Raw genomic sequence first — 63963 nt, 5'->3', positions numbered from 1 at the left:
CAGCGCCGCTCCCCGCCCGCGGCAAACCAGCCTCCACCGTGGAGCAGCCAGCGGCACCCTCCGCCCTCTCCCAACGCTCAGCCCGGGTGGCCCTGGCCCACTGCAGCCACATCTCACCCCACGCCGCAGCCTACAGGGCCCCAAGGCCTCCGCCGACCCGCACCCGGCTCCCGGGATGGTGTCCCCAGAGGGTTCACGCAAACCCCGCCTCCCGCCAAGCCGCCCACACCCTCACGCCCTCCCACACACCAACCTCCTACCCCAGCCCAGAGCCCGCTCCTGCACCCCAAACCCCTCATCACCAGCCCCACCCCAGAGCCCATACCCCCAGTCGGAGCCCTCACCGCCCCCCCCCCATGTCCATCACTAAGTCCACTAAGTCCGGCAGGAGCCAGGGCAGCTGTTACGCTTATAAAAAGCACACAGGACCTTTTTCAGGGGTAAGGCAATACGCCGTGTTTATTGAGAATACAATAGTAAGGCAGCTAGCATATGCTGACATAAACACACACACTTAGACACACCCCCATTGTCCCCCTGCCAGTCGATGTTATAGTTACCAGTTACCAGTCCAGGGTCCGGAGCAATCTAATGGCCAGCTAGATTGATCATGGGTAGGGAAGAGCCAGGTTCTGTCGGTCACATTGTGGGATGCTGGCGGAAGCCAGTTCTGTGGACAAAACAATCAGCAGCATTTGTGGATGTTTGTGGACAATAAAGGGAGGGGAAAAGACAAAAGTCTCTTGCAGCCCTGACTCCTGCACCCCCCCACGTACCCCCAGCCCCCACACACCCCCTGCCCTGCCCTGATTCCTGCACCCCTGCCCTGAGCACCAAACGGGAGCTCCTGCACCCCCACCCCATCCCCACCTGCACCCCTCACACCAAACAGAAGCTGCCCCGGGTAAGCACTCCACACCCCAATCGCCTGCCCCAGCCCTGAGCCCCCTCCTGCACCCTAACTCCTGGCCTGACCCTGCACCCCAACCTGCTCCTGTACCCTAACTCCCTCCCAGACCCTGCACCCTCAGCCCTGAGCCCCCTCCCACACCCTAACTCCTGGCCAGACCCCACACCCCAACCCCCAGCCTGCTTCTGTACCCTAACTTCCTCCCAGACCCTGCACCCCCAGCCCTGAGCCCCCCCCACACACCCTAACTCCTGGCCAGACCCTGCACCCCAACCCCCAGCCTGTTCCTGTACCCTAACTTCCTCCCAGACCCTGCACCCCCAGCCCTGAGCCCCCTCCCACACCCTAACTCCTGGCCAGACCCTGCACCCCAACCCCCAGCCTGTTCCTGTACCCTAACTTCCTCCCAGACCCTGCACCCCCAGCCCTGAGCCCCCTCCCACACCCTAACTCCTGGCCAGACCCTGCACCCCAACCCCCAGCCTGTTCCTGTACCCTAACTTCCTCCCAGACCCTGCACCCCCAGCCCTGAGCCCCCTCCCACACCCTAACTCCTGGCCAGACCCTGCACCCCAACCCCCAGCCTGTTCCTGTACCCTAACTTCCTCCCAGACCCTGCACCCCCAGCCCTGAGCCCCCCCCCACACCCTAACTCCTGGCCAGACCCTGCACCCCAATGTTTTTTTACATTTTTTTTTATAAAGTACCCTTATCCAAAGCGCTTTACACTCGTTGGCTAATGGTACAAACAATATTTGGGAAGATCCCTACGTGGGCCGTCGAGACCCTCGGCGATTTTCCAGTGGTCTGTGGAAAATAAGTTAGGCTACAAGAACAATCAAGGTCCCTCACTTTTTTTTCATCTACTTCCTATTACTTATAGGAGGAGGATGAAGAAAAGAATGAAAAAGAGGGTCCGGGGGGGGAGATCAGAGCGAGTGTTCTTTTCCTTGGCTGGGTCCCAAGGAGGGGCCCCAAGAATGAAGCTGAGCACAGGGCCCCGTTAACGCTAAATCCTCCTCTGCACAGCCCGCCGCCGGGGTGAGGGGAAAGCCCTGTCTACACAGCCCCACAGCACGGCTGTGAGAGCTCCGGCCTAGCGGCTCTGTGCTGAGACACAGGGCCACCCTTACCCATACGCAAAGTACGCAGCTGCAAGGGAGGGCAAATTGCCCCAGATTTCCTGGTGCCCTACATTGATGTGCACTGCTCCAGCGGCCAGCCCGATCCCCCGGCCGGCTGAGCCAGTGTGATGACACAAATCTCAACCCTCCCTTTTTGCAACTAGGCGCAGTTTCTGCCATGCAAAGTGACCATCTTGGCTACTTCTCAGGACTGGCTACTGCCTGGCCAGGGTTGCGAATCAGGAGGGATGGGGGTTTTGGTCGAAAACACTCACGATTTGCTTCCTGCTTGCTAATGTGCCAAATTGATTTTACCGCCTGGTCCAGGGGTTGTGAATCAGGAGGGATGGGGTTTTTGTTCGAAAACAGTCTCAATTCCCTCCCTCCTAGCTAATGTGCGCAGTTGATACGTGAAAAGGGAGGTAAGGTTTGGGGGTACCGAGCATGCCCATGAGCACAAGGTGATACCACAGTGCCCCTTTGATTTTATTCACTGGCTTCCTCCTTGCTTATTTCCAATGACTTGGCTGACCATGTACCTGTCACTGGTCCAGGGATGGTTGCAAATCAGGAGGGATGGGGTTTTGTGGTCAAAAACACTCACGATTTGCTTCCCCTTTGCTGCTTTTAGAATTTGCATTATACACATGGACACAAATACCGAGAATATCTTTTTTCAAATGAAAAACATTTATTATTATAATCTGGTATATAAATAAAAAAATTTCTTTTGGTTGCATTATGTTTTGAACAAGAGACATTTAAACATAATGGGTTTTGGGGGTTTTTTTCTTTTTGGTAAAGAAGGGAACTATGCACAATTTTTGTAGTTGTACCCTTTCTTCTCATCAGTCAAGTAGTCTTGATTGGTTCCTTCTGTAATGCAGGGCATATGTGCCCACCTCTTGCAAGAATCACACTGGGCCTTTGATAAGTAACAATTGAGAAAATGAAATCACACAAATTATAATGTTACACATACTTTGCATTCACCCATGCTATTCCTTCCACATGTCAGCAGTACCTAACAGATGCCTATCAGCATGATGAAAATGTTTACTGATGTGGAATTTTTACAAGAATCATGATCCTTAGGCAGTTTATGGCATTTATTTCTCATACAGTTCTATGTTTCTTACCATCGTGCAAGCCTCACTTTCCTTTTCACAGTTGACAAGGTTGCAGTATATGCAGTAGTCCTCCACGCTTTCTTGGAAATAAATATAGCCCTATGAAATGATGAATACGTTACGACCAACACTGAAAATGCAAATCTTGATGTATTAATTAATGTCAATATTTTAATCCGTCACTGATTTGAACGTATCTTTTTCTTTTTTGTGAGTCATATTTTCTCAAATTTTTACTTTACTGCACCTGTATATAAGAATACCAATTTCATTCAACTGGTCGATCAATAGCAACCATTCACCCCATTCAGATTTTTGAGTACTTGAAGATATTATTGATTCATAGTCACCATTACAGAACCAGACCTGTGAGATATCCCACTTCAGGGATATTAAGCTAACTGTCTGCTACGTGACATAATTCCACTCTTCCTGTTATCTTCACATGTACCTAATGAGTCCACAGTACATGGTAGAAAGTAATTACTTGACTCTTTCATTAGAAGAATTGCTATATGTTTTCTAAATGCCGTATTAGCCTCTTGAGTTGTTTCTACCGTACTGATGTCTTTGTGCTGCAAATAAGTTTCTAACAACACTGATATTTAGAATAAACATCATAATTACCAGAGGTGAAAGTGGACCAGTCCAGCATACCGGTAAGAACCGGCCACTGGTACCGGCCCGTACACGGCTGACGTTACACTTCCTCTCTGGCGATGTGTTATGCTTTAACATCGCTGCCCCCTTTATCACATTCCCCCCACGTCAGCGGCCCTGCCATAGAGTCCGGCAACGCTGTTGCATGCTACTGGCAGGGCCGCCGACAGTGGGGGAGCAAAAGGGGCCCTGTGGTCTGGCAATTTACAAGAGCCTGGTGCTCCTGGCACTGCAGCAGCAGCAGCTGTCAGGAAGGGCTGGCTGGTGGAATCTGGCCCCCAGCACCGCACCTTCTGCCGGACGCCCCATCCCTTCTGGGGGCCACAAGCCCACCCCACACACCTTGGCAAGGATGCCGGTGCAGTGCCCACTGGTAATCTCTGGCATTTACTGTCACCCTGGATAATTACACGTACATAACAAATGATAATGGCAATTTGGTGTTCAATACCTTGAAGATGAGTGGTCCGCAGTTGTGGCCATCACTTTGTCTGGGATGCTGAACAATTTTACTATTCCAATCAGATGAGGATTTTCTAGTTAATCGTTTGATGAAGTTTCTGAAATTTTTAGAGAGTACATTAGCGGACTGCATAAATGAGCTTTTCTTTCCTTTTTTTTTTTTTTTTTCCCTCCACTTTCTGGACACAGATACAAATCAATTCTAGCTCTTTTTAATGAATGATTGAAATGACTTATTGCTCACATATGTACTCACACTTGCTTTCATAGGATTGTCTCACTCTTACACAATGTATCACCCGATTTGCCGTGCCCCGTGTTGATAATAACACATTCTCAGTCATGCAACATGCTACCGTTTCGTGTCCGCATCCTGTGAAGTCGTTCGCCCCAGTCAAATCACACAAGTTCACTCAAAGTCCGTTACTAAGCATATTTAGTACAAGTTCATGCTGTTTCAATTTTTAGTTGTAGCTAACAGGAAGATATTACTCTCACTATTGTTACATTCCCTTTAAAAAAATTTCAGTGGAACAGTTCAGGTCCACTGTAAAAGTAAGTATCTAATAAATCACCTTCAATTCCTCAGGCATGTTCTTTCATGACGAGATGATCACACAAGGGGGTCAATTATTAACAATTCCATTTTTTTCACCAAGGCTATCTGTAAGTGTCAATATATTCACAAACTATACTGGAAATGCGATTATTTCAAAAATTTTATACTGATTTATCAAAAATCATTATGCAATTAACATATTCTCGTTTGTAATGTCTCAGTAACACACAAGAGAAAAGCATATTGTGAAATCATTGATCAATTCAATACAGAATGCATTCTTCCAAGTTACATTATCAACGAAACTTGAACAGAAGCATTTTATTTTTAACATTCACACTCCACTTTCCTTTGCATGCACTGAACTCACTGAAAACCCGCAACACAGGAAATTATATCATTACAAATTACAAATCTCTTATTTAATACCACATTTATTGCCCATAATCCAGAAGTACAATACAAAACATCTTACCGCAAGAACCCAATGACCTAGTGTGTGGTAAGGAAGCAACAATATATCATTTTGAAGTAATTCACTCTGTATTTATTTAAAAAAAAATAGAAAAGCAATTATAGTTTCCAGTGAAGCACACCATGAAATGTACATTATACTGTTTTTCCCAATTTCGTTAGCTGTATTACTAGTAGAGTACTCCTCCACATCAAACATCGCAGTGTATTTGCTGTTTCACCCTGTGTTTAACTCACTGAATGAAACTGTGCTTTGCTCATGCTACGTATGAAAGTGTGTTAGCATTTACCTTCCCTTTCATTTGTGGAGCTCTGCCTGAGAGAATGACAGTGGAAACTACTGATGAGATGGCTTGTACCTGTTGACAGTCAACAAAGTTATTAATGCATTAATAATTCTGGCACATCAAGAACAGAATGAATTTAACATAGATAGACATGCAAGGGATCCTTAGTGTTACCAATCAGGTATGTAAGAGAGTCCTGTAGAAACAAAAAGATTTGTAATCAATGTGGTCTGTCTTACTTAATGTAAAAACCGACTAAGCTGTTCGCATATTTGTGTTTAATTAACGGACCCACTGAACTGTACAGCAAAACTGTACAGCCATTAACTGTGGCCCTCAGGTAGTCTAGTATTGTATGTCCGATATGCACCTCCAAATACATTTCAGTAAATGTTTGGCAGCAGTAAATACACTGAAATGTTGCAATTTCAGGTTTATGTTGATATTTCAAGGGTATTCGGACTTAAATATGTTGTGCGACATATTCACGTGATTGTTTACTTATTGACTCCATGTACACTTTCGTGTACCATCCCAGTAAGTAGCTGACCTTTCCATCTGCTTTCTCGACCACACAGCTCAAATATGCATCAATAACCTACAACACGTGATGAAAGAAAAGGCAGAATTTCAATAATATTTGCTGAATCAATGCCGTCAACAAATACATGATTAGTGGTACTTAAATGTACCTCATCACTTATCCAGCTTCTCAGTTTCAGGCAATGAAATGAAGAGCCATGCAATTTTATGTTTCTCACTTTGGCCTCCAGTCTCTCTGTGTGTTTGCCAGTCATTACAAATTTGACTAGGAAAATTGCTATTCCCAGAAGGCTGTGGTGGGTGCCGGTTAAGGAGCGTCGCCACCGAAATGCTGCCGATAAATGGCAACGCTTCTCGGCGGCATTTTGGCGGGCGGTTCTCTGGCGGCCGCTCTCGGCGGCAGCATTTCGGTGGCACGGTGTCCTGCGGGCGCACTAAAATGTCCCGGTGGGCACCATGGCGCCCGCGGGTACCGCATTGGGGACCCCTGTCCTAGGCTAATCGATGCTTGGCATTGCAATGCTGAACATCGAACACCAACGTCCCTTTGTGGATCTTGGGCTAAGTGACTCACCTGGGGCCAGGCAGGGAGTCTGGCACAGCTTGGAATTGCATCCAGATCTTCTGAGTCCCAGTCGTTCAGGCCAGAGAGCACAAGACAGTCGCTCTTTTCCCGATTCCAGTCCCCTCTGTTGCTCTTTTTTACACTCAGGGACTCTCTCTTCATACATAGCCCCTGACCCCCCCATTTCTGGCACCCCAGCTGGGCATATTCTTCCCTTGCTCTCAACTTTACCACTCCCTTCACTGCACACTTTGTACATCACCTAGCACGGTGGAGGTTGTGACCTGGTTGGCCTCTGGCACTACTGCAATGTGTGTGTTATAAGAAACTCAAACAAAAAATATAATGGGATTGGAGGGCCATGTTGTCTGAAGCAGCTTTTGTCGGCCACTCTCAGACCAACCCATCTATCCCACTAGTCTGATCTGATCGGGCAGTTCTTGGTTCTGTTCCTGCTTGTTCTCCACAGAGATGAGAAGGGACGATCTCTCACCCAGTGTTTCGTTTTTTTCCTAGTGGAAAAATCTAAGCCATCTCCTCCATGCCCGCCTGCTGCCTCCTGGTGCCTGGATGGCTGGTTCAGGAGCCAAGGGAAATGTTACTATTTTTCTAAAGCCGAAGGGAACTGGACCTACAGCGAGAACAACTGCTCTTCACACGCTGCCTCCCTGGCCGGGATTGATAATCTGCAGGAGCTGGTGAGAAGCACAGATGCTTTGTGCCAAGCCCAGCGATCATCGGCACCACAGACTGGGTTGGAGTCAGGCTGGGCTCAGCCCCTGTAGTCCAAAGTGGATCCCGGATGCATCTCTGGCTGGGCGGCCAGAGTCAGTGCGGTTCTGGCAGCTGAATCCTGGCTGGACTTAGGGCTCCAGCCTCCCTGACGCTGCATCTGCTCAGCGCCCCGGTGACTCAGTCAGATCCAGGCCAGTGGGCTGCCCTGGGATTTGGAGGGCATGAGAACCTGCCTCCCCAGCTCAGCCCAGCCCAGCCCCAGGGTTTCCTCAAGAGTGGGGCAGGGAGAATCCAGCAGAAGGTAAAGCCGGCTCTATGCCCCCTCCCCTCAACTTCCCTGCCCTAGTGGCAGGAATCTGACTGCCCCACCCCTGCAGCTCCCTCTCCCTCCTGGCCTTGCTGTGCTCTGAGAAGAGCTCAATTCCCGCTTCATCCAGTAGATGCCAGAGCTCCAAAAAAGAAGACTGGGGCGGGTGAAGGGTTAATACGTACTGGTTCCTTCACCCAATAACAAAGGCCGAAGTCTCTAGAAATCCCCTGTTGCTCTGTGGGGTGTTGGAGCAGCACAGAGTCAGGGTTTAACACAGCTGTTTGCTTATATTGCATTTGTAAGAGTTCCCTGCTGCCCTAAAATGGCAAACTAGACCGCTGGATCAGCCTCTGGAAGGACACAGGCCAATATCCCCCTCCCCCTGTTACGCCTCCTGCCCCGCCAGAACCCACAGATCTCACCCAGACATGGAGATCACAGGGTCTGGGATTTCTTACACCATTTTCAAAGGCCAGTCAGACTCCATTTCATTAATTGTTTTATTTCTGCCCCTCCCCACACTCTCAGGGGAAGCACTGAAACAAGAAACAAAAAAAAATCAACTCCACACAGCAACACACACCCTGACAACCCGTCTGGAGGCAAGTGAGTCAGATCCTCAGCTCACCACAACAAGTCACATCTGTTGCCGTAGCATTCTGATCTGTTCATGCAGTTTCTGACTCCCAGCTGGTCTTGGGAATATCACTCTCAATTGGCAGGAGTTTACGACTGTTACCCTGTGGGTGGACTCACTCTTTTCTGGGGCCTTTTGCTAGTTGATCCTTTCTCAGGGTCACACTCCTCTCTCTGCTGAGCAGCTTTCATCTCTCAGGTAAGACGTGACTCTTGTATTGTGCAGAGGGATTGAGTTAGTCCCATAGTCAGAGGATATTACAGAGATGGGTAGCAAGATAAAACCTTAAGATAGATAGTATGGTGGGGCACTGTGAGAAAGAAAGAAATGGGCATGTGACTCTACATTACATATATATATATCTCCATTCTGTATCAGGGAAGTATGTTAGGCCTTAGTTCTGAAATGTAACATGTCGGATTTCCCACATAGAGCAGGGGAGAGAGCACTGAAGGGGTGGGTGTGTGTAAAATTTAGATTGTAAGATTTTGGAGACTTTAATTTTTCTATAAAGTCCCATGCCCCTCTAGCTAAGCAACCAGACTAATTGATACAATCTCTCTTCAAGGCAAGGTTGCCTAGCTTCAGTGGTTCTCAGCCAGAGGTATGTGTACCCTGGGGGTACACAGAGGTCTTCCAGGGGGTGCATCAACTCATCTAGAGATATTTGCCTAGTTTTACAGCAGGCTACATAAAAAGTACCAGCAAAGACAGGACAAACTAAAATTTCTTACAGACAATGACTTGCTTATACTGCTCTATATTACACTGAAATGTAAGTACAATATTGATATTCCAATAGATTTATTTTATAATTATTTGGTAAAAATGAGAGAGGCAGCCATTTTCCAGTACTAGTGTCCCTGACACTTTTGTATTTTTAAGTCTGATTTTGTAAGCAAGTCGTTTTTTAAGTGAGGTGAAACTTGGGGGTATACAAGACATTGGATATTAGGAAACACTATTTCACTCGGAGGGTGGTGAAGCACTGGAATGGGTTACCTAGAGAGGTGGTGGAATCTCCATCCTTAGAGGTTTTTTAGGCGCGGCTTGACAAAGCCCTGACTGGGATGATTTAGTTGGGGTTGGTCCTGCTTTGAGCAGGGGGTTGGACTAGATGCCCTCCTGAGGTCTCTTCCAACCCTACGATTCTGTGATTCTAAGACAAATCTGACTCCTGAAAAGGGGTACAGTCATCTGGAAAGGTTGAGAGCCACTGGCCTACATCATGTTGTTGTTATTGCGAGAGGGTGGTGAAAGAAAATAAAAGTAAGAGAGAAGCGTGACAGGATATCCTGATGTCCTTGTCAAGTGGACACATGATATTGCATCAACTTGGAGGAAGGGAAGAGAATGCTGCCAAGAGGTGAGAAGTGTCCAGAAGGAATCTGTACCCTCAAGCCAGCCAAGTAGTAAACTGCGTGTATGTGTGTGTGTTCATTCCATATTTTTTCCCTTCTATGACTGCTCCTCTCGTCCCCTCAATTTTTCATTTCCCCTCCCCATAATAAACCTTTCTTTCCCCTCCCTCCCTCTGAGTCTCCCCCTTCTCCTCCTCTGACCCTTTCTATGCCTTTCTGAGCCTTTCTATCCCCAATGTACTTTTCTCAGCCTGGCCCCAATTTCATCATGTACTTCTCCATCACCCTGACTCCCGTCACCCACCAGAGGCAGGGAGGAGGAGTAAGAACGCACCTTGTGGCTCAGCGTGGCTGAGAGCAGGGATTGAAATGTGCCATCCTTGGAGGACAGGCGGCTGTGGGGAGTGGTTCAGGGGTGAGGAAAGGGCACATTCGCTCTGCTTTTAGCAGAGAGGAAACTGATGCTTCCTCCATACTTTAACTCCTGGTTGACCATTCTCTGCTTCCTCCCTGTGTCTCCTCCCACTCCGCCCTCCATCATCCTCTTCCATTCACTCCTTCCCAAGTCCCTCAGCACAGCCCCATGAGATATTCTGGGGCTAGGAGCACCTGCCAGGCTCTCAGCCTTTGTCTACAGAGTCCCAGCTCACCTGTTTCACTCTCTCCCTTCACTCCCAGCGTGTTCTCTCCCACTTTCACTTGCACCGGGTAGAGACTGAGTCAACAGTGGTGCAGTGAGGAATTTGGGCACCAGGCCAGTTCTTTCTTCCTTCCCATGAGCTCTTAGTTCCATCCCACCATGACTTCCAGTCTGATTGAGTTGCTCTGGGCTGCCTGCCAAGTCAGCTTCCTGGTAGGGCGAGGAGCATGTTCAGTTCTGCCATGGAAAACAGCCAGCCTCTGAAATCTACTGGTCAGAACCCCCAACACCAAGGCAATTGCCTTTAACTCACCCATGGAAATGGAGCTTGGGCTGTAGCATCCCTGACATCACAACTACCTCCCGCCTACATGGCTCTGGAGCTGACGCTCCCCATTGTATTAGAATGTGGGAGGCACCTGCGCTGCTAGATCTGGCTGATATTTTTCATCCTAAGCTTTTTGCAGGTTTGGCAACCCCAAAAGGTTTTATGAATTTGTGTCGATGTTGACAAATTGTTTTGGGCAATAACAATCATCATAAATTATTATTATTATTAATATTAAGAGTGATACAATTAATGGGGAACATATATATTTCTTTTATTCTCCTCTCACCCCCCCAAAAACATTGAACCGCTTTTGCTCAAAATCTGGAAAAATGTCCCCTGAGCCAGACCTGACATGGAAAATTTAAGACGGATGGGTGAAAGTCTCAGAAAGTGATCGAACAGGGGATTGTGATGGAAACACATAGGCAGCCTTAATGGCTGCTATGGCCAGTGCTGTGCGGGTGCGAACCGATGGGAGATCCTGACTAGGGAGAAAGCTCAGGGCCAGCATTGCTTATAGCTGTCTCTTATGACGTGAAGTGAGCTGTAGTTCACGAAAGCTTATGCTCAAATAAATTGGTTAGTCTCTAAGGTGCCACAAGTACTCCTGTTCTTCTTATGACATGGGTATACAGTACTTAGGTTGTTGGGGCCCTGATCTCAGTTGAGGCCTCTAGGTGGTACTATAAGATACTTGATAACAGAAACTAGCTCCACCACCTTTGAATAACACACAGTTCATCAAAAGAACAGGAGGACTTGTGGCATCTTAGAGACGAACCAATTTATTTGAGCATAAGCTTTCGTGAGCTTCAGCTCACTTCATCAGATGCATAAAAGTGGAAAATGCAGTGAGGATGTTTTTATACATACAGACCATGAAAAAATGGGTGTTTATCACTTCAAAAGGTTTTCTCCCCACACCCCAATCTCCTGCTGGTAATAGCTTATCTAAAGTGATCACTCTCCTTACAATGTGTATGATAATCAAGGTGGGCCATTTCCAGCACAAATCCAGGGTTTAACAAGAACGTCTGAGGAACAGTGGGGGGGGAGGGTAGGAAAAAACAAGGGGAAACAGGTTACCTTGCATAATGACTTAGCCATTCCCAGTCTCTATTCAAGCCTAAGTTAATTGTATCTAATTTGCAAATGAATTCCAATTCAGCAGTCTCTCGTTGGACTCTGGTTTTGAAGTTTTTCTGTTGTAATATCGCAACTTTCATGTCTGTAATCGCGTGACCAGAGAGATTGAAGTGTTCTCCAACTGGTTTATGAATGTTATAATTCTTGACATCTGATTTGTTTCCAATTATTCTTTTACGTAGAGACTGTCCAGTTTGACCAATGTTCATGGTAGAGGGTCATTGCTGGCATATGATGGCATATATCACATTGGTAGACGTGCAGGTGAACGAGCCTCTGATAGTGTGGCTGATGTTATTAGGCCCTGTGATGGTGTCCCCCGAATAGATATGTGGGCACAGTTGGCAACGGGCTTTGTTGCAAGGACAGGTTCCTGGGTTACTGGTTCTGTTGTGTGGTGTGTGGTTGCTGGTGAGTATTTGCTTCAGGTTGGGGGGCTGTCTGTAGGCAAGGACTGGCCTGTCTCCCAAGATTTGTGAGAGTGATGGGTCGTCCTTCAGGATTGGTTGTAGATCCTTGATAATGCGTTGGAGAGGTTTTAGTTGGGGGCTGAAGGTGACGGCTAGTGGCGTTCTGTTATTTTCTTTGTTAGGCCTGTCCTGTAGTAGGTGACTTCTGGGTACTCTTCTGGCACTGTCAATCTGTTTCTTCACTTCAGCAGGTGGGTATTGTAGTTGTAAGAATGCTTGATAGAGATCTTGTAGGTGTTTGTCTCTGTCAGAGGGGTTGGAGCAAATGCGGTTGTATCGTAGAGCTTGGCTGTAGACAATGGACCGCGTGGTGTGGTCTGGGTGAAAGCTGGAGGCATGTAGGTAGGAACAGCGGTCAGTAGGTTTCCGGTATAGGGTGGTGTTTATGTGACCATCGCTTATTAGCACTGTAGTGTCCAGGAAGTGGATCTCTTGTGTGGACTGGTCCAAGATGAGGTTGATGGTGGGATGGAAATTGTTGAAATCATGGTGGAATTCCTCAAGGGCTTCTTTTCCATGGGTCCATATGATGAAGATGTCATCAATATAGCGCAAGTAGAGTAGGGGTATGAGGGGACGAGAGCTGAGGAAGCGCTGTTCTAAGTCAGCCATAAAAATGTTGGCATACTGTGGGGCCATGAGGGTACCCATAGCAGTGCCGCTAATCTGAAGGTATACATTGTCTCCAAATGTGAAATAGTTATCGGTAAGGACAAAGTCACAAAGTTCAGCCACCAGGTTTGCCGTGACATTATCAGGGATAGTGTTCCTGACGGCTTGTTGTCCATCTTTGTGTGGAATGTTGGTGTAGTGCCAATCTTTAAAAAAGGGAAGAAGGAGGATCCTGGGAACTACAGGCCAGTCAGCCTCACTTCAGTCCCTGGAAAAATCATGGAGCAGGTCCTCAAAGAATCAATCCTGAAGCACTTGCATGAGAGGAAAGTGATCAGGAACAGCCAGCATGGATTCACCAAGGGAAGGTCATGCCTGACTAATCTAATTGCCTTTTATGATGAGATTACTGGTTCTGTGGATGAAGGGAAAGCAGTGGATGTATTGTTTCTTGACTTTAGCAAAGCTTTTGACACGGTCTCCCACAGTATTCTTGTCAGCAAGTTAAAGAAGTATGGGCTGGATGAATGCACTACAAGGTGGGTAGAAAGCTGGCTAGATTGTCGGGCTCAACGGGTAGTGATCAATGGCTCCATATCTAGTTGGCAGCCGGTATCAAGTGGAGTACCCCAAGGGTCGGTCCTGGGGCCGGTTTTGTTCAATATCTTCATAAATGATCTGGAGGATGGTGTGGATTGCACTCTCAGCAAATTTGCGGATGATACTAAACTGGGAGGAGTGGTAGATACGCTGGAGGGGAGGGATAGGATACAGAAAGACCTAGACAAATTGGAGGATTGGGCCAAAAGAAATCTGATGAGGTTCAACAAGGATAAGTGCAGGGTCCTGCACTTAGGACGGAAGAACCCAATGCACAGCTACAGACTAGGGACCGAATGGCTAGGCAGCAGTTCTGCGGAAAAGGACCTAGGGGTGACAGTGGACGAGAAGCTGGATATGAGTCAGCAGTGTGCCCTTGTTGCCAAGAAGGCCAATGGCATTTTGGGATGTATAAGTAGGGGCATAGCGAGCAGATCAAGGGACGTGATCGTTCCCCTCTATTCGACATTGGTGAGGCCTCATCTGGAGTACTGTGTCCAGTTTTGGGCCCCACACTTCAAGAAGGATGTGGATAAATTGGAGAGAGTCCAGCGAAGGGCAACAAAAATGATTAGGGGACTGGAACACATGAGTTATGAGGAGAGGCTGAGGGAGCTGGGATTGTTTAGCCTGCAGAAGAGAAGAATGAGGGGGGATTTGATAGCTGCTTTCAACTACCTGAAAGGGGGTTCCAAAGAGGATGGCTCTAGACTGTTCTCAATGGTAGCAGATGACAGAACGAGGAGTAATGGTCTCAAGTTGCAGTGGGGAAGATTTAGATTGGATATTAGGAAAAACTTTTTCACTAAGAGGGTGGTGAAACACTGGAATGCGTTACCTAGGGAGGTGGTAGAATCTCCTTCCTTAGAGGTTTTTAAGGTCAGGCTTGACAAAGCCCTGGCTGGGATGATTTAACTGGGAATTGGTCCTGCTTTGAGCAGGGGGTTGGACTAGATGACCTTCTGGGGTCCCTTCCAACCCTGATATTCTATGATTCTATGATTCTATGTAGAGGGCTTCTACATCCATAGTGGCCAGGATGGTATTTTCAGGAAGATCACCGATGGATTGTAGTTTCCTTAGGAAGTCAGTGGTGTCTCGATACTGATTGCAGCCAGAAGGCACGGGAAAGCAATGTGCCCCACTTGCTACATGGATCAAACAGAGAATGGAGAAGACACAGCCAAAGCTCTTACTAACCCTGCAGGCTCACAGACAAAAACCAGACCAGGTAAGCGAAGCTTCGCAAGTGGAAGAATGATAAAGAATTATGGAAAGTATTGCTGTGTTTACAGTGCGCCTTTAATCAAAAGGTTTTCTCGTCCAGTGCTCAAGGCCTGAAAAAAGAAATGCTGGGGTCACATTCTGGCACTTTTTGGGGGAGCCAGAATGATGTTCACAACATTCCAGTACTTCTGATAATTGGACTTTGAACCGACGTACCAGAACACTGATCTCCTCCCAACAAAAGTCCCAGAACAGTGTGCCGGAGTGTTCTGGCAGGACTCAGACCGTGTTCTTGTCTGATCCTATTTAGTAAGCGTGGGAGGACAAGAAATAGCTGCACAGATGCTCAGTAGTGTTTCCTTCACACTTCTTAGAAAACAATGCACATCTCCAAACTAATTGTTCTATAATATAACATTATAGCCCAGTCCCTATGTACTCTGTGGCGACCTGGGTTTAAATTCTGCTTCACTATTCCTGGATTCTGTTGCATCCGGTGGAAATTCTCCGGTGGTGTCAGATAAATTAAAAATGTGAGCTGTTGTGGAATTAAATATGAAAAAGATAATGCAATGAGTGCAGCATCCTCTGTGCTATTTAATATGAAAAGCCCTGGTCAATTTTTTTTAAATAAAAAGTTGCTTTTTAAAAAATAAAACTTTTATTGATGCTTTTAGCAAACATTTTAATTTAATGGTTTTCATCTTGGGGACTCTCCTTTTTTTCAATTGAAATTTTTGAAAAAAAAATTGTAAAATTAAAAAAAATGGAAAGAGGATTTCAACCGCAGCAAAATGAAAACAATTTCACAGTTTTTCTGCAATTGTTCATTTTTCAACCAGCTCTTATTATATTAAATTCAGTTTATTTCACTCACTTCCTACATTTTCCACATGTGTCACGTTGTTATCTCTAGGTTTCAGAGTTAATACTTCATAGTGATGAATCGGTTATTGTCCTATCTCAGAGCTGTTGGTTCAGGCTCTCTGCAGACTCAGGCAGATACTGCTGCATTGGTTGCACTCATGTCCCCTTTTCAAGCTGTTCTTTGAAGCCACAAGGACTAGAAATATGTATTTTTAAACTAAAGGTCAGATTCTGGAGCACAGTTATTCAGCAAGGTATGAATCCTGCAGCCATAGAATTGTAGAATAAACAGGGCTCTGGCTATAATGCACAATATTACATTTCCCAGGATTTACTGGCAAATACAGTTCATAACAGTGTTTGCAAAACAATACTTGGCCACTGGGGACTTGGCTGCAGGACATTGTTGATAAATATGTTTCCTCTATCTCTCCTAAAGCAGCCTCAGGCACAATAATGTATTTTTTCTTTTTCAGATAAATCTAACTTCTGGCTTTGCCGTATCCTCTGGAAATATTATAGGCTAGTCACGGTCCTGTTTATACTTTTTCTCATTATTGCTATTATTGTTTTGGCAGGTGAGTTGACAGCAATTCCTAATTGAGTTTTTGGTGTTTGTTTACCCTTCACAGTCAGAATCATGGAAGATGCACAATCCAGCCTCCCCAACCTTAGTAGTGCTGAACCAGCATGTGATAGGAAAGCAAAGAGCCTGAAGTCTGACATTTCTGCTTTGCTTCATCCCTCTTGCTGAATCGTGAACTGGTTGTTTCACCCCCGTTTCTTACAACCTTCTAGTTGAGAATCTCTAGGGCCTCTGTGCCTTGGAGAAGCGACTTGAGATTTGACAGGGGCGTTGGCTTTGGGTATGTCTACATGGCGCAGATAACCCAGATGATGGACACCCAAGTCTGAGCACCCAGGCTAGCCTCGCCCAGGTGCAAGCATTCCCACAGCAAAGCCCTACCCAAGTTACTGTGTCCTCACTAGTTATGTGCTTCCCATGTCTCGCTAGGACTTCTGATGGTGTATCCCATGATTCTTTGTGGCAAGATGCTTTGGGATTCCTTCCCAGTCACTTGTGGGAGAACTTGTCTGTCCTTCAGGGGGCGCTGTGGGGAAAGACATTGGACGACTATGAGCACTTGAATGATTTTCATAAATTCATTCACTTGAGCAATTTAGCCTGCATCTTCCGTACTAAGTTGGTGGGTTCCGGCCTGAGTTAAACCAGAGTCTGGATTCTAATCCATCCCCCAGCCACTGTGGGCTTAAATCACCTCCAAACACATTACTGTTTTTTCCTTTGTGGATGGGGGGCTAAAACCTGGGGAAGAGCCTGAGTTAAGTTCGGTGACCCTTTGTGTCAAGGTTCTGCCCTGGCAGTTCCCATGAAAAACCACCCAAATTTAGACAAGTCATAAGCCTTTTAAAAATTTCCATTCATAGATGCTCAGTAGAGATTTGTTAGAGGCTTGGACTTTGAGTAGCCTCCTGGACTAACTTTTGCGTGTTTGACTTTACAAACTTAACACTTTTTTTCATGTAGTGTTTTGTCTATATTAGACTGTAGGTTCCTCTGGGAAATAACTGAATCTTAATTCCGACCTGTAACATTCCACACACACCGCTGTCACTAACTAATCATAAATGGGGCACAATGACAGAGATTTTCCTAGAACATGTAAAATTGATAGAGATTTAAGGGCATTTTTCATTCCTGAAAGGTCACGTTTGCAGATAGGAAAGCCAGAGCCCTGAGTGCAAAAATGCATGCCCCTGTCTGCACGTGCATGTATCATAACTGCACATATAAATAGGTTCTCAGCACCTGAGATCATCATTTTGATGCCTACCTAGTGTTTAGCCGGGAAAATATCTCATGTGATTTCAGACCAACCCATAGCAGCCTCTGCTAACCAAATGGCACCCCCCCCCCAGCCTCAGTTTCCCTCACCAAGATGGGCATCCTTAGTTTTCCAGACATATCTGCCTGAGTCTGCAGAGAGCCTGGACCAACAGCTCTAAGAGAGGGCAACTACCTGCTGGAAATGAGGCTGGTCCCTCCGGCTAAGTCACAAACAAATGTAATACCCTTCCAGGGTAACAAAAGTCCAACTAAAAGTCCCACCCTCCAGGGTGAGTTCCCAGTTCCTTCTGGGTTAACTTTCTGTGTCTCTGGGATGGAGAATTCCCCCCCCCACCCCCGCAGGCTGGAGTAACAGCCTCCTGCAGACCCTGGCTCAGACCCTTCCATAGAATCTTACCCACTCTCTGTGGTTCCACTCCAGATTGATTTCTTTCAGCCCCCTTAGTCCCACCCCCTCAGGCCGGGAAGCCCTAAATTATTTATGGCACAGATCAGGCAGTTCCTGTCTCTCCTTAAAAGCCTAGTCCCCCATGACAATGTTATTCCACAGTATTTGCATACCCATTTCATAAAACCCCACAGTCAGCCTGACGCTCTTGTGTCTGGTTTCCAGCTTGCATGTGCATTGCACATTAAGCCACTCACCTCCATTGCTTGCTAATGTGCTATGATGGAATTTATACTGGGGATTTGGGGCCTTGCGTTCCTCCCATTAAGATCAACGGCAAAGCTCCCGTAGTCTTTCATGATGCAGCGTCAAAGCTTTGTGGGACTGTTCAGCCTAGAAAAGAGACAATTAAGGGGGGATATGATAGAGATCTATAAAATCATGACCGTGTGAAGAAAGTGAATAAGGAAGAGTTATTTACCCCTTCTCATAACACACGAACTAAGGGTCACCCAATAAAATTAATAGGCAGCAGGTTTAAAACAAACAAAAGGAAATATTTCTTCACACAACACACAGTCAACCTGTGGAACTCATTGCCAGAGGATGTTGTGAAGACCAAAAGTATAACTGGGTTCAAAAAAGAACTAGATAAGTTCATGGAGGATTATTAGCCAGGATGGGCAGGGATGCATCCTTATGCTCTGGGTGGCCCTAAATCTCCGACTTCTGAAAGCTGGGGGTTGGATGACAGGGGATGGATCACTTGATAATTGCGCTGTTCTGTTCATTCCCACTGAAACATCCGACAGGATATTGGGCTAGATGAACCATTGGTCTGACCCAGCATGGTCATTCTTATATCCTTGTCCATGAGGATAAAATTCACCCAAGTATAGACCCAGCACACAAACTTTGTGCCACTTGCATCCTATTTGGAGAATTTAAGTGGGTGTGGGGTATAATCCATGTCCACAGGTTCTCAGTGCAGGGTGGAATATCACTCTTTGCCTCTGAATCCTGTACAGAGAGGGGATGGGAAAGATCCTCACTGTTGTGTTAATTTCCTTTTCAGTGGTTAGAAGTAGGCCCTGCCCAAATCATGCCGCTACCACATGTCCAGTCAATTGGATCGGATTTCAAGGGAGAACATACCAATGGAAATGCTACTATTTCTCAAAAATCGATGGGGATTGGAATTCCAGCCAGAACAACTGCTCTTCGCTCAGTGCCTCCCTGGCTACAGTTGACACCCTGGAGGAAAAGGTGAGAAACTCTGTGATCCCGATAGTCTGGGCTTGGCAATCGCTAGGTAATGATTGAGGAGGTGCTGCTCATAACTCCATAGTTAAACCTGAGGAATATTTTATGCTAGGGCTCAGCAACTCTAGAACAAGGAGATGCCTCAGTACCAGGTCTCATGATGAGAAGCCAAATTAAGGCCCTGATCCGACAGTGAGCTCCAGGCAGATAGATTCCTGTACTCACAGAGGCAGGGGGCTGCCCAAGATGAGTCTATTCTAGTCCAATCTAGATAGGTTCTTATGCCACACTCATCTCTGTAGTATATGAGCAGAATCATGGGCTTAATAATATTCTGGGAGTCAAATTCCTACACCGTCTCAATATTCCTAAGCAAAACACTTTAAAGTTTCTGAAGGAATTCATCTAATAATTAGACAAGCTACATAACTGCAGTACATCACCATTTAAAAAAAAAATAACTAGCACAGAAACAACTGGAAAGTGAAATAAAACTATTTTAAAACTGGCAACATTTGCCCCCTGTTGGCTGGCATTGACGCGCCCAAGAAAGGGTTATGGTCGAACCTCAAAGAGTTATAAACACCTCAGGACTGGAGGTTGTTTGTAACTTTGAAATGTTCATAACTCTGAACAAAACGTTACGGTGGTTCTTTCAAAAGTTTGCAACTGAACATCAGCTTAATACAGTTTTGGAACTTTACTATGCAAAAGAAAAATGCTGCTTTTTACCATCTGCTTTTAAATATAACAAGCTCAGAAACAGTTTCCTTACCTTGTCAAATCTTTTTTTTTTTAACTTTCCCTTTATATTTTTAGTAGTTTATGTTTAACACAGCACTGTTCTGTATTTGCTTTGTATTTTTGGTCTCTGCTGCTGCCTGACTGTGTACTTCTGGTTCCAAATGAGGTGTGTGGTTGACCAGTAAGTTCATAACTCTGGTGTTTGTAACTCTGAGATTCTACTGTATATGGATTATGCTGACTCTCTGAGGCAGGTGGATCATCAACTCATCCCACAAATAAGTGAAGTGAGAGTGGTTTTCTTAAGAGAGGATCTAGGTTGAGGGCTGAGTATCCAGAAGGAGGAATTCTAGGAGCAGTCACTCCTGGGCGGGGAGGAAGATTAGAGCTGATCTTACCTTGTTGTTGATTTCTGTACTGATCAAGCAAAACTAAGCTTTGTTCTACTCTTGGTGGACTTGGAGAACAACTGATCGCTGTCCTCTTGATGACAACCTTTCACATATTTGAAAACTGCTGTCATGTCCCCACCTCAGCTTTCTCTTCTCAAGACATTCCCAATTCTTTGAACCTTTCCTCATACGTCATGTTTTCTAACCCTCTGATTATTTCTACTGCTCTTCGCTAGACTCTCCCCAATTTGTCCACATCTTTCCTAAAGCGCGGTGCCCAGAACTGGACACAGTAGCCCAGCTGGGGCCTCACCAGTGCTGAGTAGAGCAGGACAGTGACCTCCTGTTTCTTACACACAACACTCCTGTTCATACACCCCAGAATGATATTAGACTTTTTTGCCCATAGCATCACACTGTTGACTCATTTAAATTTCAGAGTAGTAGCCGTGTTAGTCTCCAAGGTGCCAGAAGTACTCCTCGTTCATTTAAATTTGTTATCCCTCTTTAATCCCTTGTGGGATCCGGCCTAAATGTCTATTTTTCAATGAATACATCTGGGGATAATTGGCATGTTAAAATTGTTCACAAGGTCATAAGTTCCAAGTATAAAAAAAACTGTTGGATTTTTTTTTTCATTATTTGATATGTGCTATTGTAGGGGTTCTCAACCTTTTCCTTTCTGAGGCTCCCCCAACATGCTCTAAAAACTCCACACGATCCAGCTGTGTCACAACAGCTGTTTTTCTGCATATAAAAGCCAGGGCTGGTGTTAGGAGGCATTGCAAGGCTAAGTTGCTCAGGCTCCAGCGGCGGGTGGTGGGGCTCAGCGTCCCGGGCTGCAGTCCCATGTGGTGGGGCTTTGGCTTTCTGCCCTGGGCCCTAGCGAATCTAATGCCGGCCATGCATGGAGGGCCCCATGAAACCTGCTTACAGCCCCTCAGGGGGCCGTGGGCCCCTGGTTGAGAACCACTGTGTTATTGCATAGTCTGGTGGTCTTGTAAACTAGTTACATGTGTGGAATGTGATGCAGACACTTGTGTCTTTATTGTATCTCCTCTCTTAACTTCTCAGTAATATGTACGGCACAATTTTCATTTTCACTTTTATTTGTTATAAGGATTTTATGCTGCGCTATAAGGGACGCTTAGAAACCTGGATTGGCCTTACCAGGGAAGAAGACAAGCCCTGGAAATGGGTAAATGGCACTCCGTTCAACGACCTGTAAGTCCCTTTCTTTGCATCCCCTTTCTATCATTTTGGTCTAAGGCGACTAACGTGCAGGGAGATAGTCTCAGCTGGTGTGCACTGGGGTAGCTCCATTGACTTCTTCAACTTAGACGGAGCTATACGACTTACGCCGGCCAGGAATCTGTCCCACTGACTCCAGCGGTGTTGTTTGATTTGTTTTTTAAATCCCATGGCCTTTGTGTTGCAGGTTTCCCATAAGGGGAGGAGGTGAATGCGCATATCTGAACGACGAACAAGGTATCAGCAGCTCAAGATGCAGCACCGGGAGGCGCTGGGTCTGCAGCAGGCCAACCTGATGCACAAAACCAAGGCAAAAGGCAGTGAAAGGCCTTCTGAATGAGGGAGATTGATGAAAACCACTGTTGATAGGCCTTACTCTCACATTATTTGTCACTTTGCTTTCTAAATTGGAGATGTCAACCACTGTCGACCCACTTGAGTTTCGATGGAAAATTGGGTTCGGAAATTTTTGATATTTTGTTAAAAAACAAACCCCTGAAAATCAAAATGTTTTGATTTGAGAATGCCACCATGGTGTATCATGGGAGTTGTAGTTTTGTTTCCTCATGCCCCCAATCTCTTCTGTGGACCAAGCTCCCAACCTGGACTACATCTCCTATGATGCACCATGGACAGGGGCTCCCATGATACAGCACATCCCCTCTCCAAGAGGGGAGATGCGATGCATTATGGGAGATGTAGTTCTCATAGATTTATAGGTTCTGAGGCCAAAAGGGACCACTGTGAACATCTTGTCTGACCTCCCGGGTAACACAGCCAGAGAACTGCCCCAAAATCATTCCTAGAGTAGATCTTTTAGAAATACATCCAATTTTGATTTAAAAATTGTCAGTCATGGAGAACCTATCACAACCCTTGGAAATTATTCCAGTGGTTCATTAAGGTCACCATTACAAATTACACCTTATTTCCAGTCTGAATTTGTCTAGCTTCAACTTCCAGCCATTGGATCATATTCTACCTCTCTCTGCTAGATTGAAGACCAATTATTAAATATTTGTTCCCTATGTAAATACTTATAGCCTGTAATCAAGTCACCCCTTCATCTTTTCTTTGTTTAGCTAAATCAGCATTTCTAAATCAAAATATTTCAGTTTGGATATAAAATTTGAAGTTTTCTACACAAAACGTCTGCCCTATATTCTGACCAGCTCAGGTCTCAAATAATGTTCCAGAGTGTCCAAATTAGGTCCTTCAAGTAACGTAAAAGTTAATTTTCTGGATATTAATATATTTTTACATATGACCAACTACAAAAACCATCAAAGAAAACACTATGTTCTTCCCTTCCTCTGGAAACAATACCTCTCCTACCCGGGTTCTCAACCTGAATGTTGCAAACTGGCTGTTACAAAAGGGCTGTAACCACACCACCTTTCCGATAGTGTTAAATGAGAAGTCACTCCTGATGTGGAAAAGGTTGAGAACCCTTGATCAAGCAATTGCACAAACAATTCCCCAACAGGCATTCTTATCTTAGTCAATAAAGAAAATGGGAGAGACACTTTGTGTATTGGATCTTATTCACTAAGATGTGAGCGGTAGCTGTGATTAGGTGACAAATATAGCCATAAGCCACCGAAGGATATGCACTGGTAGGCTCCTGGACTGTCCTTTCATGGGCCTTGTTCTCCATTATTGTTATCATGAGTCATTGTGTATTATGGCTGTGCATAAAGGCCTCAGCTGAGATCCAGGCCCCATTGTGCCGGGCGCCGCCCAGACACACAGCGAGAGACAGTCACTGCCCCAGCTGAGATCAGAGCCCCGTTTTGCCAGGGGCTGCCGAGACACACTGCGAGAGACAGTCACTGCCCCAGCTGATATCAGAGCCTTGTTGTGACTGTGAGTCACTGGTACATGAGCATGCAAGATGAAAGTCTTCATAGAAAGAGGACACAGCAAACTCAGGTAACTGTGATGGTTAGGAGTGGAGAGGAAGGATATTGGTTAAATCCCTCTCCCAGGGGCAGGTGAACCTTTCTAAGGTTCCTTTTGGCTGCAGAACAGCTGCACGAAAGATGGTTAATGGCCCAGATGCTTTTCAAGCCTGCGTGATCCTAGGTGAATGGGGAGAGACAGGTGCCTCCAAATGGGAAACCACAACAGCCAGCTGGCTAGGGGTCTCCTTGCCTGAGCTAGCCAATGGGAGATGCCAGTGAGAGGGGGCATGTTGTCACTGGTGCTGAGCCCACACTCAGAAGGGGCCCTGGTACTTGGACCGTGGCCCTCGCCCCCTTTCTCCGCCTGTGCTCCTCCCCGAGGCTCCACCCCCGCGTGACCTCTTCCCCCAAGGCCCCGCCCACTGCCCGCTCCTCTCTGTCCCATTTCCCCCATGTGAGTCATGGGCGGGGATTGGGGGAAAAAGGCCCAGTGGGGGGCAGGGCCTTGGGGGCGCAGTGTGGGTGGGACAGGGGCGGGGCCACGGTCCTAAGGTTGTGTCTTAAGCCCCATCTCTCTCATAGAGTTAGGGGCTTAAATCCGGGCTACAGGGAAGCCTCTCTTTCCACTTGCCAGGAACCCCTGTCCTGGAGCCAGGCGGCTTCTGCGCCGAAACCATTTCTTGTGAGAAGGTTGGGCCCCCTGCTTCACGACATACATGAAACAAGCTGCCCTAGGAAAACATCCGGACTCTGAACACAGATTTCTCCTCCAAATGGGAAACTGACCGGCCAGGCCCTGGAAACCTGCTCCTGCTTGGCAAAAGGGCAGTGCTGTCCATATGCTCCTTGCTACTTTCTTCGTGATGGGTGTGACGTTTTGCACACGGCTCCTTTACTGCTGCGGCAGGAAGCCAGGCTGAGACGGGAGCTAGGGAACTGTCTAGGAAGAAGCTGACCAACGGCGCTGGGAGAGTGAGAGACAGAGAAGCTTTAGACATCCCCAGGGTCCCCAACTTTCCAGTGAGTGCAAATTTTGCCCCCTTTTACTGTTGCCTCTTTTCGACCTGAAAAATTGAGGCAAATTTTTAGTGCGGTGGGCTAGACAGAAAATTGGGGGAGGCCCCGCCCCTCTACGTGACCCCACCCCCTGCAACTCCTCAGTTAAGTGATGGCCCCTCCTCCTCCCCCTGATGTCCTGCCCCCTGGCCAGGTGGGAGGCTAGAAGCTGGAGCCAAGCAGCGCTGGGTGGCTTTTGCGCTGGCTGGTGCCATGGTGCAGAGGTGGCGAGTTATATGGGCCCGTGGTGCCAGGGCTCTAGCAATATTCAGAGCCCAGGGGCCCAATCAATGTTCAGGGCCGGGTCTCTCCCCCGGCCCCACCTGCCGCCCCACTGCACCTCCCCCGAGTGTCCCCCGGCCTCCCCTTGCTGCCCCGGCTCCCCAAGAGTCCTTGTCTCTCCCCTGCAGCTCCCCGCTGCCTCCCTGCATCAACTGCCGCCGAAGGGTCCCAGCGCCCCCCTCCCCACAACTGCCAGAACAGGCTGACCCTGAGCCTGCCCTTCCCCCTCAGACACTTTCATTTTCCAACGGGACCCTCCACAAGCACAGGGGGCCCCTCTGCCCACAGTCACCGCTCCTGCCCCACGCTGGACAAGGGGCAGCCCCACCCCCAGTGAAGCTACAGTGAGGGGCAGCAGCAGGGGAGGAGGTGCACATGTGATGGCAGCCACCCCCCCCCCGCACGGCACCCACCACAGGGGAGGCGAGGGGGCTTCCTGTACCTGAGAGGGACCCTAGGAGCACGTGCAATGGCAGTCGTGCGAGGTGAGTGTGGTGCAGGGGGGAAGTGGTGGAGCCCTCCCCCGGAGCTCACTGCTGCCTGCGGGGAGAGGGCTGGGGGGAATCCTCCTCTCCGGCAATTGCCCCGGGGCAGCCTGTCTGCACCCCAAACCACTCATCCCCAGCCCTGTCCCACCCCAGAGCCCTCACCCCCTGCACCCCAACCCTCTAACCTAGCCCTGAGCCCCCCCAAACCCCAAACCCCTCATCCACAGCCCTCACCCCTGCACCCCAGCCCTCTGCCAGAGCCCCCCCCACACCCAAATCCCCTCATCACCAGCCCCACCCCAGAGCCCTCACATTTTTACATTATTTTAAAAAATATACAGTAACTCCTCACTTAACCTTGTAGTTCTGTTCCTGAAAAATGCTACTTTAAGTGAAACGATGTAAAGCAAACCCAATTTCCCCATAAGAATTAATGTAAATGGGGGGGGGGTTAGGTTCCAGGGAATTTTTTTTATTTTTTGCCAGACAAAAGACTATTTTATATATACACACACAGTATAAGTTTTAAACAAACAATTTAATACTGTACACAGCAATGATGATTGGGAAGCTTGGTTGAGGTGGTGAAGTCAGAGGGTGGGATATTTCCCAGGGAATGCCTTACTGCTAAATGATGAACCAGCACTCGGCTGAGCCCCCAAGGGTTAACACGTTGTTGTTAATGCAGCCTCACTCTCTAAGGCAGCAGGAATGGAGGGGGGAGTGGGGAAGACAGCATGGCAGAGAGAGAGACAGAGACACACACCCTGTGTGTGAGAGAGAGGGGCTTTGAGACAGCAGCTGCTGCCAGCAAGCTCCCTCCATTCTGAGCCCTGCCGTGTCCCCCCTGCTCTGTGGAGATGGGGGTGCAGGAACGGGGGAGGGGGACACCCTGACAACAACACCCCTCTTCCCCCTCCCCACCTGCACATCGGGTGACCAGACAGCAAGTGTGCAAAATCAGGACAGGGGGTGGGGTGTTATAGGAGCCTATATATGAAAAAGATCCAAAAATCAGGACTGTCCCTGTAAAATAGGGACATCTGATCACCCGACCTGCAGAGCGAGCAGGAGGCTGGGCGAGCAGCTCCAAGGCAGAGGGCAGGAGCATCACAGGGCAGTGGGGGGAGGGACAACTGAACTGCACGGTAATTGACAGCCTGCTGCACTTATACAAAGCCAGTCATTCATAGATCCCAAGGTGCTTTGGGTGAGCCCCTCTCCCCATCTCTCCCCCACCGGGGTCACCCCTCTTCCCCCCTGATGGCCCCTCTCCCCCTCAGGCCACCCTTTCCCCTTCCCCGCCCAGATGGCCCCTCTCCCCCTCGCTCCTTCCCTCCTTCCTTCCCCGTGGTCGCCCCTCCCCACAGAGCCACCCCTCCTCTCAGGGCTGCCCCTCTCCTCCTCTCCCCTCATGGCTCCCCCTGTCCCCCTCCCTCCCCTCTGGGGCCACCCCTTCCGTGAGGCTGCCTCTCTCCTTCTCCCCAGCACCACTCCTCTCCCCCTCCCTCCTTCCCCTCAGGGCTGTCCCTTCTCCCCCCATCCCCAGAGCCGCTCCTCTCCTCCCTCCCTCCCCAGAGCTGCCCCTCTCCCCCTCCCTCGTTCCTGCCACCCCTGGGGGCCACCCCTCTCCCCCTCTCTGCACCCTAGGGGCCGCCCTTCTCCCTCTCTCCCCCGCAGGCCACCCCTTTCTCCCTCCCTCCCTCCCCCTCCCCAGGGCCACTCCGGGACTATCATAATGGTCCCTTCTGACCCTAAAGTCTATGATTCTATGAATATCCACCAGCTTTTTGGGGTTTGGCTGCCCCATTCTTTGCAGTTCACCCTAATTGAGTGACCATAGCTGGCTCCCCACTGGGACCCGGTCACAGAGGCAAAAAGGCATCCTTTAAAAAGTGGAAGTTAAATCCTAGCGAGGAAAATAGAAAGGAGCATAAACTCTGGCAAACAAAGTGTACAAATGTTAGGAAAGCCAAAAAAGAATTTGAAGAACAGCTAACCAAAGACTCAAAGTAATAGCAAAACAATTAAGTACATCAGAAGCAGGACGCCAGCTAAACAACCAATGGGGCCTCTGGGTGATCTAGACGCTAAAGGAGCACTCAAGGACAATAAGGCCATTGTGGAGAAACCAAATGAATTCTTTGCCTCAGCTGTAGGAGGGGGCCTGGTGATTAAAGCAGGAGGACCTATTATGATCTGTGTGAAGGAGGGAGCCTCCTTTGTAGGTGGCTGGTGGGGTGGAGACAGGGAGACCCGGATCTGTAACCCTATGGCTGCTTTGTGCACTAAAGTGACCCCGAGTAAGGAGCTGCTGCTGGAACAGAGGAAAGTCACTCTCTGCTCTCTCAGGGAGAGCTCACATTGCATCTTACTTTGTTTCCTGTTCCTCTTCATCTCAACTAAATTGCCTAGCTGGTGGTGCAGGCTCTGCTGTTTCTGTAACATGATGGGTTTGAGGGGGGAAAGTCTTGAGTAATTTTTGGCATTCAGCTAGTCCTGAACTGAATGTATTTGTAACAACAAGGCCCCATGTGGAGTTGGGCCAAAACATTTCCAAGCTGACTGTGTGCAGAACAAACTAAAAAGCCCAGCTAAAAATAGACCAGCATTTTCTAACATCCTCTAGCAAACCTCTGAAGACTCCTATAGCAAAGGGACCAGCAGCAGCAACAAGCCCTGTTCCAGAGAAGATAAAATGTAACCCTATCCCATGGCATGAACCAGCCAGAGAGGTGACTCTGGGCCACTGAGAGTCTGGTTTATCCCTCAGCCACCATGAGCCTCAGCCTAGCTCCACAGGGGAGAAGAGAAGGTTACTCACCTTGCAGTAACTGAGGTTCTTCGAGATGTGTCCCCTTGTGGGTGCTTCACTTCAGCTGATGGTGCATCCCGGCGCCATTGATCGGAGATCTCGGTAGCAGTGCCTGGTCGGGACGCACGCGCTCAGCTGCTGTCTTGCAGCATCGTTAGGGTCTGCCTAAGCGCGTGTGTCCCGCACCCCCCTCAGTTCCTTCTCTACCACAGAGTTGTCTGATTCCTACTCCGAAGTAGAGGGGAGGAGGGTGGGTAGTGGAGCACGCCAGGGACACACATCTTGAAGAACCTCAGTTACTGCAAAGTGAGTAACCTTCTCTTCTTCTTCGAGTGCTGTCCCTGTGGGTGCTCCACACCAGGGGAATGTGAAGCAGTACCCACTATGGTTGGTGGGACTTTGGAGTTGCGGCAGTGATAAGGGTAGACAGTACTGTGTGGCCTACTATGGTGTCTGCCGTGGTATCCTGTGTGATAGCGTAATGTTTGGCGAATGTGTGGTCAGATGTCCACGTGGCCGCCTTGCATGTGTCGGTAATAGGTACGTTGTGGAGGAACGCAACAGCTGTTGACATCGCTCGAGTAGAGTGAGTTCTGATGCCCTCGGGTGGTCGAGCGTTCTGGGTCTGGTAGCAGGATCTGATGCCGTCAGAGATCCACTTGGAGAGTTGTTGCTTAGAGATAGCAGCACCCTTTGATCTCTCAGTAGTGGACACAACTAGTCTCGGGGATTTACGGAATACCTTAGTCCTGTCCAGATAAAATGCAATTGCCTATCTGACGTCGAGAGTATGTAATGCTGCTTCCTGTGAAGTCTTGTGAGGTTTGAGGTAAAATGCAGGTAAGTGTATTGGCTGGCTAAGGTGGACGCCACCTTGGGAAGGAATTTGGGGTGGGCTCGCATTGTAACCTTGTCTTTAAAGAAAACCGTGTTGGGAGGGTAGGCCATGAAGCCGCTTATTTCACCGACCCCTCTCGCTGACCTTATGGCAACCAAGAAAGCTACTTTCATAGACATGTGCAGCATGGATGAGGTAGCCAGGGGCTCGAAGGGAGGTTTCATAAGACCTCGAAGAACTAGGTTGAGATTCCTGGAAGGCGCTGGTGAGTGAATCTCAGGGTAAAGATTTTGAAGGCCCGTGAGGAAGTGTTTTAGGGTGGGGTGGACAAAAAGTGAATATCCGTCCAGCGGATCATGAAAGGTGGTGAGAGCCACAAGGTGTACTCTGATAGAGCTGAGCAAGAGCCTGTCCTTTTTAAGTTTTAAAAGGTAAGCTAAGATGTCAGAGAGGGTCATGGTCTGGGGTGTCAAGCATCTGTGGAAGCACCAGATAGAGAAGCGTTTCCACTTTTGCAGCTAAGTCTTACAAGTGGAGCCTCATCTACTGTGCAGGAGGACGTATTAGACCTGCTCCAAACAGGATAATTCATGGGTTTGAAACCATGAAGGAACCACGCCATCAGATGGAGTTTCTGGAGCTGAGGGTGGAGAAGCCGACCGTTGTCCTGGGAGAGCAGATGTGTCCAGTTGGGGAGAGTCCTTGGAGGGCGGATGGACATGCGCAGCAGGTAAGGATACCATGTCTGTCTGGGTCAGGCTGGGGCAATAAGTATGTGTATCAGTGGGATTGGCAGAAAAGCATACATGAGGGGATTTGTTCCAGGGAATGCAATTCCCATTCGTGTTCTTCGGAGAAGTGTCTGCTGAGTGTGTTGGCGGTAGTGTTGTGACACTCAGGCAGGTAGGAAGCGGTGATTTCTATGTGATGTTGTATGCACCAATTCCATAACTGGATGGTCTTTGTGCATAGGAAATGAGATCTTGCTCCCCTGCTTGTTGATGTAGAACATACATGCTATATTGTCTGTCAGGACCCAGATGAACTTGCTCTTTATGATGGGGAGAAAGTGAAGGCAGCCGTACCTGATGGCTCTGGCTCTAGAAGATTTATGTGCAGATGTGTCTCTGATAGGGACCAGCGGCTCTGTACCGTGTGTTCCCCTAGGTGCGCTCCCCACCCTATCAGGGAAGCATCCGTGGTAAGCACGATTACTGAGGTGTATAATCCCGTGTCTGCAGAGGTGGGCCACGACTACTGCTAGGGTCTTGGAGAATACCCTCAGTGCTGTGGAGAGACTGAATGGAAGTACTCTGTATTGAAAGTGGTCATGTCCGAGTGTGAATTGCAGGAAGTGTCTGTGTACTGGGTGACTGGATATGCGGAAATAGGCATCTTGTAGGTCGAGAGCTGTGAACCAGTCCCCTTGTTCCAGCTTGGATATTATTGTGCCCAATGTGACCATTTTGAATTTCTGTACACGTTCAAATTTGTTCAGTTGGCATAGGTCTAATATAGGTCTCCATCCCCCGCCTTTCTTTTGGGTCAGAAAGTAGAGGGAGTAGAACACTTTTCCCCGACATTGCATTGCTACAGATTCCACTGCACCTAGGTGTAGAAGATGAGCCACTTCTATGCAAAGTAGGTGCTCGTGAGAGGGGTCCCTGAAGAGGGACGGGGAAGGGGGAAGGGTGGGCGGGCAAGATATAAAAGGGATGGAGTAACCTGACTGAACTATTTCCAGGACCCAGTGGTCCTGGGTGATCTGTTGCCAGGCATGGTGGAAAACCTGGAGGTGGTGGCCAAATGGGCAAATAGGCAGTGGAGTCAAGGGGTGGTCAAGCAGACCCTCGACCAACACTTCAAAATTGTTGTTTGTTTCCCGATGGGTGGGAGTTAGCTGGTTGCACCTGGCTCTGCCTGAACCAAGCAGGTCTGTTGCAGTTCCTCCCTGTATCATATGGTCTGGATTGGGGCTGGTGATATTGTTGTGCGCGGGCCCTTGATAAGGTTGATACCGTTGTCTCCTGGGGAGGGACGAGTATATGCCCAGTGTGTGTAGGGTGTCCCTAGAGTCTTTCATAATGTGAAGGACTTTGTTGGTTTTCCTGGAAAAGAGTTTATCTTTATCAAAGGGAAGATCCTCCACTTTGGTCTGCAGGTCTTTGGGGATACCGGATGCAGACAGCTGGGAAGACCTGTGCATCACCACCGCACTTGCGTAGTGCGCGCTGCTGTGTCTGCCATGTCCAGGCATGCTTGTAACGCCATCCCAGACACCAGCTGTCCTTCGACAAGGACTGACTTAAAGTCCACTCTCCTGTCCTCCGGGATATGGGAGGCAAAATCAAAGAGCTTGTTGTAGTTGTCATAGTCACAGCTTGCGAGGAGGGTGGAATAATTTGCTATTCCAAATTGCAGAGTGGAGGAGGTATAAATCTTGTGGCCGAGGATGTCAAGGCGTTTACGGTCTTTGTCTTGCGGAGTGGGTCGGTATTGTGGCTGCTTTGTTCTGTGTGTCACTGCATCCACCACAAGAGAATTGGGTTGTGGGTGGGAAAAAGGGAAATCTACGTCCTTCGCGGGAACATAGTATTTATGTTCAGCTTTCTTGCATGTTGGTGGGATGGAGGCAGGGGTCTGCCAGAGCTTATCAGCTGGTTCTATGAGGGCTTTGTTTATGGGAAGCACAATCTTTGAGGACACAGAGGGTTGGAGGATTTTGAGGAGTCTATGTTGTGTCTCCTAGACTTCCTCTAGACAAATGTCCTGGCTGAGTGCCACTCTCTTGAAAAGTTTCCGGAATTGCTTAACATCATTCACATTTTGTGGAGGTGGAGGCATGAGGGGTTCATCTGCGGCTGATGGTGAGGCAGGAGCCAGTAAATCCGGGAAGGGTTCATGGCCCGCCTCTGCAAAAGGCGGTTCAGGAGCTCTAGATGTTGATGGAGCTGGCGAAAGAGGTGCAGAACGAGCTTGCGGTCTGGTGGAAGGGGTGCAAGGAGGAGTGGTGGCAGGAGCCAGCCACAGGTACCACTGAGGCCAGGGCACAGGGTAGGAAAAATGTTGCCCCACCCACGAAGGGGCAAAGTAGGGAAACTGAGGCTGGTTCTTGTTATGTACCATGCCTTAAGCTTGATAAGGTTCCGGTGGTGGTGGGGAGAATCAGGCGGGGAGAACTCTGCCTGCTGCTGCATGTCGTTCTCACTGTCAGTGAAAGTAGCCAGGTCGGGTGGCGAGAGCTGTTGTTCAAACAGTGAGTGCTCCATGTCGAGGAGTGGAGAGTCGGGCTCAGGGGCCACTGAAATATGATGTTGGTGCAGGAATTGTTGCTGCTCCGTGGGCTGCGGGGCTGTGGAGCGTGGAGAGTGAGTGGCAACCCAGAGCAATTTGTGTTTGGCTTTAGCGGGAGACGCAAGAGGCTTGTAGGAGCCCTGCAGGGCTTCTGCGTCTGTTCCGAGGGTGATGGGCAGGCTCGGTGATGACATTCTTGACGACATCAGGGTGGGATGCGCTGCTGGTACCGGGTCCATTGTCGGTGCTGGGGGGGCCGGTGCCGAGGAAAGTTTCCTGCTGTGGAAAGTCGGGTCCCTGCATTTGCGCCCCGCATGAGCCGCTGCTGAGGTACTGGGGCAGTCGGAAGTGCCTGCTCTTGGCACTGTCAGCACCAAGGGTAAAGACCTTGCAGGAGATCTTTTAACCTTCTGAATGTCCCTGCGAAGAGACATTGGGGCTTCGTGCCTCTTCGCGTGAGAGGGTGAAGCCGCGATCCCAGTCGGTTCCGACTTGGCAGGGGAGTGTGAGGGAGAGGGTTTACTGCCTTTCTCCATGGTGGTTGCAGAGCTTTCTCCATCAGGAGCATTTTTAGGTGCAAGTCTCTGTCATGCCGAGCTCTTGTTTTCAGGTTGGTGCAGTGGAGACATGTGGCAGGAACGTGTGTCTCGCCAAGGCATTTCACACAGAGAGAATGCCCGTTAGACCGCGGCATAGACTCCTTACGGGAGTCACATTTTTTAAAGTTTGGGGACCCCGGCATAATGGAATTATGATTGCCTTGGGGGGGAAGTCTCAATGGGAGACTAACGTTAGAAAAAAAATTTTTTTTTAACTAACGAACTATTCTAAAGGAAAGGGAGAAAACTGGGATATGTCTAGCTAACTATTTCTATTTCTATCTACTTATTTCCTTCAGAGACCAGGTAAGAGGTTAACAGTGCCCCGAGTCCTGTCTTCAACCGAGGACGGTTGAGAAGGAACTGAGGTGGGTGCGGGACGCGTGTGCTCAGGCAGACCCTAACGCCACCACGAGACAGCAGCTGAGCACGTGCGTCCCGACCAGGCACTGCTACCGAAGATCTCTGATCAGCTGTGCCGGGATGCACCATCACCTGGAGTGCCGCACCCACGGGGACAGCACTCAAAAGAAGAAGGCACCACTCCAGGGGTCTCCACAGCCGACCTGATGGATACCGCTAGGAGAAAAGCTTTCTGGTGATTGTGCACACGGCACACGCACACACCTATTGGAATGCACATGAGCAATCACTCGAAGAAGAAGACAAGATCTACTAGTTCTAAATCCTGAAGGACATAGTGACCAGAAATAATCAGTTCAATTCACTAACTGTGGCTACTACTGCCTTTGTTTAATAAATCAACTTTAAATGCAAACCTATGTTTTGATAAGAAAAAAAGTTTATGCATCCAACACATTTAAGGTAGTTTTATTCAATAAAACATTAAAATTCTGAGGTTTGTGCACTTTTAGTTGAATTTCCATCCAAATAGTGCTTGACATAAATCACAAGTAAAAGATTCATCTAGTAATAAAACACATGTACAAATTAATCTGAATAAATGTACAGTAAGCTCTATAATTGCTCAAATAAATGTGTATAGGTATGGTGTATCCTCCTGGTTAGTGTAAAGGCTGTATTTAAAGACATGCTCATCTGAACTAATGGTTATCAACCAAGAAGAATCAATCTTTCTTTAGGAAAATAAGAAGTACAAATGCAAAACAATTTAAGTTGATTATTTAAATCAAGTGTTCTTGTTTGCTGATCTGAATCATGATTAAAATTGTTAATTTAAAATCAAAGTGATTTAAATCAATCCACCATGGGCATGATAGAGACAAGAGTCTGTCTCACAGTTCTTAAGGACATGAGCGGGAAAATGGGGATGGCAACCCCAGTGCTGGGGGCAGGGTAGGGGGCGAGCCACAGGGGGCACTTGGAGCTGAGGTGGAATCATGTACAGTTCCCTTGAAGGGGTGGTGGAGCCTGGGGTTAGCAAACCCTGCTCCATGACATGGCTCTGTTAAGGAAAGAGGTACCCAAAGAAGCAGCAGACCAGCTGAAGAAGGTGGCTACCTTCTTAACATGATAAAACGCAGCTGTTAGGGTAACTGCCAGGAAGAGGGTGAGGGCAGAGAGACTGGGGAGCAAAACTGAAGGGGAGCCTTGAGTCCAGAGACTCTGGGATAGGAACCAGCATGGAGACTGGGAGGCTAGGGAAGCCTGCTTGAATTGCAGCACACCCCTAAGGAGGGTTGTGGGGTCCCTTGACCATGGGGAGGGAGTTGAGTCAGGCATCAGGACAGGAGGAGACCAGTGGGAAAGACTCGCTGGCGAGACCAGGGGCTGCAGTGGGACTGGCAGAGCTCTCTGGCTGGGGAGAGAGGGGGGAGACAGGAATCTAAAGCCTTGGCGCAAGAGTGAATTGAGACTAAAGCTTCCTGCTGCCCAGGTAAAGCCATTCCCAGCTCCAGCCAAGACTCCTTTCTCTACCCCTCCTTGCCCCCTCCATGCCACTAAGGTCCCTCCCTGCCCTTTTTTCTCCCCCAGCCACCTCCAGAGCCCCCTGTGATGAAAGTGGGAATTTACTTTTATGAACAATACATGCAGGGGGTTAAAATGCTCCCCCTGGCCAGAGAAAGCAGGTGGTGTTTGGGACATGCTGCCACTAGGACTTTCTAGTTTCCAGTCTACAGGGTTGAATGGGAGACCCTATGGACCAGTGGAAACCTCAATGCCTGGGCATGACACCTACCAAAGGGGAAACTGAGGCAGCTGAGCTTGCTGTGGCTGGAGAGCAAAGGGGTGAGGTTGCTGCTGGAGTCAGAGCAGGATAAGGAGAGAACAAAGATGGAAGCCAGGGAAGCAGGGCATGGTGAACCCATGGGACCCTGCCCCCTTGGATCTCTGGCCTACGACTACCTCTTTGATGCTAGCCTACAGCCTTTCAGCTTCTGTATGGCAGGTGACTGATGAATTGGTACCTTATGTTGAAAAGGCTGCCTGGGGTCACTGCAGGTACTCACTGAGGGCACTGGAGTGGAAAGTCTGAACAGGACGCTACCTCAGTTCAGCTTGCCAAATGGGTTGCTTGGGCCCCAAGGCCCCGGTCTCAGTGTCGTTGAGGCTACAGGCTGGCTGTTGCAGAACAGTGGGGATCCTTGGGGTCCAGGACATTAAAGTAGTTACTAGCAGGAGACTGATGGAAGGTTCGGGCATAGCACAGACCCTGTGGGTCAGTGACACTACCCTGCCTCCACCACCAGAAAAGCTGAAAAACTGGCCAGTCAGGCTGGAGGAGCAGTTTATGGCCAGAGGGTGACTATCAATGGCTAGCAAGTGCCAGCTCTGAATCCTGTGAATTCCCAGAGCAGTGTCTGCAAAGATTAGGATCAGATTTTCCAATGGGAGGTCTCACTATGGACTGTAGATTAGCACACAGAGAATTGTACCTACAAGGGTGTTTTGGGGGGCAAATGCCATGACAAAGTGGGCATTTTCTGCAATATTTTGACACCTTTGCGTGCCTCAGTTTCCCTGTGTGCTTTGCATTGCTATCCAGGGGGTGCAAAAGGGTAACATCTGCTCTTGAGGGCAGATTAAGAGACAGGAGGTGTTTGCGTCACACAGCTGTCTGGGATGGTATGAAGGGGTCATTAAAGGACTGGTAGAAACTGACCCAAATCAATGGAGAATCTGGAAAGGCAGTGGGAACCCCACTGGCCATGATGTTCAGACCTAGCAAACACCAACGAAAACAAAGGTGATTTTCCCTGTCACATCTTGGAAGAGAACCAGGACAAAGGCCCCAGCTAGAGAACAAAGGGGAAAGGTGATGGCTGGGAGAAGGGCTGGCCTCTGGAGAGACAGATTTCAGAGTAACAGCCGTGTTAGTCTGTATTCGCAAAAAGAAAAGGAGTACTTGTGGCACCTTAGAGACTAACCAATTTATTAGAGTATAAGCTTTCGTGAGCTACAGCTCACTTCCTATCTGAGGAAGTGAGCTGTAGCTCACGAAAGCTTATACTCTAATAAATTGGTTAGTCTCTAAGGTGCCACAAGTACTCCTTTTCTTTTTGGAGAGACAGAGAATCTCGCACTTGGGACTGATAAGGAGACGGAGACAAAAATGGATCCTATACCAGCTTGGCTTGCTGATTGCACTGGCTTGGCAACTGGGGACCAGGCCTTAACCGTTGCCTCTCTATGCTGCCCTAAGGACTTACAGATTCTGTAGCCAGGCAGCTAATAAATTGTTACCGTCTTTTGAAAAGGCTGCCTGATGTTGCTGCAAATACTCACTGGGAGCACTGTGTGCTGCAGGGTACAGTGTACACAAGCCTCCCAGGGGAGCAGAGGCAGATTTACAGTAAAACACAGGGTGCTCTGGCATGGGCCCCCCAAATGACAGGGGGCCTCAGGGCCGGGCAGCTGCGGGGGCAGAAGCTTGGTCCTGCCAGCTCGTGGGGTTCCTGCTGCAGGCTCCGCCCCCACCGGCAGTCAACCTCCTCCCTCCCCCAGCATGCTGCATTCCCGCCCCTCCCCCCACCACCAAACAGCTGTTTTCCAGCGCTCAAGTCGCTGGGAGGGAGTGGGAGGAGCTGGGCTGCAGCATGCTCCGGAGAGGAGGTGGGGAAGAGGCGGGGATGGGGCCTTGGGGAAGGGGGTGGAATCGGTGCACGGTGGAGCAAAGGCAAGGCCCCCGCACTCCCCCTACACAACCCACCCCCCCGTATCAGGAGCTGCTCAGGGCAGGGGGCTGGGAGCACCCCCATGACCCAGCCCACACCCCCAGCCCCCTGCCCTGACTCCTGCACCCCCTCACACATCCCCTGCCCCCTGCCCCCCCACACATACCCAGGCCCCACCATACCCCATGCCCTGACTCCTGCAACCCCCCACATTCCCACCTGCTCCCCTCACACCAAATGGGAGCTGCCCCAGGTAAGCACTCCACACCCCAGCTCCTGCCCCAGCCATGAGCTCTCTCCCGCACCCCAAGTCCTGGCCAGACCGCGCATCCCACTGTTTTTTTACATTTTTTTTTATAAAGTGCTTTTATCCGAAGTGCTTTACAATAGTTAGCTAACGGTACAAACAATATTTGGAGAGATCATTAAGTGGTCCGCCGAGACCCTCCGTGATTTTCAAGTGGTTAGTAAAAATAAGTTAGGCTACAAAAACAATCAAGGTACCTCACTCTATTTTCATTTACTTCCTATTACTTATAGGAGAAGGATGAAGAAAAAAGAATGAAAAATGGGGATGGGGGGAGATAAGAAAGAATGTTCTTTTTCTTGGCTGGGTCCCAAGGGGGGGGCCCAAAAATGAAGCTGAGCACATGGCCCCACTAACTTTAAATCCGCCACAGCGAAACAGTCTGGATTTGCTGCAGGGAGCCACAGAGAGAGAGAGAGAGAGAGCTGGTTGCTGAGGACCCAGTTTCAGAGTCTTGGAGGCTACTGTGTGCTCAGATTTGGGTGCATAAATGGTAAGCAACTACCAGATGTGGGAATACAAACCGGTGCTTCTTCACCTAAATCTCCCACAGAATTAGAGGCTACTAGTGAAAGTGGGGCAGGGTGGAAGAATGATCAAAAGGGTGCCTTTCTGAGATGTGGCCAAATGGCACATAGATCTCCGGCGGTAACATTGGTGCCTTACAACTTTTAATTTTCAAATGGTTCCTAAGAGCCAAGTGTGTCTGCTCACACACGATGCCCAGGAGGCAGCCAGCTCCTCATGAAATCAGACCCAGCTCCTGAGGAACAAGTGAAAGGATCTTCCTTGGAAAATGGGTTTGTTGGAGGCTTTAGAATTCTTTAATTAGCAAATGTGTTTTTCTTTTAGAAAATAAACAAGGACACTTGCTATTTCAGTTACGGAAGTGCAGCTCATTGGTGTGACTGCTTATTTCAGGGCAACTTTCTCACAAATCCATTTAGCTAAAGCCAGGCAGGTTTCCGAAATAGCACAGTTCCCTTTCATCAGCACACAGCTCTCCCTTTCAGCAGCTCCTGTTAGCTGGAACCTGGGGAACAAAGAGCAGGAGTCACTGGGTGTTTAGCTTTACTGAGCAAGATCTTTAGCAGCTATCCCTCATTCGGAGGGGTGGTCTGTCTCCATACTAACTTCCTTCATCCGTACTTTTCTACAGAGCCCTAGTTAGTAATATGCCTCACAGAGTGGGAAAGGAGCTGGGCAGGCTCAGTTCAGTGCTGGAAAACATCGCAAAATCCACTGCGATGATTGACCAATACTGCCCGTGGGTGTATTCAAACCCCACTGCTGGGGAGCCAAGCCGAGGAACCCAGCAGCGCCCATGTGGTCCTATTTTGTACAACTGTGCCATGTGCACTGAGTGGTGTCTGAAGTGGGTAGAGCTTAGTTGGTAGGCGGGGCTTGGGAAAGTACCACCCCTTCCCCCACCCCCATGGCAGCCCTGGTGGAGGTAAACTGTACTGCTCAGCAGGAGAGGGGACCCTGACCCTGCATTAACGAGCGCATTGCTGGACAAGGGCCACCTTACTCAGACAGAGCAGCACAGCTGAGAGCTAACATAGGTGTGAAGTCTTCAGCAAGTGCCTCTTCAGCAAGACAAGGATTGGGCTTAAGCTAGTGTCTTCCCTGACATGCCTATTCTCCAAACAGACCCTGACCCCCCTTTATCCTGTGGCTTTGCAAGCACACAGGGGGCTTGAGACTGACCATCTCTCCATGGAGGACTCTGCCTGGTGCTTAACTTTACTTGTGCTCACAGACAGCCTCTGCTCCTGCTAGCACTAGAGAGCACTAACCTTGTGTTCCCACTTGTGCACCATGCAAGACACACTCAGTTTCAAAGCCAAAGTAGGAACCATGAACACTCACAGTGTTTCATCGAATGTGGAGCCGTCCACCCAGGTCCATTTCCTCTCTGGGGATGTAACACTGAGTCCAAGCCAAACCAGGTTCAATTGTGGAATACTCAGTATATACGCCTGTAAGTGACAGGACGGAGGAGTCTGGGTGAATATAACCTGCTAGAATTCTCTGGCTTCTTTGCTCTCTCGGCAAATGAAGGAAGAGAACCTGCTACATAGCTCTGCAATAGATATAAACCCAATTTCTGATGTTTCCCTTTCCTGGTCTCACCCTCTCCTTCCCCTCCACATAACAGTGATATTTTAACGTGCTCTGTAAAAGACTTTTCTTAAGCCAAATGTCATACAGCTGGGGCATTGTTGTTTTGCTGCAAACTCATTGTATTACATTATAACTAGTGACACTCATCTCTCAAGGGGCGGGTTAAGCCATTTTTATTTACTGTACCATCTCCTCCTTGTCTTGGATCACGAGCATTTGAGAGCTCTTCGCTGAGCAGTCCACACGACTCTCATTCCATGTTTTACTTTCTTTAGAGACCCAATAGCACTTGTTTTTGTGCGGCAGCCAGTCAGCGGGGCACAGTTTGCACTCACAGCCCTCTAGAAATAGACATGGAAAAGGCAACATTAAATGGGCCGGAAAGTTCTGAACAGTGCTGAGCTTCCCTATGTTCACGAGGGGCTTTCAAACTGTAAACATTCTCAGCCAAGACATTTCTCTTTATTCATTGTTTGTTTGAGGAAAGGCCCATTATTCAAATAGCAGATGGAGGTGCGGGTCAGGAGAGAGGTGCTCTGGCGGAGCTGTAATGTGAATATGAATTCATAAGATTGGGCACACAATTCACATTTTATGGGCTCAGTATCACACAATGCATTTCCCCCCAAGTAGCACCGAACCTCTGAAATGAAAGACACAACAAAACTGTCGCCTTCTCTGCTGAATCACTTCTGGAGCATTTTAAAAGTAGGAGGAGGGAGGCAAGGGATTCTCGTAGGAAGTTCTGGCTTCCCAGAATGCTCCCAGACAATTGAGGGCTGCGTGCTGATCTCACACACACACACACACAAAACCACCTTACAAGAACAGTATTACAGTTGCAAAGTCAAGCACTCAAAACTTAGGAAGTGTCAGAACTGAGGTTGCCTGTGCAATCTTTATTGGACCCCCTTGTGCATATGCATTATGATCCAGTCCATAATTACATAGTCAAATGCCAGTTTTCTACACTAGACCCCATGCTTCATTCTGGGCACATGACGGACGGTGCTGCTGACTTACCGAGCAGCTATTCAATATTTTATTTTCTTCTCATTCAATGTGTAGCCCCAGTAATACTGCGCACTATTCAAAGCCGGCTCTGAAGACAGAACTATTAATTTCCTCATGGGCTTTCCTCTGGCACCCTGCTCTATAGTATCTGAGTGCTTCACAAAACAGTAATGAATTTTCACAGCCCCCCTGTGAGATCAGGGGATTGCAATATTTCCATTTTACAGATGGGGAACTTAGGCACGGAGAGTTTAAGGTCAAAAGTATCCACTAATACCGGGTGCCCAACTTGAGACACCTAGGCTCAGACTCTCAAAAGGTACTTAGGATACCTGAAAAATCAGGGCATTTAAAGTACTTAGCATTCTATAGTACTTCATATGTTCAGGGCACAGCTCCCATCGATTTCAGTTACAGCTGTGACCGCTCAGCACTGCTACAAATCACACCCCAGCAGGGCCGCTGTAACGATGTTTCGCGCTTGCGCCCGCCCCAGCCCTGTGGCAGCTTCCCGCCCGGGACCTGAGGCGCCCCCCTGAGGTAGCTCCGTGCCCCCCCAACCCTGAGGCACCCCCCACGTGGCGGCTCCCCACCGCCCCCTCCCTCCCCTCGGCCGGGGGAGCCATGCGGCAGCTCCCTGTCCCAGCTCACCTCTGCTCCACCTCCTCCCCGAGCATGCCGCCGCTTCTCCCACCTCCCAGGCTTGGGGTGCCAAACAGCTGTTTGGTGCCACAAGCCTGGGAGGAAGAGAAGCAGAGCGGGGCGGTGCTCAGGGGAGGAGGAGGAGCAGAGGTGAGCTGGGGCGGGGAGCGGTTCCCCTGCATGCCGCCCCTCCCCCATTACTTGCTGCAGGCGGCCCTCCCTGCGCCAGCTCACCTCTGCTCCACTGCCTCCCCAGAGCGCACTTTTGGCCACCCCCAACCACTTGGCGCCGTAGGGAGTCCACCTAGTTCGCCTAGTGGTTGCACCGGCCCTGCACCCCAGGCTCTCAATTGAGGCACCCAGTGAATGGAGGAACACAGTGAGTGACCACCTGTGAGAAGATTGGTTTAAGTAACTCTCCCCTACCACCAGCCCCAATGTACTCTCTCCCCCGCCTTCTGGCTCTTGTTCCTTCTGCATTCAACTCAGGCAACTTCCTCCTCCATGCTGCCAGGGCTCAGAAGGACACAGCAAGCATGTGAGAGACAGGCTCCCCGCTCTCAGTGCCACTGTCAGGACCCAAACCTGCATGGAACGTCCTACTCAGCCCCCTGTAGCTCTGGGCTGGAGCATGCTCATTGTTGATAGAATCATGAATTTTCAAAGGCTTATAACTTGGCCAAGTTTGGGCAGATATTCACAGGCGCAGCTAAAGGCAGACAGATCCCTGATTCGTAAGCCACCCCCTTGCCAAATGTCAAGTCCCTATTCCACAGCATGGGACAGAACTAGAGCTTCTGAAAGACAAAGTCTCCAGAATTTGTTTAACATGAGGAAAACAATGTATTTTCACTAGGCTGGTTCTCAGAAACAGCTGGACAATTATGTCTGAAATTAAAATAAAAAAATAAAAATCAGGCTGAGGCAGACCCCTGGCATGGAAAGGTTCAGCCCGAACATTTAATCTTCAGCAAAAATAAAAGCAACTGAAAACAGGCTCTCCTAGTGGGAGGTATTGTGCTGTCTTAACAGGTGGTGCTACCAGCCTCACCGATAATCTGCACATCCTGAATGCCCGTACTCAGTGCCCCAAAAACCAGCATAGGGAAAGCCAGCGCTACCTAGTGGTGGAGTAGGGAGGCTGCACACCTGGGTTCTAAGCCCCGCTCTGATACTGCCCCATTCTGGGTGTGTCTACACTTGTGATCATTAAAATCCCAGCATCCTCTTTTGACTAACAGAGGATTCACCAGCTTGTGTAACTACATTTTTTCCTCCCTAAAAATCTCTCTGGCAATTTCAATTGGATGGGGAAGATATTTCCGAATTGTGGTCTATGGGGTGCTTGTAGGTACTCCATGAAAGCTGACAGGTCACATCTGCCTGGATCCTCCTCAATTCCAGCTGCTATTTCTCACTATAAGACATTTACAATTACATTTAATGCTTTCCCAGTACTACTTGTTTATGTGAGCAACTGCTGCAATTGCCATTGGGATGTAATAGGATTGCAAAAGGGAGGGAGAAGGGTCTGTGGGTTTACAAATGGGAGGGCAGGCGTCCAGTAGGTGCTCTATACAAAAACAGTTGAAACACTCTGGGATTTGGAATTGTTCTTCACTTCCTCTCCTGAGGTACTGTATAGTGTTGTGTGCGGCTAAACAGCTAGCAAGTTTCACCCCACATGTTGTGACGCTGCAGTGGTAAGTGAAAGGATTTCCGTGTTACACAGTCACATAAGAATATTTGTTTCTCTCTTTTCCTTTTGAAGAAGTTCTTAAGTTACATTTACGGATATGTTAAAAGAATGTTGTTTAGGCTGCGAAGGCAAGCAGCTGAAAGCTAGGAAGTGTAAGAAATAAGATTGCCCAGACAACCTTTAATCGGCCCCTCTTTAAAACATTGATACGGTCTTTAATGACATGATCACATTCTGTTTTTGCCATGAGACCCTGCCTCATTCAGTGCATAGGATGGACAGTGGATGAGTCAGATGGCTTTAAGAAGAGGAAAGATGCTCTCGTGTTGAAAGCACTGGACCAGACTCTGCCACAGACTGTCTATGCGATGTTCAGCAAGAGCCTATCTAATACAAGAGGGCAAAGTGAAGGTTTTAAGCACAACTATACATCTGTCATTTCCTAACTTCTGAGTGCTTGACTTTGCAGCCAAAACATTCTTTTAATGTAGTTTTTTTATGTAATAGAAATTTTATTACACTACAAAATGTGCCTGTTTCGTACACAATGGAAGTACTCTGAATGACCAGTAGATGTCACTCCTACTACTTTGCACAAACAGCTGAAAACGTATTTATTAGAGCTGCTTGAAATGTGGGACTATCCACAAAACATTTTAAGAGGGTTTTCCCCTTTTTTACCTTATTTGCTTTCTCTCCTTTTTTTCCCTCACTGGAGAAAAGATGTGAAAAGATAAAATGTATAGGGAAGTGGGGAAAAGGTCATGATTTTGAAACTAAATATTTAGTTTTTCTCTGAAAATTTCCCCTTTAGAAAAATTTCAAAAAATTGAAAAATAAATTTTGTCATGAAAAATAAATGTTCAAAAAACCCTCTTTTCTGATTAAGAATCAGAAATGTTTCAGCCAGTTGTAGCATTTATCTTGCAGCCATCAAACAGAACAAATGACAAGAAAAATAAAGACGGGAAGATGAAGGTCTGGTACATCTCAGCCATGTATAAATTATTCTGACATAGTTGCTGAAATGTCAATCAGCGAGTTTGGAGTGAGAGTTCTTCCAGGTAGGCACAACGTTGCAAAGAGCGCAAAGAATAGCAGATACAGTTACCTGTTGAGTTGTTGTCTGGCTTTGGATACACACTTTGATTCGAGCAAGACTGGGAATCCTTCAGACTGGAATTACATTCAATTCCATTTGTTGTTCTCGGTCTTCCAGTCTGACCTTCACAAGGATGTGTAACAAAAGAGAGAAGGTAAAAAGTATCAACTCACCAAATACCGTGGGATATCTATCAAGTTAGGATGGGGACAGAGAAGCAGCGTGAGATGGAATCTCACTCATTATCCATTGTAAGGTTCATTCCACATTTTTGCACATCTCACAGTGGAGCTGTTACAGACAAATAATGCATGTTTCATTTATCAAGCTCTCAACTCTACTTTGTTTAATGTAACACTTTTGATGTCTATGGCAGTGATGAAATGCCTGGTAATTTATTCAGAAATGTTTTGGAGGCAAAAAAATAGAATCTAAATGGAACTGCAGGGAAAGAGGAGAATTCACTGAGCCAGTGAATCTATGGTGCTGAGATACTCACCCGAAACACCAAGCGCGATCACAGCTGCCACCAGGATGATGTTCCCAGCCCATCCAAGCCATAGAGCCAGCCGATGCCAGCGTGGGCACTGAGGGATATCTGCAAGAGTCAAAACCTAGTGTAAAGATTTATAATGAAATATGGAAACTACTTCTCCTTTGGAGGCTGCTCAACTGGAGATAAGGATTAAGTTCAGGCTCATGTAATATGAGGAGGAAAATGATCATGCTCAGAGTTTAAAACTCTGAGACCACATCACCCTCACAAGGGCAACATTAATTGTCTAACTCGATGGAAGTAGAGGAAAGCTGAAGAAATACCAAAGATAACTAATGTTTACTAAAAAGAAAAGGAATACTTGTGGCACCTTAGAAACTAACAAATTTATTTTATTTATTTATTTATTTATTTGAGCATAAGCTTTCGTGAGCTACAGCTCACTTAATCGGATGCATGCTCACAAAAGCTTATGCTCAAATAAATTTGTTAGTCTCTAAGGTGCCACAAGTCCTCCTTTTCTTTTTGCGAATACAGACTAACACGGCTGCTACTCTGAAACCTAATGTTTACTAGTTAACAAGTTCACATCATCCTGTATCACAGAGGGCCAGATTCTCTGCTGGCATCACTGTGATGAAGTGGAAATTTTCTGTAATATTTTTATGAATCCTATGCGTACCTTACTTTCTCCCACACTTTGCATTGCTATGCAATGAGGGGCGGGGGAGGGAAAAGGATTAAGTTTGCTCTCAGGGCAGACTAAGGGCTAGTCTACACCGGCAACGCTAAAGCGTTGCCACGGCAGCGATTTAAGGTGGCTTGTGTGGTCACGGCAGAGCGCTGGGAGAGAGCTCTCCCAGTGCTCTAAAAAACCCGCCTCCAATGGTGAAACTTGCTGCTCGGGGGGGTGTTTTTTCACACCCCCAAGCGAGAAAATTGCCGTGCTGTAAATTGCCAGTGTAGATAAGCCCTGAGAGAGGGTGTGTGAGTGTGTCACTTAGCTGTCTGAGTTGACTGAATGGGTCATTAACAGGACTGTCCAAGGCTGACCCATATCAGTGGAAATTCTGAGAAGACAGTGAAAAGCCCAGTCACCAGGGCACTGACACCTAGCAACCAATGATCCAGGGGGAGGAGGATTTGCCCACCTCTCAGCAGAGAAGCAGAGCAGAGACCCCAGCCCCAGAAAAAAGGACCAGGAGGTGTGAGGAGAAGTGTGGGCTCTGGAAGAAGCTTATGGCTCTCTCTGACCTGGGAACTGACTAAGAAAGGAAGTCAAAGAGAGAAAAAGAGCGTGAAAATGGAGTTCATTATAGCTTGTTAGGTGAATTGTGACCAGAACAGAATGGTCTGTGTTTTACCTTTATGTGTCTGCTAACCTAAGGACTTCCCATCTTGTGTTCCAGGTGACTAATAAATCCTACTCTGTTTTGAAGACGTTTTTTGAGGCGTCACTTCAAATACTGGCTGGGGTGCAGTAGTGGCTGTAGCACTGAGCACTGAGCAGAGCTCACAGTGTGGAACAGGAGTGCTGGAGCCCAGTAGCTCAGTCTAGGAGGAGGTGAGGCTGTGTGGTCTACCCTGAAGGAAGCATGAGACCCCTTGAGGGTCTGGCACACTGAGGGGGATCCTCCAAGAGACGGTTCAAAAGCTGGGGAACAGCTCCGATCCTGTGGAACCGTGACAGTGACTCCAGTGAAGTTAATGGCATTCTGTGGAGTTTTGTCAGCGGTTAGGTCAATAGTGTTCGTAAAGGGGAGATATTTCACCATATAACTGCATGGCAAAAACAGGCTACAAGTGGCAGCAATGGCTGCCTCTGACTTGGCTTTTTTTATCCATCCATCCATGTAGACATGTATCCCTCAATGTCTGCTGTGCACCAGTCCCATCAGCAGACACTTGGTAACTACCCATGGCGCTGTTGACAAGGTGATGGGAAGAACTGTGAATTGAAAGTTCCTGACTCCCATGCAGAATCTCAGGTAATTGCAATGGTTCTTCCCAATAGCCAGGTGGAAGTATCCATCTTTCATGTTGAGAGATAAATACAAGTCTCCTTAAGAGTGAGGGAAGGATTTGAAGCCTGACATATTTATTCATGTCTTTGGGGCCCAGAAAAGGTTATAGACCTTCCTTCTTGGGGATGAGGAAGTATGGGCGTAGAGTCCCTTCCCTTGGTTACACAGAGGAACTTCTATAGCTACTTTCAAGAGGAGTGAGTCCCCTTCTTCCAGGAAGACTTTCTTGTGAGGGGGAGTCCCTGAGGAGGGGACCTGGTGCAGAACTGGATGGAATATCTATCTTGAATGGTCTCTGTCACAGGGTGGCTGGCTCCTGTCACTTGAAGCAGGTCCAGTGTCCTGTGCCATAGCAGGTGCTCCCAATTGGGCCAGTCAAGAGGGGAGGCATTGCACGTGGGGCTACAGGGGAAGTTCCACTGAGCGAGGACCAGCTGTGAGAAGGAAGCTGACAGAGAAATCTAGGAAGCTGCAGGAAGCAGGACTGCCAGAGTCCATTGGGAAGGGAGGCAGGAAGAGTCTAACATCTAAAGGGTGAGCTGAGGAACTGTTTGTTTAAGTTTGGACAATAAACCTACTTAAAGGAGACTGTGGGTGTGGCAGTGAATCCTTGACAAACGGGGAAGAAGCCCTGCCTTGTGACAGTCTCCAAAGCCCAGCAGTCAGAAGTTATTTATTGTGCACCAGTCGCTGTAGAAGAAGAATAGACAAGGACTGAAGGGAGGGGACAGACAATGTCAGAGGGGAAGGTGCTAGAAACTTGTTTGGCCCGAATGTCCCATTAAACCAGCTGCTTGTAGGCAGAGGAGGAGGACTGTGATGAAGAACGCTGGAAGTTTTCGTTCTTGTGCTTTCGAGGTCTCCTCCCACAGCCACTGTGGAGAGAGGCTGGAACCTTCTTAGTGAGCAATACGCCTAATACAGATTGTTGCTAAGCCCTCCCTTTGAAACCTGTCAAGGTTCAGATAATTCTCAGGCTGGGTAGGACCTACGTTTCTAATAAGCACGGCCCTACTGGGTCAGACCAAAGGTCCATCTAACTCAGTATGCTGTCTTCTGACAGTGGCCAATGCCAGGTGCCCCAGAGGGAATGAACAGAGCAGGTGATCATCAAATGATCCATCCCCTGTCACCCATTCCCAGCTTCTGGCAAAGAGTAGATCTGATCTTCTCCAGATCTTCTCACTGGCCCTTAAAAGGCAGATCTTCTATCCTCCACTGGGCTGCTATAATGAGGCCTGGGCAGTGGGGTCAGGAATATCTACACAGGACTATCCCAGTGGCCACAGCCCTTGTATTGGTCTCCTAGTAACTTGCTATGTTGACATTTGCACATAGTTTTCAAATTTTAGGGAAGAAAGTGTTGGTTGGTTGGATGGTGCAAAAAGGCTGTGAGAGAAGATTTAGAAAATCGTCAGTAGACCGTGGCAGAGGGAACACGCTCACTCCCTGAACTGTCCACTTCTTGACATTCTAATATTTGGTGCTTTTAAAATGGCTCTGATATTTTCCTACTGTAAAAAAAATTAGAAAAGTCACCATGAAGTACAACTCTAGAAATTGCTTTACATTTTCAAAGCTGTCCTCGAAGAGGAAAAGGGCAAGAGACTTAAAAACATAATTTAAAATAAAAAGAGTAATAGTCTCTACTAGACTCCACTGAGTTTGAAATCATGACAGGAGACTTCAGCACTTTCAATATCAAAGAACTTAACTTCGAGTAACTTTAAAAACTGTAGCCCATTATTCATAAAAGTCCATCTTATGTGAGAGTTCTCACTGACAATAAATAAAACTTATGTCCTTCATAGAACAAGATGTTCTGGAGACATACGTGGACAAAAAATGGTGTATTTTTAAAAAAGTAAAAAGCTGCTTTTCTGTTTAATTAAAATAATTAAATGATTTGTTAAATTGATTTCAGTTTTTCAAAGAAAACAATTCTTGTCTGGCCCCAGATTAACAAATTTCAAGATAAAACAGGGGGGACGTCAGAGATGGTGTTAAAAAATTAGGCTTCTACTAGAAACTCTTTGACCACTGTAACTACTGTGGCTCCACTGTTTAAGCTCCAGCTTCCAAGGGAAGCAAGGGACATGTGTAGAGACCCACCTCCTGGCCACACCAGCCCATTCCATTTTCCAGCCCCGGGGGGCACCGCATAGGGCTGGAGCGCCCCCAACTCCCTAGAGAGCTGGGTCAGGTTTTCCCTAACATCATCCTGGACCCAGCCCATGACCCCAGTGGCCTGGGTGCATCACAAGGGACAGAAGTTCCAACTCCTCAAGGCTTGAAGGGAGAGAGAGTTGGCATGGACTGGGCTCCACCAAGAGCCACCCCACAAACCAACACCTGAACCCAGTGGTCTATTTCCTCCCTCTGCGATAAGTGTTTTGCTGCAGCCAGCTAATTAAATTAGTCTTGTTCAAGAAGTAGCAGTTTGTGCTGCAATGCTGAAGCTTAAGGGTTCAAACTTTTCTCAAAATAATGTTATTTAGATTGCAAAGTCAAGCACTCAGCAGTTAGGAAATGCCAGATTTACAGTTACCCTGGCAAACTTCTCTCTGCTCCCTTGTGCATATGCATTATGACAACATATTTCCATGTAATAAAGACTACTTTTTTCCCAAAGGATCCCTGCCTCATTCAATACACAAGATGGTTGCACAGTGGGGTAGAATTAAGGTTGTACAAGCAACTGTATGTCTGGCATTTCCTAACTTTTGAATGCTTCACTGTGCAAAATAATGGTTTTTAACTTTTTATATGTAATCCTGCATATACTGTACTGTACACAGACTGAGTGATACAACATCTGGACTGTTAGTATTTAATTTGCTTGTCACCTGAAATATCAGCTTTATATATTTTAATTCTAAGATTAGCAGCAGAATAGTCATCTAAAATGTCCTCTCATTAGTAGCCCAACTATTTATTGAAAATATGCTCTGAAAATAGTTAATATATTTACTATTTTACCACAGTTCTGCGAAATATTAGAATTTTTTATTTTCATATACCAATCTTTTCAGCAGAGTCTTGTAAAAAGTTATACTATGATTTATATATTTACATTTTACATCCTTTTAAGTTTAGTTTACAGTTCCTTGTATATTCATTGTTCCTGGAACACTGAAAGCTATTATGTTTCCTCCTCTCCTTCCTACTGTGTTGGTCTCCCCGAGTTAAGAGTTGTCCAAACTTTAATTGCTCTCAAGTGTAATGACTTGACTCCTCACAAATCTTCCCTATTCAGGTCCATTCAGAATCCAGTACAACCCCCTGCTGCATCCCCCACAGTTTTCATCCTTTATTGACCAAATTGCCCTTCATGTCTTTCTCTTCTCCTCCCCTATTTCCTAACCTGGGTTGCTAGACTTCAGTCTCCCTACTTGCCTCTTCATGAATCTTAGCAGATCCTTTTCTCCACACTTCCCTCACCATGTGGAATCACCTCCAATGACCTTCTGCACTGACTTCTCAGCAATTTTCCAAAACCAGTCCCTTCTCCCTGATCTGTGTGACATAACATTCTCTCCAAGAAGAAATGAAAGACAATTATACGAGTCTCCCAGACTCCTTGTGTTCAATCTTCCCAAGACTTGATCAGTGCATTGCTCTTTACCTCCGACTTACCCCACTATACTATGTACTGCATCTTCAATACAGCATGAGTATCCACCCCCAAGTGTTTATGAAGTAAGTAGAAAAATGCCATAAAATAACCCTGTATTGTTCTTTACATGTAATTTACATCTATAGACTGGCAGTAGCTCTGAAGATTTCTGTGACACTTTGTATTAACATGAAAGTAAAATGCACAATATTGCATTAAAGAGATTCAGTTCCTAGTTCTGACAGATGGTAAATTACCTCATATTTGCTGAGTCCTAACATACAAATGGAACATAGAGACTCACACCTGCCCTTTGTTTCTAGAAAAACTTTCTTTAAATATCTGTGCTACCCGTAAAAACAAAAAAATACATTCAAAAAATTGGAATCCAAACCAAAAAAAGGAGCGCATACCAGTACAAAACTAAGAAGCTAAATATACTTACTGGGGTGCTGAGATGGATGCAGTGACTTTGAAGTGGAAAAAGCTTCAGGAATGTTTAAATCAGCATATACTATTTCTCCAGCCATGGCAAGTGCAGAGGAAGATGAGAGGCTACAAGAAGGCGGACTGTCTAAGAGTTGCCTCGCATTTATGCATGAACCAAGATGACAGACGTATCCAGTCAGAGGAAGTGTCTATCAGAAGGTTTTGACTTCCTTCTTTCCCAGCAATCTAAGAGTGAAATCCAGGCACTAGAGATAAAGTGTCTAAAATACAATTGCACGAGCTAATCTGAGACATTCTCTCAATACATTGGAGCTGGTGCTGGGATTTCACATAAACTGTTGATTTTTCCTATATTAAAAGAAAGCTGCTCCCTGGTGCGTTTGGTTCAGAAGCTCTGGGCATTTTAAGAGAAGAAATTCTTATCATCGCATTAAACTGGAAAACAGATTGAAAAATAAGAACTTTTTAATTACAATTCATATTTCCCATTGGAGAGAGATGTCTTTAATTTATGTCTCATCACTAGGGACAGTCATACCCCTCTCTCTAGCTATTCTATTCAGGTGCTACACTGTTACCCCTTTTAACCTGACTGTCTGCTCAAAGTTGGGACCTCTGTGGGTCGTTCCAGTTAGGAAGAGAAATTGCTGATGGAGTCTGTTACCTTTGATGCAATCTGATTTACAAAGAATGTACAAAGTCATGTTTCCCCAAACTCAGGAGGAACCAAACAGGAGCCAGTGTCCTTGTTCACAGGTCCAAAACTCATTTCACCTTTCCAGCCCAAATCCTCTCTCTAGGCTACTCCCCTGGCCAAACCATGCTTCTAGTGGCTTGTTCAGCCTGTGTATCTGTCCCCCTCTCACCCTCCACCCCCGGTTTCTCTCTCTCTGCTCTGTCTGATGCTTCTCTTCACACAGACACACACAGACATTTCTAGTCAAACAATACACAGTGGAGTCTTCTCCCACACAGTGCTAATTTCTGGGTGGGCTCACATCCACCTTTGTCTTAAGTGGGGACTTGTGATTATAGAATCATAGAAGATTAGAGTTGGAAGAGATCTCAGGAGGTCATCTAGTCTAACCCCCTGCTCAAAGCAGGACCAACCACAACTAAATCATCCCAGCCAGGGCTTTTCTTAACTTATCTTAAATTGGGGGTTCTCAAACTGGGGGTCAGGACCCCTCAGGGGGTCACAAGGTTACTACATGGGGGTCACGAGCTGTCAACCTCCACCCCAAACCCTGCTTGGCCTCCAGCATTTATAATGATGTTAAAGATGTAAAAAAGTGTTTTTAATTTATAAGGGGGTGGTCACATTCAGAGGTCTGGTGTGGGAAAGGGGTCACCAGTACAAAAGTTTGAGAACCACCGTGACTTAAATGAAGGCCAGTGGTTAAACCTGCAAGAACAGCATTAGTCCCATTCCTTTGGGATATTCAGACTCTCGTAATAGCACTTCCTTGGCAAGCTGCGCCCGGTCCAGGGAAAAGCTGCTCTGTTGCATTAGGACTACAAGGCACTGAGTGACATCAACTCCTACTGAAGTAACGGGAGGAAAGGGCGCTCAGCACTTCACAGGATAGAGCCCTGTGTCTGATGTTGGGGCTGTAGGAGTCAGCCAAGGTTCTGCAGAATTTGTGCCCACAGTAAAATAGTCAGGTTCCCTTGTCACACAGTGACCCGACAAGTAAGAAGTACAGTTGGAGGAAACTGGTCTTATGCAGTAATGCCGGCACCCCTAGGTCTCACGTAGCACTTGCTAGTAACATTAGTTTCTTAACTACTTGGTTGATAAATCTGCAGCTCCAGAGTCGTCTCCACCTCACTTCTCTGTCCATCCCTTATACCCTCCTGTTACTGCAGCAAATCCCCCCCTCTGTACAGCAATCTTAGAGACTATGGCACTGCGGTAAAGGAGGCAAAACAACCCTTCTGATCCTCCAACATCCATGCAGCAGAATCATGGTCAATGGAGCTATTTTGCATGGTGAACTGGCTAAGCAATCCAGGCTGCATAGCTCAGACATCAGACCCAGGCGTCCACTGCTGTGAAGAGCTGTCAACATGCTTCACTGATAAGATCAACCGAATATGTACCAATGGAGCTGACTGGGAAAGAAAATTCCATTGCTGACCAGATTGTATTATTCACCCCACCATCTCTGAGTTTGCCCCCATCATACACACTGAACCTCAAGAAATCCTGAAAAATGTTAGAGATACAACCTGTGAAACAGATCCATGCCCCTCCTCGCTAGTACAAGTAAGAACAGCTATGCCCACTATTCATGGAAATAATCAACACCTCCTTTAGAGAAGCTCACCTACCAAATTCCTTGAGAAATGCAACAGAGACAATTTGGGGAATCTGTTTTTGTACAACTCATGAATTCTGGTTAATTTTATGAAATTCCTCTATCACTGAGTGCCTCAGTGTGTCTGGCAGGGCCCTTGAGATGTACAACACCCTCTTCCTTTCCTTTTATGGTCTGAAAGAACCTGTAGAACAAATAAAATAAATCATTAACCTTAATACCTGGTCTTTGGCCAAACAGTGGGTATGTTAAGGAAGGTGCCTGATCTGGGAGAACCAATTTGACCCAGATGGTCTGAAGGGAGCGGGTTTTGGAGAATAGAAAGTCCACAAACAGGAAAACAAAGAAACCAGGTGGTGATTTTCTCCAAAGACTCAGAGGGACTCTGAGACAGAGGAAGTTTGAGCAGGAGAGAGGAATAGAGAGGGATGCTTTTGGAGCAAAGAGGACCTTCTTTGACTCTGGGACCAGCCAAGGTCAAAGGAAGCAGGCAGGAGGAGAGAGCAGACTGCACATTGCAGAGGAGAAGTCATGAGGAGAGAGGTACAGAGGAGGGGACTTGGAATTCTGAAAGGATACTGCCCCAAATCCTGACAAACACTCCAGCATGGAGAGGAAAGTGAAACAGGAATGGTGTACAGTAACTCCCCACTTAAAGTCATCCAGCTTAACATTGTTACGTCATTGATCAATTAGAGAACATGCTCCTTTAAAGTTGTGCAATGCTCCCTTTTAACTTTGTTTGGCAGTTGCCTGCTTTGTCCCCTGCTTGCAGGAAGAGCAGCCCATTGGAGCGAGCTGGTGGGGGCTTGGAACCAGGGTGGGCCAGCAGCCCCCCATCAGCTCCCCACTCCACTAAGTTCCCTGTGTGGCAGCTGGCCAGCAGGCTATCAACTGCGGGGCAGTTCAGCTGTCCCTCTCCCCCACACACCGTGTGCTGCTTCTAACCTCTGCCTTGGAGCTGCTCCTGGGAACCTCCTGCTTGCTGTGCGGGGGCGGGGGAGGGAGGGAAGAGGGGTGCAAATGGCAGGGTGTCCCCCTCCCCCCCATCTTCACAGAGCAGGGGGTGGGGGGAACAGGACATGACAGGGCTCAGGACGGAGGTTGCTTGCTGGCAGCAGCTTCAACTTCCTGATCTGCTTTAAAAAGCAAGGTACTTAGAGTGGGGTCAGCATACTTAAAGGGGCAATGGGCGTCTCTCTCACGTACACGTTATGTGTGTGTCTCTCACACTCTCACACACACACACACACACACACACACACAGAGTCTCTGTCTCTCTTTGCCATACTGTCTCCCCTCCCTCCATTCATGCTGCCTTGTAGAGTGTGAGGCTACATTAACAATGTGTTAACCCTTGAGGGCTCAGCCGAGTGCTGGTTCATCATTTAGCAGTAAGGCATCCCCTGGGAAATATCCCACCCCCTTCCACTCTGACTTCACCCCCTCAACCAAGCTTCATAATCATCACTGCTGTGCACAGTATTAAATTGTTTGTTGAAAACATATACTGTGTATGTGTGTGTGTGTGTATATATATATATATACGTATAAAAATATAAAATATAGTCTTTTGTCTGGCAAAAAAAATTTCCCTGGAACCTAGCCCTCCCCCTTTACATTAATTCTTATGGGGAAATTTGATTCAGGGGGTTGGACTAGATGATCTCCTGAGGTCCCTTCCAACCCTGATATTCTATGATTCGTTTAAAGTAGCATTTTTCAGGAACATAACTACAACATTAAGCGAGAAGTTACTGTATAGATGTTTCAGTGTATTGACAAGAACTGTACATCTCTGGAGCTATCTAAAATGAACAGTGATTGGTTTGGGAGCCTTTTGCAAAGTCTCTGTGTTACATGCTTCAACTATCACACTTCCCTGGAGAGGTAAACTGTAACCCCAAATACCCATAACGTCAAACCTCTGGAGAAGAGTGCTTGAGATACTGGGATGTCTGTGTGGAGGTCAGCACTGATCCTGGGGGCCTAGGGTAACTGGAACACAAGGTCCCATTTCCATGAAGGGGCCACAGACATAGCACCTGCATCCAGGGAGCATGCCAGAGAAGCCAATGATAGAGAGAGCGCTGGGGCCTGCTCAGAGTCAGGGAGCTTACAGCACAAGGGTCTAGCATGATAGGACCCAAACTCAGAAGCCTGGTGAGTGTCCAACAGAGGGAGCTTTACCAGGGCTAATTACTTAATTAAATATTCATGGTAAATAGGCCCAATGGACTGTGATGGGCTATTAGATGGGGTGAGATCCGAGTTACTACAGAAAATTCTTTCCTGGGTATCTGGCTGATTAATCTTGCCCATATGCTCAGGGTTTAGCTGATCGCCATATTTGGGGTTGGGAAGGAATTTTCCTCCAGGGCAGATTGGAAGAGGCCCTGGAGGTTTTTCGCCTTCCTCTGTAGCATGGGGCACAGGTCACTTGCTGGAGGATTCTCTGCTCCTTGAAGTCTTTAAACTACGATTTGAGGACTTCAATAGCACAGATATAGGTGTGAGGTTTTTTGCAGGAGTGGGTGGGTGAAATTCTGTGGCCTGCGTTGTGCAGGAGGTCAGACTAGATGATCATAATGGTCCCTTCTGACCTAAATATCTATGAATCTATTAACAAAGAATTAAAGGAAGGTAGTATAATCAACACTAATCAATAAAGGGTTTATGGAAAATAGATCCTGTCAAACTAAATTGATAACTTTTTTTATGATGACATTAGAAGTTTAGTTGATAAAGGGAATAGTATTGACATAACATACTGAGCTTCTGTAAGCCGTTTGACTCAGTACCAAGTGACCTTTTGATTTAAAAAGCTAGAGAGCTATAAAATTAACAAGGCAAACATTAGATGGATTAAAAGCTGGTTAATGGATATGTCTCAACGTGTAGTTATAAATGGGGAATCATCATCCATCAGGTCTGTTTCCAGTGGGGTCCTGTAGGGTTCGGTTCTTGGACCCACACTATTTAACATTAATAAAAATGACCTGGAAGAAAACATTAAATCATCACTGATAAAGTTGGCAGATGACACAAAAACTGGGGGAGTGGTAAATAATGAAGCGAACAGGTCGTTGATACAGAACTATCTGGACCACTGGGTAAGCTGGGCACAAACAAACAATATACATTTTAATATGGCTAAACATAAATGTATACATCTAGGAACAAAGTCTGCAGGGCATGATTAGAGAATGTGGGGGGGGCTTTCCCCTGGGAAGCAGGGACTCAAAGAGACTTGGGGGTCATGGTGGATAGTCAGCTGAACATGAGCTCCCAGGGCAACACCGGCCAAAAGGGCTAATGCGATCCTGGGGTGCATAAGGAGGGGAATCTAGAGTAGGTGTAGAGAGGTTATTTTATCCCTGTATTTGACACTGTTGTGACTGCTGCTGGAATGCTTTGTCCAGTTCCAGTGTCCACAATTTAAGAAGGACGTTCATAAATTGGAAAGAGTTCAGAGAAGAGCCATGAAAATTATTAGAAAATATGCCTTGAGGTGATAGACACAAGGAGCTCAATTTATTTAGCTAAACAAAGAGAAGGTTCAGGGGTGACTTGATTACAGTCTAGAAGTACCTACAAGAAGAACAAATATTTAATATCTTCAGTCCAGCAGAGAAAGGTCTGACATGATCCAATGGCTAGAAGTTGAAGCTAGACAAATTCAGACAGGAAACAAGACGTAAATTTTAACAGTAAGAGTAATTAACCATTGAAACAACTTACCAAGCATCATGGTTGGCCAATCACCTGTCAGGGATGGTCCAGGTTTACTTGGTCCTGCCTCAGCACTTTATGATTTTTGAGGTCCCTGTCAGAATTGCATTTCCATAATTTTATTTGCTAGGTGGATCTGCAAAAAGGTTAGATTGAAAGAAAAATATATAATTCACACATAAGGAAGTGCTAGAGTCAGAATATCAATTGGTGTAAATTGTTGCAGATTCATTGAAGTCAATGTCACTGTGCCCATTTGTACCAGCTGAGGATTTGACCCCATAGTCCTCATATCAAATTTTATCGACATCTCATGTTGTAATTAGGCATAAAAATCAATGGCCAAATCTTTAAAAGACTCAGCAAGTCAGGTGAGGAAAAAAAGCAGCACTGTCTGGCATTAGAATAGGGGGCTGAGTTGTATTTCCAGCCCTGGCTCGGACGAACTGGGTTGTTTCAAAGTGGGTATTCTTTGGATGCTGCTATGGGGAGAGCTGTGCAAACAACTGTTTTTTCAGTTCACAGACTGTCCCGAAAATTTGAAAAGTAAAACAGCAAAACAAAAAAAATTGTTCCAGATGTCAAACAAAATGTTTTGTTTGACCCGAAACCAAACATTTAATTTTGTTTTCAATCTTTAAAAAAAAAATTTTTTTAAATACATTTCAAAAGGAAAAGCCATTTAGATTCAAAATGTTTAGTTTTAAAAAAAAAAAATCTTTAAAGATATCCATTTCCATTGTTTCCATTTTGCGGGGAACTTTTTTAGGTTTCTCTTTGATCAAAACAATTTAGTAAATTAGACATGAATTCACAAAAATGTTTCACTCGCCTTGAATCTGCGTTTTTAATTGAAAACTAGTTTTCACCCAGCTCTAGACTTAAGGTTGTTTAAAAAAGTGGATTGGGGAATATGAAGATGGGACCACTGCTCTCGTCTCTTTTTGAAATGTTTAAAATACTATATAAACATAAAGGGCTTGTCTACACTACTGCTTAAATCAATGTCAGTTACATCGCTCGGTGTGAAAAAGCCACCCCCCTCCCCGAGCGACAACAAGTTACATCAACTTAAAGCGATGTCTACACCAGGCTATGTGGCAGGAAACACTCTCCCACCAGCAACGCGCACACCTCTTACTGTGGTAGAGTCATTAGGCTGAAGGGAGAGCCCTCTCCCGTCAGCATAGCGTGTCTTCACCAGACGCGCTGCAGCAGGGCAGCTGTACCAGTCCAGCTGCGCCGATGGAGCACAACAGCGTCACCAGCCCTGACGCTTTTAAAAAACATTCTGTTAGCTGCTCTGCTCCCTCCCTCCTGCACTTTTACACTTCGACGTTTACACATGTTTACACCGAGAAGAGGGCAGGAGAACAAGGGACAGGTAAGAAAGGAGAGGAGACAGCATAGAAGGTGCATAGGGGGCTTAAAATGGAAGCAGGAAGGGGGATGAGGAATAGAAATGAAACAGTTTTTCAAACTTCACTCACAAAGAGGCTTTTTTAAAGCACATTCTGATTCTGCTGGTGGGATTGTTGTCCATCAGTAACAGAAAGGGAAGTGGCAAGTATCATTCTTTTATAAGACAGAAGTCATGTTATTCCTGAGTGTTGCCTGCCAGGCACAAGGAGAGTGGGACTGAAGTGCCCTGAGCTTGCTACCCTTACACAATGGCCACAAATCAGATGTCAAGAATTATAACATTCATAAAACAGTCGGAGAACACTTCAATCTCTCTGGTCATTCGATCTCTGACCTAAAAGTCGCAATATTACAACAAAAAGACTTCAAAAACAGACTCCAAAGAGAGACTGCTGAATTGGAATTAATTTGCAAACTGGATACAATTAACTTAGGCTTGAATAGAGACTGGAAGTGGATGAGTCATTACACAAAGTAAAACTATTTCCCCATGTTTATTCCCCCCTCCCCTTCCTCAGACTTTCTTGTTAACTGCTGGAAATGGCCCACCTTGATTATCACTACAAAAAGTTTTCTCCCCCCACCCCCGCTCTCCTGCTGGTAATAGCTCATCTTAAGTGATCACTCTCCTAACACGGCTGTTACTCTGAAACCTCTCCTTACAGTGTGTATGATAACACCCATTTTTTCATGTTCTGTGTGTATATAAATCTCCTCACTGGATTTTCCACTGAATGCATCCAGTGAAGTGAGCTGTAGCTCACAAAAGCTTATGCTCAAATAAATTGGTTAGTCTCTAAGGTGCCACAAGTCCTCCTTTTCTTTTTGCAAATACAGACTAACACGGCTGCTACTCTGAAACCTACCCTTACACTGAGGTACTCTACTGCATTGCACCAATATAATGTGTTGTGTCCATAGGCCGATATGTGAAGAACAAAATACTTTATTTAAAAAACAGCCTCAAACTCTGACCTCAGGCCTGTGTTCTAGGCTGGTGTTTGTGTCAGCTGCACTGGAGAAATCTATACCACAGAAGCCTCAGCAATGACCAAAGCCTGCCTGATCATTGACTCATTTTGTTCTCTTTTCCTGTGTGATCACTAAACATAACGATTCTGCTGGCGTCACCACATGCTCTTTATTTCAGATGCATTTTGTAAAGAGACCTCTTATTCTGCATCCTCCGGAAAAGTGAAACTGTTATGGAGGATGAAAAAAACGTTGTTAGAAGCAGAGTAATTGAAATACCTCAAAAAAGGTGTAAAGGAGTCTGAATGAGATGCATTAAGTTAAGTACCCAATTATTCCTATTGAATTTCAGTGGGATTCGAGCGCTTAAATCTCAGGCTCAGATGAAAATCTCCTAAATTTGTTCTTCGTTGTTTATAAAACGTGCGTGAATTTGTTCTCATGAAAGGGGGGCGTCTTTCAGGGCTGTCTGAAACTACTACCAAACAGGCTGTTGCGGTACAAGCCTCCGTGTCACAGGGCACTGTCTGCCGTCTAACTCTGACCACAGAACCTGCTACTGCTCTGTCAACCCTGGGATGTTTAAGTATGACCTGTTGAAAAAAAAAAAATGGTTACTCACCTTCTTGTAAGTAGAAAAGGAGGACTTGTGGCACCTTAGAGACTAACCAATTTATTTGAGCATAAACTTTCGTGAGCTACAGCTCACTTCATCAGATGCATACTGTGGAAAATACAGAAGATGTTTTTATACACACAAACCATGAAAAAAATGGGTGTTTATCACTACAAAAGGTTTTCTCCCCCTCTCCCCCCTCCTGCTGGTAATAGCTTATCTAAAGTGATCACTCTCCTTACAATGTGTATGATAATCAAGGTGCACCATTTCCAGCACAAATCCAGGTTTTCACTTCAACAAGAGACTGCTGAATTGGAATTAATTTGCAAATTGGATACAATTAATTTAGGCTTGAATAGAGACTGGGAATGGTTGAGTCATTATAAAAAGTAACCTATTTCCCCTTGCTTATTCCTTTCCCCCCCAACTGTTCCTCAGACGTTCTTGTTAAACCCTGGATTTGGGGGGGGGGTGAGGGCGAGAGAAAACCTTTTGTAGTGATAAACACCCAATTTTCATGGTTTGTGTGTATAAAAACATCTTTTGTATTTTCCACAGTATGCATCCGATGAAGTGAGCTGTAGCTCACAAAAGCTTATGCTCAAATAAATTGGTTAGTCTCTAAGGTGCCACAAGTACTCCTTTTCTTTTTGCGAATACAGACTAACACGGCTGTTACTCTGAAACCTTCTTGTAAGTGTTGTTCTTCGAGATGTGTTGTTCACGTCCACGCCAATCAGGTGTTTCCTTTTAAAAAATTAGGAGATTTCATCTGACCCTGAGATTTAAGCACTCGAATCCCACTGAAATTAAATAGGAATTGGGTACTTAACTCCCTTAGGCTGCTTTGAAATCTCAGTCTAGACGCAAAAAGCCATATACTATTAAAGTCACCGTAAAGTTGCAGTTTAAGTGAGCAAGAGGCAGGAAGGGCAAACGTGTTTCTACAGCACAAAGCAATATGATGGGGAGCGTTTGTATGTACAGTATTTTGGTATTTTAAGATCCTTCACAGTGAACATTGGAGCACCCAACTTTTCATAGGTCTATATGCTCCCCCTCCCCCCAAACCTTGCAAGATAGAACATTATATGTGATTATGTTCTATATACTGACACAATCTCCCCCTCCACAAAAAAATTCTGAAATGACGCCACTGTATTAGAGTAAGTAGCATATAGCTGGAAACAAAACTGTACGATTATTCAGCAAAACCATGAGGTCTGGGAACATGTAATTTGTGAGCAGAGCAATTAGTGAAAAAATGATGCGGATGTTTAGCAAAGGCAGGTGGGTAATAAGGGGGAAGAATTTGTGGTTAACAAGATGATGCACAAAAGAGATTTTGTTAGCTGTTACAGAGGAACAGCCGTGTTAGTCTGTATTCGCAAAAAGAAAAGGAGTACTTGTGGCACCTTAGAGACTAACCAATTTATTTGAGCATGAGCTTTCGTGAGCTACAGCTCACTTCATCAGATGTTTACCGTGGAAGTCTGCTGCAGTTTCCACGGTAAACATCTGATGAAGTGAGCTGTAGCTCACGAAAGCTCATGCTCAAATAAATTGGTTAGTCTCTAAGGTGCCACAAGTACTCCTTTTCTGTTAGCTGTTAATTACTTCACTATGGCGCTCGCAGAAGTGGTAACAAAAATTGTCATCTGATTTTGTTTTCTCCAGTAGGTTTCAAAACAAGTTCTCATCTTGCAAACATTTATGCAGATGTTTCGCTTTCCGCATGTGAACAGTCCCACTGGCATCAAGAGCAGTATGCACATGCTTTAAGGTAAACATGCAGAAGAGCTTGCAGAATCAGGGCCTAACTCTCTGTAAAAAGGTAGCTGGGCTCAGGGGCTTGCAGTATCAGAAGTCTGAAGTGTTAATTGTGCTGGTGAAAGGCTCAGTTTCCTTTCTTGTACAAACCAGCAAGCAAACAGCAGAAAACTGTGCCGGGCTATCTTTAACTCAGCGTGGGTTGTGACACCCACTCTCATGGAAAATACAAAATAAAAAACAGAATTTGAGGGACAACATTAAAAAGTTTAGACCAACATCTATCATCTCTGGAAACTGATGTAGTCCAGTAAAGAACATCACATAGATTCTTAATCTCTGTAAAATAAACATCTCTACCTTTTTAAAACCCAAAATAAACAAACAGTGACCCCCCAACCCCCTACGTCTAGTGTCACAATTCACGTTTACGAAGGACAGCAAGAGCAGATCCAAAAGCAGCAGGCATTGCCACAGTGGGCTGGGGAAGGGGAAGAGGTGGGGCCCAGCTGGAAGGACCCCCTCTCCCCCCTGCCCAATACCTCTAGAACCAGAACTGTGCAGGAGCGATCTCTCCCACCGCAACCTACAAGAGCACCAGGACCCATGCAGCAGCAACCCCCCACCCCGAGCCATGATGTGGGGCTGGGGAAAGAAAACGTCCATGGAGGAACTAGTCCCAGAGGCCAAAGAGACAGTAGCCTGCAGGAGCAGATGCAGAAGCTGCCTCAACAAGTGCTACAGCAGGGACTGGTTTGCTCCAATGCCTTCCCTTCAGCCTCACCCCATCTTGCTTCCATGTTCCTCGCTTTCCTTCCCTCCCTCTCCTATGCCCCTTCGCCCCCTTCCTTTGTCTGTTCAGCAGCTAATCCCCTCCTAACTAAACCCCACCCAAGGAACACAAATTACTGGGGCAGTAGCAGGATATTTCCAGGCCATCACATTCGTTTACTGTGCTTGTCTGTTATGCCCGTTCCCTGTCCTGTATATTTAGACTGTTAAGGTTTTGGGGGCAGGGACAATCAGCTCTATTTGTACAACACTTGCTACAGCGGGGGGCCCATTCTACCTGTCAGAAATACCTATATGGAACCCATGATCATCATAGGTCTGAACTGCTGTTTAGCGGAGCATGACATGTAGTATACAGCCCAAGCCTTATTCAGGCAAAGCTCTCAGAAGAAGACGGCCATTTAAAAAAAAAAAAAAAGGCCTTAAGGTTACTATGTATTTGTACATGAAAAACACATGTGATGTGCAGAGGATCTTTGCTCATACCCATCACGTAGTTCTATCCAATTCATGTATAAAAGCATTTGTTTGGATGCACAGATTTTGGCTGCCATGCATGAAACATATTTAGCACCCAAGTAGCAAGGCCACTTTGGACACTGTAGTGAGGTGGTGTGGTTCCCTGCCGCCCTGGAGAGAGATGAGCCCCAGTGCATCAACAGAAGGAAAGAGAGAGCTCATTCAGATCCTGGCTCACATATCATATGCCTTTGGAGCACGCAGAGCGGGGTGAGCATAGGCGCCGACTCCGTGGGTGCTCCAGGGCTGGAGAACCCACGGGGAAAAAATGGTGGGTGCTGAGCACCCACCAGCAGCCCTGCTGATCAGTTCCTCCGCCCACCTTGGATCAGCTGTTCCATGGCATGCAGGAAGCACTGGAAGGGAGGGGGAGGAGCGAGGGCAGGTGCGATTAGGGGGCGGAACTGGGCAGGAAGAGGTGGGGTGGGGGTGGAGTGGGGCGGGGCCTGGAGCAGAGCCGGGGGGGGTCGAGCACCCCACAGCACATTAGAAAGTTGGCGCCTCTGGGGGAAAGAGAATAAATGGCTGTGTAGTCCAAGGGTTAGGACACCCACTCGGGACGTAGGAGACTCATGGTCCAGTCCCCCTGCTCCAATGAATATTTATTTATCCACCGTGGAACAGCTTCAACAGGAGAGACTTAGGGACCCTCTCCCCATCAGACTATCCCCTAGCTCAGTGGCTGGTGCATACTCCCAAGAGACCCCTCTTCATATCCCTTCTCCCCCTCAGGCAGAGAGGGACATTGAACCTGGGTCTCCCACATTCCAGGTGAGTGCTCCACCCACTGGGCTAAAAGTTATAAGGTGGCTGCCGCTCTCACCTCCAGTGCTGCCCACATCTTGAATGGGAGCCTATGTGAGAGGCAGCCCCTGAGCACACTTACCAGATCAGGCCCTGCATGTGAGCTAGATGGGCAAACACCTACCTACCCTGGGTCGTGGATTGTGTGGGGACTTAGGCGGGAGCTCGGCATCCTGACACCTCCAGTGAGGCAGCACGGCCTATGCTCAGAGGCAAAAGCACCTAGGGAATTTTTCCCATGAAAAGGTAGGTGTCTGCAGTGCTTGGTGGGAGTGTTGTGGATCTCTGTGGAGCCTAAAACTGGGAGTTAGGTGTCTAATTCTGGGGTCTGCGTGTCTAAATACCTTTGTGAATCTGCGCCTATGTCCACTCCTAGTAATCACAGAATATCAGGGTTGGAAGGGACCTCAGGAGGTCATCTAGTCCAACCCCCTGCTCAAAGCAGGACCAACCCCCAACAATGAACAAACAACAAACAATAGTGATTTTGAGCAGCGTGAAGGCAAACACCTAGAGCTTAATCCCTCCCATTTTCAAAGGCTCCCACTTGTGTTAGGTCTATTAAAAAAAGCATCTAACCCTGTTTTCCAAAGGGGAACAGGTA

At 47.1% G+C, this 63963-nt stretch overlaps 2 protein-coding genes across 5 annotated transcripts; one reads left to right on the top strand and one right to left on the bottom strand.

Annotated features, from left to right (window-relative positions):
- The first annotated feature begins 8194 nt into the window (after positions 1-8194).
- Positions 8195-23083, top strand: LOC140897593 (C-type lectin domain family 2 member B). Of its 4 annotated transcripts, none has more exons than XM_073310391.1 (6): positions 8195-8594; positions 14671-14787; positions 16127-16228; positions 18984-19174; positions 21428-21531; positions 21746-23083. In XM_073310391.1, exons 2-6 carry the CDS (start codon positions 14691-14693, stop codon positions 21852-21854), a joined length of 603 nt encoding a protein of 200 aa, XP_073166492.1. In that variant the 5' UTR covers positions 8195-8594; positions 14671-14690; the 3' UTR covers positions 21855-23083. The 4 variants fall into 4 exon arrangements, with proteins under 4 accessions (XP_073166492.1, XP_073166490.1, XP_073166488.1 ...); XM_073310389.1 differs by having other exon boundaries at positions 14588-14787; XM_073310387.1 differs by having other exon boundaries at positions 14569-14787.
- Positions 23084-37967: 14884 nt separating this feature from the next.
- Positions 37968-50559, bottom strand: LOC140897592 (killer cell lectin-like receptor subfamily B member 1B allele B). The gene is made up of 6 exons (XM_073310386.2): positions 50404-50559; positions 44322-44420; positions 43832-43945; positions 39552-39706; positions 39111-39220; positions 37968-38271 (listed from the first exon to the last, which is right to left on the bottom strand). Exons 1-6 carry the CDS (start codon positions 50486-50488, stop codon positions 38151-38153), a joined length of 684 nt encoding a protein of 227 aa, XP_073166487.1. The 5' UTR covers positions 50489-50559; the 3' UTR covers positions 37968-38150.
- Between the last annotated feature and the right edge of the window lie 13404 nt (positions 50560-63963).

Source organism: Lepidochelys kempii, chromosome 14 (genome assembly GCF_965140285.1).
Source record: "Lepidochelys kempii isolate rLepKem1 chromosome 14, rLepKem1.hap1, whole genome shotgun sequence".
In the NCBI taxonomy this organism is placed as follows: Eukaryota; Metazoa; Chordata; order Testudines; family Cheloniidae; genus Lepidochelys; species Lepidochelys kempii.
This window is presented reverse-complemented; position numbering and strand designations above follow the sequence as displayed.

Bases quoted from the DNA above. Each gene is read 5' to 3' on its own strand.
- LOC140897592 (XM_073310386.2), bottom strand. From the start codon at position 50,488: ATGGCTGGAGAAATAGTATATGCTGATTTAAACATTCCTGAAGCTTTT. The intron at 43,946-44,321 runs GTGAGTATCTCA...ATCCTTGTGAAG, and splicing joins GATCGCGCTTGGTGTTTCGG to GTCAGACTGGAAGACCGAGA. The intron at 39,707-43,831 runs GTAACTGTATCT...GTCTATTTCTAG, and splicing joins GCCAGACAACAACTCAACAG to AGGGCTGTGAGTGCAAACTG.
- LOC140897593 (XM_073310391.1), top strand. From the start codon at position 14,691: ATGTGCCCCACTTGCTACATGGATCAAACAGAGAATGGAGAAGACACA. The intron at 19,175-21,427 runs GTGAGAAACTCT...ATTTGTTATAAG, and splicing joins TTGACACCCTGGAGGAAAAG to GATTTTATGCTGCGCTATAA. The intron at 21,532-21,745 runs GTAAGTCCCTTT...TTTGTGTTGCAG, and splicing joins GGCACTCCGTTCAACGACCT to GTTTCCCATAAGGGGAGGAG.